Source organism: Rhipicephalus sanguineus, unplaced genomic scaffold (assembly GCF_013339695.2).
Source record: "Rhipicephalus sanguineus isolate Rsan-2018 unplaced genomic scaffold, BIME_Rsan_1.4 Seq324, whole genome shotgun sequence".
NCBI lineage: Eukaryota > Metazoa > Arthropoda > Arachnida > Ixodida > Ixodidae > Rhipicephalus > Rhipicephalus sanguineus.
Genome location: NW_023615017.1, coordinates 1 through 60,001, shown reverse-complemented (window position 1 = coordinate 60,001; position 60,001 = coordinate 1). Strand labels below are relative to the sequence as shown.

The window sequence follows — 60,001 nt, the reverse complement described above, 5'->3', positions numbered from 1 at the left end:
CTCTTTGGCTTCTCCTGAAAGGACACAGCTCGTACTGAGAGTCCGTGCTTGGCCGTGACTGTCGCCATTATGTATTGTCGCTGAGTGCTGGCAAATAAACACCTTAACAAGTAGGATATTCAATGTGGAGAGCTGCACAGTGCCAGAGGTCATCTAGCGGGTGTTTCACATTGTTTATTTGCAAAAGAAGCATTCAGCACAATCTAGACAGGCCGCCAGACCTACGCCTATGTAGCAGACCTACGCCTAGGTAGTGGACTTTATCACGTGGTCTGTTGCACAGATTGACCTCACTATAACCCACATGTTGTGAACTTGGAATAGTGCTTCTGTATACTGAAGAAAAACTGGAAAGTAAAATTTTCTGTGCAGTAAGATTGCCGCAAAACGCAGGTTCACTATTAAGCTGGGAACGTCATTGGTATTCAGTATAACAGAACGTCACTAATTCATTAGCTTCCGAGAAAAAAAAAGGATATGTTTGTATGCAACAAAAATTCTATAGATATAAAATATTTTTCAGACCTTTATATAATAGAACTAAGCTGTATTCAGCGCTGGTATACAAATTTGATGTTTGCTTTAATACGAGGTGGTATCCAAAAGTTTTAATTATCACCATGAAATAAAAAACTTTCAATATTCGCTTGCAGTGGTCAAAGTTAGTTCTCTATGCACAGTCACGCATTTCTGCCAGCGTTTCTTCACCTCTTTCAAGCCGTCTTTGTAGAAGTCCTCAGATTTGATCAAAAACCACTGTTCCACTTCGAAAATGACCACCTCTCTGTCGTCAAATCGCCGTCGACGAAGTGGTTTCTTCATCTCAGGAAAGAAGCCGCTTGGCGCAAGATCAGGCGAATAAGGTGGATGTTGCAAAAGTTCATAGCCTAACTGGAAGGCGGTGACCATGGATGATTCCGCTCCAACGGTACCAAATTCTTCTGGGAAAAGTTGTAGCGAGGTGTCAACCAGCTGGCAGACACCACATTCACATGCAGTTTCTCATGAATATTCATACACGCAGTTCCGGGACTTAGTCCAATCTCCACCATCACTCTCCATGGTCGATCTTCTGTCATCGAAGATAACGGCTTCCACTTTCTTCACCATCGCAAGATCATCCTTGATTGAGGGTCTACCTGCTCGTGGCTCGTCTGTCAGGGACACGTGATCACTTTGAAAGTTCCTCTTCCACCTCACAACCGTGTCATATGATGAGCTTTCACCCCCTTAAACAGCTCTCATTTCGTCGTGGATTTGGTGCACGTTGTTGCCCTTCAAATGGAGGATCCTTATGACACTTGGGCTTCGGTTTTGTTCATCATGCAGGTTGATGTCGTCTACAGCATGCGGAAAAATAAAACTACGTGATACAAAGATTTGATATTTGCACATGTATGCATGGCAATGACAGTGATTAGGCACAAAACGTTTCATGTAACTATCTCTATAACTTCTTTATGATAATTAAAACTTTTGGATATCCACTCGTAAGAATAGACCGTACCGTATACGTATGTGGATGTTTATTTAATTATAGAAAACACTCAAACGTGGGCAACACCATGTTGTCACCACAGCAGTATTGCTTTAGAGCATGCCAGTACTATTTGGAATGATGCTTGTCAATCTAAGTGTTCGAAATCTCTTAGAAGTAGAGCTGTGTGAATAGCAAAATTTTGGGTGCGAAGCAAATTCGAATATTGAAGTGTGAGTGCAAATCGAATCGAATATTTTTCTAATATTTCTAGAATGTTTCTCGAATACTTCGAAGTGAAATTTCAGAAAAAAAGTTGGAGAGGATTCTAAGCATATTCTTATGAGATAGCAACATGAAAGTGTTTTTTTCGCTAGGTTGACGAAGCACTGGCAGGGTGGTGTTTCATAGTTGTCTTATCAAAAATGAGACAATGTAGAGGCCGAATTGTATTTATGTATGTGATTTGGTAATATAAAAGTGTTGCCAACAACACTTTACACGTGATAGGCAAAGATGCCATTTCCTCAGCCTCTCCTCCTCTTCCAACTTTTGTGGAAGCCCAACTAATGTGGTGGACAAGCGTGTGCTCCCTTCAAGTCCGGAGTTCCAAATCGGCCTCGTAGACTTCGATATATAAGAACATCTGAAATTTTGGATGCTAAAAAGCTTTGGCTTCCGATTTTTCGGACTTCTTGCCCAAGTTTCAGGTCCAGAACAGCATTAATTGAGCCCCCACTTCTGCCACATCTTTCATCTCCATGTTGGAACCAGCGTTTTCTTAAGTTAGTACATTTGCGACCGTAGCAGAGCTTGAAAGGCAGCTTTGCCGCAATACCGGGGTGTGTTGAGGTGAAGCATATTGAAACTCTAGGGACCACTTTCAATTGGACGTTGACTGTCTTGGTCAAGTTCGACCGTAACGGAGCTTGAAAGGCAGCTTTGCCGCAATACCGGGGTGTGATGAGGTGAAGCATATTGAAAATCTAGGGACCACTTTCAATTGGACGTTGACTGTGTCTTAGTCAAGTTCAACCGTAACGGAGCTTGAAAGGCAGCTTTGCCGCAATACCGGGGTGTGATGAAGTGAAGCATATTGAAAATCTGAAGGGGTCACTTTCAATTGGGCGTTGACTGTATTTGTTTTTGGGAAGTTCGAATAGTAAAATTCCAGTGCGAATGAAATCGAATAGCAAACACTATTAGAAAAATATTCGAAATTTCGAATATTCGCACACCCCTACTTAGAAGTCTTTAGCATTGTGCATTGTTATATAAGGCTTCGAAATGCCTATTTAGGGGCTCCAGACTGCTCTAAGATTAACATTTTGGTGCTCCAAAAATTGCTTCAAATCTTACTTCGAGTGGCACCACTGGAAATTGGATGCGACCTGGATTACACACAGAACAAGCCTAAAGTAACATGACTCCAAATATAACTATGATAAGTGAAAGCACTGCTCAAAGTCTACTGACCTCACAATTCTCAATTGTAGCGGTGGACAGAGCAATATTTAAAGACTAGATGCTTCGCAGATGCAGTGTGAGAACAGGTCATGATCTGAATTTCTGCATATGTAGGTATGCAGTACGGCCAGTGTTGTGCCACGACCTTGAGATGAAAACGGCCTCGCCAATGCTCAGTCTAGGCAGCACATGTATTATTACAGAGAAACAAAAGGAGGAACCTAACCGAGCGCATAACAGAAGTGATAACTGATGCTGAACTGAGAAAGTGCAGCCACCCAGAGGTCGAAATTTAGTTGTGGTGTTGCAGTTGTGCACGAGTCTGCAACCAACGCGTAGCTGCGAGAATTTTTCGATATGGTGCCGTAATAGTGGAGTTACATGCATTTGGTGATCGCCTCTTGTTCGCTTCACCCTTTCCTTCGTCTCTCCTCCTGGCTCCTCCTTGCCGTGACAGGAGAAGGAGCAGGGAGCGCACGTACCTGTGAGCAGGCAAGCAGGTTCTTTTTTTTTGCTGACATGACTGGACATGCGTGGTGATGTCACAGCCAACGCTGGGGATACTGAAAATCCTGGAGAGGAGCAGCGATTGTTTCTTGGAATTTGTGGCGCGGTAGCACTCGTAGCGCTGCTGCATTTTGGCACTGCTTGTCATGACGGCATTCTCAACTCGCTGCCCCTGTTTGCTCGAAATGTTTAAAAAATATTTCAGGTGGTTTATGGGCCCTTTAATGCGGGCTTGTTGGTGCATACTTAAATTTGAAAACAGCACTAGGACTAGCGACAAGTAATGCTCTCTGTATTTTCACATCATAAGAATTGCTTAGCGCAGTATAGCTTTTAAAATGATATATCAGAAAACAGCTTGATAGTACTGTGATAATATCTTTTTCACTAAAGAGTGTGGCTTACAAATGAATTGTGCAAATACAAAGAAATGTCCACGTATGTATCAGGCGCGAAGTTAATTGGTGAGAATTTCTTGGCATGCTGCGGGTTTGGCTTCTCTACCACTTTTGCTGCAGCATAGTCAGTTTTGTCAGCATATTGCAGCATTTTGCAGCATTGCAGCATTTGTCAGCATAGTGCAGTGATAAGTTTTCTTTTTCTAGAAGTAATTTCTACTCGACTGATAGTAAGCGAGTCACAGAATGCGAAATGCATCAAGAAAGCATGGATTTACATTGTATTACATGAATTAGACATCTTCAAACTTGTATAGTGAGAAAAGCTATTGATTTGTGATTGTGCTGTTTTTATTTTTAAAATATTATTCTGAACAATGAAGGACAGTTTATGCTTAACACCTCTATGGTGGAGCAGTCTTGTGCTGATTAAGCCTTGACAAAAAGTCAATATATCAACCACGTTGTGGCTGGTAATGGTTTGTAGAAATACAGTAACATTTTACTGCATAGGAAGCAAACATGCGCTTGTAGTTGTACATTTTTTGGCTTGAGCTCGGTTTGACACCCTGGGTGTAACAATGTCTTGTGTTGTTACCCATTGTAATGAACTGGACTGCTGTATTCACGTGTTGAATGCTGTGCTCACGTGTGAAATGGAGCAAGCCAGTGTATCGATATGTCATGATGCTTCTACCTCCTTAGCACTGGTTGAGGAGACACGTTTAATTCTTTGTGACACTTTCCAGCTCATCTTGGAATTTTTATGCAGCTTAGAACTTCATTTAATGCGAATAAGGGACTCCTCCAAGCCAGTAGAGCCATGTGTGCCTGTCTGTGTTATCTCCTTTGTTTGCTGACTTGGTGATGTCTTCTCTGTGCAGCACCGTGCACGTGTCGCACTGTCATCATACTCGTGGGACCTTGAGAAAGCCACGGAAGCCATCTTCAGCTAAAGCTGGTCTAACCTGGACTGTTGCTCCTTCCCATATTTTTCTCTTCCTCAGGTGCTTTCAATTAAGCCAGCAGAGCTTTGAGAAAGTACATTTCATTCATGTCGTTTGGGGATACACACAGTGTGAGAGGTGTGCCTTTGGTGTACAGCCGTAGATGCCAGTAGCATTTGCACTATGTCTACTGAGGAGCACTGTAAAAATTTGCTTGATTTGAATAGGATATAATGAGAAATTTGTCCCTCGAGATTTTGCCTGCTTGATCCTTGCTTTTACAGCTTCAGTGCTAATCCGGCTCATGTGCCAATTCGGTTCGTGAATATTGTGATTCACTATACACAATTGTAAATGCCATTGCAAAAAGGCTATATTATAGATTGCATGCAGTTGAAAGTAGTAGTCATTTGTTCTCAGGCTCTCTTGTGTGGACTTGATTCGCATTTTCATTCCCTTTTGTGAAACTGCATGTTTACCTAAGAGTCTGCAGCAGAAATTCTATTTTTCTATTGAGCAACTTTGAAGATGGCCCCTTTTTTGCCCTGTTTCTTTTGTCGTTGTGAATGAGCATTAAAGGTGTGCTTTTAAACCATTACATGCTCTGTTTTCTTTTTTATGTTTAGACAGTAAGCTTGCTGATGCTGGTCAAAACAATGTGAAGTGCAATGCACGATGCCTGTTGCAAGCTTGGCACAACTACTACAGTGCTTCGGAACAGGGGTGCCTGCCATGGCTTGTTGTCCCTGCTCATAGGCCCTGGGTGGATGAGGTTTACAAATTAATATAAATATGCCATTGTGATAAAGTTTGTTTGTACAGGGTTCTGGGAGCATTAGATGTTAAGTTTAAGAATTTCAAGTTTTCAAACTTGCCATTTTCGACACACATCCACATTTGATTTCTTGTCACGCATATCTGACATCAATGGCACCCATAGAAAACGGAAGCACCCTTGCTGGCACTCATGCTACTGATTGGTTCCTCAGGCGTGCATCAAAGGGGTCAATCGGAGCAGTGGGCTATTGAAAGTGGTACGTGGTGAAACAGAACAGTGGGCGTTCTCCACATTTCACCGCCCACCAAACGTGGAGAACCCTGTTCCAGAATTATACTCCATGTCAAGAACAAAATACAGAAGAGCGTAGGATTGGGCGTGTTGGTATAACAAGATTACAATTCTTAGCAGCGCAACAACCAAGAGGGGACAGAAGAGAGGAGACAGAGCGCTAACTTCCAACTGTTTATTTCTTCTAAAACACTTCACCTTCTATACAGTTGTATACTCGCACAACAGCCATGCGTGACACACAACCACAGTTCAACACGTAATCAACCCTAAGTATAACTCCTCTTTATCGGTGAGAGCAACAGAAGGTGTGCTGTCGCATCCATCTTTCAAGGAAAACATTTTTGCTGCTTCAATGATTTCACGTGCAGTCCAATCTCGGCACTTGGCTACAGTCTGTGATGCTACAGTCTGTAAACTGTGGTTTACAACCACACGAGCTACAATGGGCAGAGTGGCCATTATACAAAATACAAGTACCAATTAGGGCTGCTGAGGCATGCAGCCAGGGAAGACCAGCCCTAAATTTTTTTATTGAAATAAAAATAGAGTTGTTGCCATTTCTTGGCAACAGCTACTTTTCACTTGGTTGTTAGGAATAAAATAAAATTTAAGAAAAAAAAAATAGTCTTGCCTTCTGTGAGTTCAGAAGGTCTCGTTTTAAACTGCCTGCTAATGTTTGGCACACACAAGCACAACGCACACTCGCAATGTAGTTAAGTTGGTACTCATCACAAATAGCATTGTCTTCAAAGAAGTGTTGAAAGACTTTTATCTCATTATGGTGAACCTTTGATGACCATGGGCCTAGTATTTTGGTTAGAGAAAAAGTTTGTGCTGAGTCCAGTAAAACTAAGCTCCCGTTCGTGTTGCTGTGTGTTGTGCTCAGGACAGTCGAGCAACAGGTGATGAACATCCTTGCATGAACATGTAGATGGCGCACGCTGAATTCTGGATAAAAAGGGCCTTGTGTAAGTGGTTGTCAGTCGTAGACGATGCATGAGGGTGTCTGTGCATCACGGGAGCTGAGGGTTTAGTTGTTATTGATCACTAAGGTCAACTGCACATAAAATTGATTCTTTTAATTTGTACTGTCTGTGAAGCAGTTTGACAAACACAGTTTGCATTTCATTCCTTGTAAGATGTGGCACATGTCAGATTGTGACATGGGAGTAAGACTGGTGTTTGAATAATTGTGAGCAGCTTTTGCCAACTCTGCCCCTTCATTTTCTTTTATTCCACATATTCCACAGTGGCTTGGAATGCACTGGAATACCACATGATGGTTTGACCCTGCAGCTTGCCAAAGTTATTCTGAAACATATTACACGTATACCTGTTTTTCCTAGATTCGTATTTTCAGTGCACGTAAGAGCTGCTGGGGAATCGGTGATGACAGAACCGCTTTCTTGGCGTCTTCGACAAGTTAATAAAGCTGAATGCTAGTAAAATGGCTACAAGCTCTGATGTTGAAGGCAAAAATGACCAAGCCAACGTGCATATTCTTAATGCAGCTGAGGAATGACAAATGCTGATGTTGAAGTCTCTTTGGTGACGGGGCCGTTAGTGTACACATGAATGTAGCCTCGGTATCTCTCATTTGGATGATGTGATGTCAACTGCAGTACTGCTGTGGATGGTACTTCATGTTCACTGCGAAGGCCTTCCATTGATGTTTCAGTAGTTAGTAGTTGCAGGAGCTAGAGTGTGTTGTCAACATAGGAAGCCATTAAATGTACTGTTGGTACACACAATGTGCTTGTGTCCTAGGACTGCCCTCGATTCACAAAATTAGCGACTGTGGAGGGTGCTGCATGACTAGATGGAAAAGGTGCCGACAGGTCTCCACACCATTAAAGGTGCCTTCTCGTAACTGATGCCTCTGACCCATCTTGTATTGCATTAAACTGTTTTTTATTGAATCTGTACGAACTCACCTGGCCGTCATCTCTTTCGGCCATGAAGTAGGTGGTTTCAAAAACCTTCCCTCGTATATTTAACTATGGAAGGAGATCTTGGACGGGGATCGATGAAGGAAGCCAAATGAGCTTTCGTAATTTTTGTCTAGTGTAAATTCCACTACCGACGTCTTTGTGGCTTTTAATCCACCGGGATGGTAATGGCTGACTGCAGCGTAGCAAGGGAATCTTTGCTAGCTTCACTCTTCCGTATGCCTCAAGACGAGTACTACGTTACAAGGAAAGCGAGGGTCTCGCTTAGGTGAAATACCGGTTCTACTTGCGAAAAAGAAGCGCCCGGGATTCGTTTTAAATGTAGCGCCGAAGTGCGCGCGCTGTTCGCGAGCCCGCCAGGCACGCGTGTGCCCTTGGCAGGCGCCGCCGTAGCGCTGGTTAAAATGCGGGCGGCCCGTGGGCGGCGATAGGATGGATTACGGGCTCGTGCAGCTGTACGGACCAGGCCACGCGTCGCCGCCGCTGCAGAGGGCCCCACTTCGACCACATCACACCGAGTGGTGTCACTTCTGCCCGCCCTCGCTAGATGGCAACGGCGCTGCCATGGCCCACGGCGGCGGCGGTCAGTCTACCCCTCCGTCGACGAGTGAGGAGCTGCCTTCTTTCGCCAGGACAGGCAACGGTTGGGTAGCGCCAGTGTGTTGCGTTGCTTGCCACAGCGGGCCAGTCACTTTCTGCCGCAAAATGCCCAACATCAAGGTATTCAGCGGCTCGTCGCACTGCGATCTCGCCCAGAAAGTGGTCGACAGGCTCGGCATAGAACTCGGAAAGGTAGTTCTCAAGAAATTCAGCAATCAAGAGACGTGGTAAGTACCTCGCATATCACTCCTGCTGTGCCACTTCTAGTATGTGTCATGTCGACAAGCGGTGTGTCAGCTTGCATGCTGGAAAGGTGCGAATTTTTAACTCGTACAAAATAACGCTCGCTGTCTGGGCTGTTTGCAGTCTGAGCGGTTGCAACGTGGTACGAGCGGTTACATTAGTGTCGCTCTCCAATGTCATACCGAGGCGTTAACGTAAGAGAGCAACACGTGTCTCGCTGGTTAAGTGCCAGAACATGCGTTATCAGCTGTTGCATCGGCGCGCTGTTCGTCGCAATCGGGAAACCCCCCAGGCGCTGCTCAGCCGTCGAGCGCTGATAACCGCGCGCCCGCCGGCGCTTTATCGTCCGGCGCCGAACTCGTCCCTTTATCTCATGCAGGCCTGTCGCGTCTCAAAGTCACGACCTTTTGCTCTGCACGAAATCTCAGTTGAACTGCTTGGGGCACTTTCCCATTAGCCGTTTTCACTTAATTAGAGGGGCGTCACAACGATCGCACCACGTGCTGCATTGCGCAATCGCTTGTTGTTGATACACGTTTCTATAAGCGACGCACCACTGGTGCTCCTGGCCTTGAAGGCTAATGAAAATTGGTGAAACTTTGTGCGAGTCGTCCACACCCAAGGTTTTGAGCGTGCTATGCCGTCTACAAATCTGTTATTTGGTTGTTGACCACCTAGAAGGATCCGTTTGAGAGATCTGTGGCTTGATTTTATATTTTGTCAGTCTTATACAGTACAACCTCGTTCATGCGTTTTTGAAAGAAAGAACGGGGAAGAAAAAAAGCCGCACCATTAGGGGAAACCCAGTTTAAATTCACCAGAAACATCACGCAGTTTTTCATGATAACGATATCGCGAACGTTGGCGCTGGGAAATCGCACGAAACGGTAACACATCAGCTAGATTCTACTGTATGTAAGCTTTCTTTTCATTGCTTGACATCGTTACACGTGTGTCGAGTAGCACCAATGCATTATGATAACGTTACATTTATGGTCAGCTTGAATGTTGAAATAATTTATTTTAATGTTCTTCTAACGTTATTAAAAACGTTACGATAATGTTCTCTTCAGCCTGAAATAAATATTCGTGAAATGTTCTTGCAATGTGTGCATAACATTAAGCTAAATGTTAGCTAAACAAGTTGCTCTTGTAACGTTTAAGCAACATTTACGTACAGATGGCTTGCACTGATGTCACTGAAGCTGCCATGTTGGTGCACTGCATGGTAGTACACAAGGTTTGTGATGTAGTGTCAATGTTATCATTAAAACACTTGCAAGTTCTTTTGTTATTGAGGCACAGAGGACAAAAATATTGTGGCCACATCGTTATAGTTCATGGGTAAAATACAGCACAAACCAGACGATTAACACAAGCTAGAAAGACAAACTGTGAGTCATAGCTGCAGCACATGTGTTCAATTTGCAGTGCATTCCTAAGTGCATTATTGATGGACTGCACACCACATGTTAGTGGCTTATATATATATAAATTGAACACATGTGCTGCAGCTATGATTCACAGTTTAAAGGATATCTGAATATATATATATATATATGCATAAACTGAAGCAGACTGATTCATAATGCTCTCCTTTCAACAAAAGTATTCAAGACTTCCTATATTTTACAGTTGTTATTAACTCAGCTTAATTGCATGTCATGAATGCGCATACCTTATTAAAGCACATATAAAACTGCAACAAGTACGTTAAAAGTTCCACGCTCCAAATATTTTCACAATGTCTTTTCTTGAGGTTTGGAGATGGGACTTGTTTCATATTGCGGGCCCCGCTGTCTTTCAGTGCACACTGTAGGCTGCATGTTTGTCTGCAGGAACGAAGGAAAATATTATTCCAAAACAAGCAAAGAAAATAGCTTTCGTAGCCATTTAATTTTCGCTGGTGCTCTCGATAAGACAAAGACGACCAGTAACGGCCACTGTGCATGCTACAAGCCACACAATACGGACCACTTTCAAGTTGCTTTTGCAAAGTACTTGTTTGCAGCAGCTGTTGTTAAAGCTCACTTCATTGTGGACCGACCATCACTAAGTATCACTGCTAACACTGATTTGCAATACTGCCGCCTCCCTTATATACCGTAATTTGATAGTGTCATTCTACTCCCTCGATGGTTCAAGCTGTTACTTCCTGCCAGCTTGCAGATGGCAAAACTCTTTCGAACTTTGCGATGCTCTTGACCACTGTATCTATGACACACCATGCATTCACTGTAACCAAGAACAGTTATTTACCTTATAAAAGGAAGAAAACTATTATTAAATGTGTGCATGTACCCGTCCTAGACATGTTATTCATCATCATTCATCATCAGCATTTATTGTTCCTTTAAGGACCCTTTTCAAGGTATTGCATGAGGGGGGTGGGGGTTCGGTAGAGTTTCAATAATAGCATGGTCATTATTATACAATGGTAAGAAACTTTGAAAAAAATGCACCATCCTAGAAAAATTACGTTGAACAGGGACAGGGGGAAAAAGAAAAGCGCTAGCATAGCAGCTTACAGCACATGTGAAGCGCTAGCATAGAACACACACAACACAGGACAAACACTGTCCCATACCGAATCTGCACTCTGCGGTTTAGCATTAGGAACCAATCAGCCTTTCAACGAATTCTCTTAAAAAAAAAAAGACTGCACATGTAAACAAAGGGCCACTAGAAAAAAAGTATCCATGTTAAACCTACATTTTTTAGCGTGCAGCCTACGCTTACAGTAGGAAATAAATGCAAAAAATATCACTCATGAATACTAGAGACTTCTAGAGCTTTACTTTGTAATAGTTGACACTTACCCAAAGTCTCCTCAGCCGTGGTAGTGGACATTTCTTATTAGATGGCACATTGGAATGCAGCATGAGGAAAATGAAGTACTCATGGTCTGGCATGACAGCTCTGGGCTGACTGCATGCGTGGATGCAGTGAGCAGCAAAACAGTTGTGCTGGCTGGGCATGTTATGCTGGTTTCCGGCTGCTGGTTATGTGATGGTGGAATGCTCGTGTGCCAAGCCGTGGGGGCAAGCTATTTAATAGTCCACTGTAGCGTCCGTCGTAGCACCAGTGTTGTTTTTGAAGCATTGACCACTGTAATTCTAAAGCAAGCTCATTGTCTTTTTTTTTTCCTTTAAATGTGCAGTGTAGAGGTAGGGGAGAGTGTCCGTGGTGAGGATGTGTACATCATCCAGAGTGGATGTGGGGAGGTGAATGACAACCTCATGGAGCTGCTGATTATGATCAATGCTTGCAAGATTGCTTCTGCTTCCCGAGTCACTGCTGTCATACCTTGCTTTCCATATGCAAGGCAGGACAAGAAGGATAAGGTAAGTCGTGGCTGCAACAAAACCTGTCTGGTCGCGCGGCTTCCTCGCCGCATTATTTTCTTTCTTTGGAAAGTGGTTGTGCTTGTCTAGTATCCACCTACCTCGCTTCTGTATTGTTCCTTTCTTCTGTAATTTACAAGGCTTGTACACGTGTGGTGACGTCTCTGGCCTCAAACATTCAAAAATGGCACAGTGAACAAAGAGGGGCTTCATGCAACACCAAGATGGTATGAGGCAATAAATCGATGTGTGCAATAAAGTGAAAACAAATTAATTAAATTGAGTCTAGCGCTGAGCTAGTGTTCTGCACAGCATCGGTATACAAGTCAACATCTGATGGAGCCATGTCAATTACATGCACACGAGTTTGGTCGAGCTGCACTGATGTGACAAGCAGCAGGAGGGGGTGGAAGCTGCCACGCAGGCCCATCACTAGTTGCACAAAAGGACACTGAAACAGGCTTGCTTTGGGATGCCTGCCTGGTGCATGGTTAGACTTCACTGGCATTGTGATCTACACTTAGCACAGGACCAGGCTGGTTGATCAGGCACAGAAACAGACCGGCTGTTCCCCCCAGCTTATCCAGGAATGCAAACCCAGGGGATAGACACAGTCAAACTCGACTATATTGAAATATTGAATTCGGGCTGTTGAGAATTCCGAAGGCCTCCGTGGACCTTCCTGCCACAATGACGCCGTCGAAGCAGATTGACGGGACTGATCTTCGCCGCCCGATTACACGGGTCGCAAAGGGGACGTCGACCAACCGCCAACACAATGCCAACGAGACCAAAGTGGTTGCGCCCGCACCGTTTCCTCCGTGGGATCGTCTCTGACCTCTCTTCCTTCCTGTTCCTTTAACATTCCTTTCAAACCTTCCAGTCCTTGTTTATAATATTATAATATAATATAATTTCTACTCACTTTCCATAGAAACCGCTGCGAGGTTGGGCACTTCAGATGGTATGCTTTCTATTGCGGTACAATACAGAAAAGCGATGAAGGACGGTAGACAGTCCCTTTAATGGCAGTGGCAGTATCTGCGCTATGCAGCTGACACAGCTACATGCAACTGTGACAACGGTAGTCGTTACAGCACGTATTATCTATGTGCACAATGGGCTTGCACTTGTGCGGCTTCAGTCTGACTGGGCTATGTGAGCAGCTGGTGTACATTGGCTCTGTCCTGCACTAGCTTGATTAAAGGATTGCAACCAAATCCAGAGTGCACATTTCCAAGTGCTACGAGTTAGCCAAGTGTGATGCAGTTCCTTTGATCTAGCGCAAGATGTGCGAGAGAGAGCAAATGCATGCTACTTGGTGTTGTTACAAAGCAGATACGAGAATCCTGGGCCATCTGTCCCCAAGCGAGTCTTCCCGCTTCTTGGACCCCCCCCCCCCTCATTTCGGAGAACGGATTTGTCACCTACACCTGCCGTCTTTTCCCCGAACTGGGCGCTTCAGCTGGAAGGTGGCAGCTGCGCGGGTCTCCTCCGTGGAACGCGTATTTGCAACGAGTTTGTTTTTGGTGAAAGCTGGTGCCTTTGTTCGTAAAAGGGTTTTCAGTTCCCCGAAGTGACATTGCCCCCCCCCCCCCTTTCTTCCGAACTGGTTGGACGTGGAGAGTGTGAGTGCAGTGGTCCTTGGCGTTGCTATCCTGGGGGCGGTGACCTATGTGTCAAAGAGCCGGACCCTCCAAGGGCATGCACGTTTGTGATTGGACGTTTGCTAGAAATGGAGCTTCAAAGGGATGCACGTTTGTGATTGGACATTTGCAGTAAAGGAGTTTCCCTATCTTGGAAATGAAGCGTATTCAAGGAGCAGCAGAGCGTCTGCTCGGGACATATCAGTCAGACTAGATGTCGTTCTGACGATCCTGTTCTCTATGATGTTGTAAATAAACGTCTGTTAAGTTTTCCTCAACGCCGGTCTCTCTGCCTCGGCTTCCTGCTGTTCTGGACATCCCTGGGCCTGCGGTATGACTCCCGCCGCTCAGCTCCACGCTACCCCCTGAGTCCGCGTCGGCCAATGACGCCGCTCGTAACAACCGGTGGCAGTGGTGGGATGCCGCTAACCCCCGGTCGTAACAGTGTACTGTGCGGTCTTGGAAGGTGACACTATACACTGAAAGTCATCTTTGGTGGGTTTTTACATTGAAAATGCCCTACTGCATGGATTGCAATAATAATTGGCTCATGTTCATCTGAGCCTTGCCTACACATTAGAAACATTTTACTTGGCTTCCTTGTGTCACCTCTGTGCTCCACCATTTCTCCTAGTAGTTTTGCAAGGCTGCCACCTAAGTCTTTGGGAAATGTGCATTTCCAATGTCACATTTTTTACATTGTTACATTGGACATTGTTTTTTACACTGTTGTGCTTATTTCGTAATTTGTATCTAATAATCACATACAGAGGGTTCTGGTATGGTCTCCTGACCTTGGAAACCTCTTCCTGCACGATGTAACCATGCTATGCAAGATAGAGATTTGATTTGAAGAGATGGAACAAGTAAATGTAATGGTGTTGGTGGAACTAAATTTATTGGTGTTGTCTGCCATGTTTATATTGTCTCATGGAGATGCTGAACTTATTCAGTACTTGGATTTATGTACTATTGTAACTGTAGACCAGACAAGGTGTATTACATGGCATTCTTAATTTTGCACATTGCAGAGCAGAGCACCAATTTCGGCCAAGCTCGTTGCCAACATGCTGTCTGTTGCCGGTGCTGATCACATCATCACAATGGACCTTCATGCCTCGCAAATACAGGTGCGCTTCTCTATATGTTCAAATACTAGTAAACTTTTAAATTGTACTGTGTTACTAAGCACATGGAAGTTCACTAGGGTGAAAAAACATCAGGGAAAAAAGGCAAATTGAAATATAAAGTGCTTTTGGTGTTCGTTGCATTTAGAGATATTAAGTGTAATGCCATAACACCGGGCGTGATATTGTTCATGCAATGTTAATTTCCCCAGAGAGAAAAAAAACTCCATAAATTAAAGTTGCTGGCTTGACTAGAGGGCAAGCTGGTTCATGATATCGGTAGGAACAGCATTACAGTTCGAGTACTGGTACCATCCTGTCAAGTGCTGTTTTTTCTGTACAGTATCACCGACTCTTGCTTGTCAAGTGCAGCTTACCATAACCAGTACCTTCTGTCAGTGCCAATGAGGGGTGCAACTTGGATAGCAAGCATGCAAAACTATGTGCTGATGGAGTGATAAATAACTGGTATAGTTTGGTTTATAGTTTCCTACTGAAGGAACTGGTGCATAGGGCGAGGAGACCTTGTTGAGACATATGTTTGTATGGTTTAAAGTTCAGAAAGGGGTCTGGCAGTGCTGTATTTTCCCACCATATTTATTTAAAGGGGCCATGATGGGGTCATCCAACAATTTGTGGTTTTCAGTGAGAAATAGAAGTAGAGGGTCTATTATATCTCTACATATATGAAAAGTGGACTGTAAAAGAATATTTCAGTGCAAAACAAGCCCTAGAAGATACTGGCAATAAACTCTGCCCACCACTGGCAACCGCCATTTTGCCATGGTGTCCATGACGTCAGGGCAAAATCGCATTTATCAGGGGTGAAAGGGCTGCATCATTTGTGTCACGCTGCACCAATCCGCTTCTGCTGTGTCATCCTGCTCTTATTGCGCCGAAACTGTTCCCAAGCGGTCTTTGGTGCCTTCATGGGCCGCTGTCATCTGCGACGTGGCGTGCCCATGCGAGCTCCAATCATCACCACCTGGCGCGTTCTCTGTAGCGTTGATGGCACGAAAAAAAATCAGTTTTGCTGCAAGGGTGAAGCATTGAATGCGATAACTAGAAATTCTAATGTTATACGGAGTAAGGCTAGCAGCTAACTCTTCTGGATCCAATCTCGCGTAACTCTACAAAACACTGGTGTAAGGGGCCACTGCAGGGAGGAAAACTGCTTTCATGCTGCCTGTTGTCTCAACGCGAAGTAAGCGGGCCATTTGCCGATGTCTGCAGAGATAGTGTGTGCGTCAGCGCTATCGATCGCTCCCTTATGATCAAAGTTCGCAGTTGCTGCTCGAGCGACACAGCCCCCCCCGTCTCTCTTCATGCTCCTTTGCCCAGCGGCAAAAGACAAGTGGGGCATTTCCTTTCCGCTAGAGGAGCCATCGACAGCAGGCCTCGCATGCAGGGCAATATTATCGCACGCGCCCTTCGTGTGACGGAGATGGCCGGCTCATTTCATCTCTGCTTTAGCCACGTTCGTGCCCAACGCTTCTGCACCCTTACTCATGCGTAGAACATGCAATACGAGGGGCAATGTTTTCGGTGTGGACTTTGTACGGAAAATGGCGGCGATGGCAAAAACCCGCTGACAGTGTCGATGTCATTGCTATCACAATAAAAGTGAATATTTTAGTTTTCTAGTCTTCCATTTGCACATGTCAACAATTCTGGTTTGTCAGTGTGAACATCTGAAAACAATATCTCTAAAGTGCAGTCGAGTTTAGCTAGGAGTGCATTGCTTATCTCTATATTCCTCTCGGTTCTCATCGTCTTTGGCACTTTAATGACGGGTGCATAAGTTTTTTCAATCATTTTTATGGAGTCTCATTGGGTTTAGTATGAAGGTAACTTTTATTAGCTTATCTCTGGTCTTCAGTTGTTGTTCATGTCAGTGGTGGTGTTTCATTAACATGTTTTTCATTAGTCTCAGGTATACTCAAGTGTAGCTATCCAAAGCATCACTTACCTCTTGTTTTCTCTGAGTTATTGCTCTGTCAGCTGTGATGGGAACACACACACACGTGTATATATAATTTGTGGTGAGTCTGACTGTCAGTTCATCGGTATTGAATGTTTAGTAAAAACAACTGAAATTTTTGTGTTTACCAGAGATAAAAAATTTCAATTGACAGTGATGTTTGAACCTAGAATTCTGCTCCAAAAACTAACTTGCATTGCTCCAAAACACCATTTGATGCCCCAAAGCTGCTCCAAAACAGCATTATTCCTGCTCCCTGTGCTGCTCCAAAAACACTGAAGCCTGCTTCTGCCCCTGGTTTAGAAAAATATCCAATTATAAATTAAGGGATAGGCCAAATGTGCTAAAATTTTGCCAGATTATGATGGAAAATTCGGTGTCATGCCCCCTTAGTTATACACAGAGTATCTACTTGGAAGTAGTGTCCTCAAAAACTAGGCTGTAGGAGTGAAAATGTGAGGAGCAAAGGTAGCCAGCTAGAGATATGCACGAGACATTAAAAGAAGGAAGCGTAAAAGCTGTTTTTTTTTTAACATATTATTGAATGAAAACAGGTGAAGAACAGGGCATTCCGATAGCAGTGTAGTGGATGCTGTAGAGTACTACAGTTTTGTAGGATCCAGAATATGCGCAGGCAGTAGCTTTGCACAAAAGATAGTCAGGAACAGTGTTTGGGACGATAAATATGCAGAGCTCAAAACTACGGTTTGTCTCGTAAGTGCCCTGGCTCGTATCATGGTCAAAAGATGAAGCAAAACTAAAAGTTGGTCATGTAATGCAGTGGAGTAGAAATGAATGTTAGCCAATGTGGTGAGGCTGCCCATGGCATTTTGAAGTTCAGGTGACCTAGGAGTGCCCCGACAGTGCCTCACAATAATAACAACTTACGTAGCCCAATTCAAGTGATCAAGTGTTGAAACGTGCTTTGCCTTTATAGGGATTTTTTGACATTCCGGTGGACAACTTGTATGCTGAGCCTGCTGTTCTCAAGTGGGTTCGTGAGAACATACCAGAGTGGCGCAACAGCATCATCGTCTCTCCCGACGCTGGAGGAGCCAAGAGGTCCTTCCTCTCACCTTCATTTGGATCGCCCCACAGAATACCATAAGATCATTCTTTATTTTTAGGCAGCCAGCGCTGCACTCTTAAGAAAAAATGGAGTATTTGGGGAGTATTCCTGCCACGCAACAATACTTGTCATCCACCTCGTGCACTTTCCTCGCGTTATCACCGCGGTCCCAGCACTTCCCGGTCACGAATGGCGCACGTGTTATCAGCGGGACATAGCATTCTTGACTGGAAAGTGACGAGAGCTGGGTTTTCAAGAAAGGAAACGCGAGCACGCAGATGATGATTATTGTTGTGTGGCAGAAATACTCCCCAAATACTCGATTTTTGTCTTAGAGTGTATGTGAATTGCTAAAACCCACAGTTTGTCAAGTTTGACAGTTTGCCACCACAGCAGTAGTGACATTTCTGGCATTCCAGGAGTGGAACTTATAAATAAGAGTTGCGCACCCTAATAGAACTTTTGCTCTTTGAACATGGACTTGTGATATTAATTAGTTACTTCTGAGACTGGAAATGCTGCCCTCATGTTGTTGTGACATGTAGAGCATTGAGAGAAATGACCAAGTTGGCTTCCATTGTGAAATGGGAATGAGGGTGTCAGGGGTAATTACGTATTGCAATTAACTGCTCATTTGCAGCACATTCTGATTACTTGCTGCTGCAAGATATATTTGTTAAATGGTGCTTTTAAATTTTTAAATGCTGAATGCCTCTTTAAAGCACTATGAAACCCAACTTTTGAACTAGAGCTATATTTTGTGCACATGCTACAGCACTCTAGTGAAACTTGAAGCGCATCCTCTGTGGTGCATAACTTATATTGAACTTCTTATAAATCACACTTAGATCATCCAGCAGTCTGGCTACACATGGGTGCACCCATGCGTGCTGTTGTGTTAGCGATTGGCTGTAGATTTTTCCCGCACAAGTTTGTGCTGTGTGAAAGGAGTACTAGCGCAATGCACGGAGCGAGGAGAATATGACTTGCTCCTTCAGGTTTCCAAAAGACCCTGCACAGGCTTGACACCTGAGTGACAGGCATTGTGCATTAGTGATTACGGAGCTTGTTTGTAACTGTTACCTAACTGTTACCATTTTCAGAATAGCAGGTTACCAGAGGCTGCGAGTGTGGGTGCTCAGGTTTTTAATGAATCTTGTGACTATTGGCAGCATATACACAAAATGGTGTTTTAAAATATTACCTGTAGCAATCCTCCCGCTTTACAGGAACATGTGTTGTCACTGACTTTGTGGAAAACGTCACTGAAATGCACTGAGATGGTACATGGCCCTATTTGTGGGCAGAAGTCGGTGGCTTCCATTGCATTCTTTGAACAGTTGCAAAGTACAGTAGAACCTCGTTGATACGCTTCCGAAAAAATCGCGGAAAATAAATGTACTATCCGGGCAAACGTATGATCCGAATTGAGTAAAAATTGAGGCTGACAAGCCCATATTGAGGTGCAAGGGCAAAAAACATTAATTTCTCGAAAAACAAGGAGGGACTCTTCGATTTTTGAACACCTAGCATCTCACTGGCAGCCAGAGGTCAGCCAGCTAGTTCCGGTCCTGACCGGAAATAACGTCGTGGTCACGTGTGTTGAAATCCCGAGACAACCCAAATATTGCAAAACCAAACACTCGGACAACCAGCGTAAACGTAAAGAAACGCTACTGCCGTGTCAGCAGATGAAACATTGCGCTGCATGAGCATCGATTCTTTGTGCATTGCCGCTTGGAAATATGGGCCTAGGTTTGCCGAAGAGTGGAAGTGATATCCTCGAGCATACGCATTTGGGATACGATCACGTGCGTTCGCAAGATCACGCACGACTCGCCCCGTCCGTGAAGAAAACTGCCGGCCCGCTAAAGGCTTAACAAGCTCAACTCTTCGCAGTGCACGTAACAATCGCGGTACAACACGATATGCGAAATCTCGCGAAAGTGATAAGCATCCCCGAAAGTGATAAGCATACCCGTAAGCGACAGCTGTTTGCGGCTATCACATACTACGTCGTACACTCGCGCTGATAAGTTTGCGTTCTGTTTTAACTTGAGACATGCGCTGGTATGTTCGCCGCCACTAGTGATCGCACCATCTCGCACGGTGGAACGGACTTTAATAGATAACGCCCGGCGTAATGGCAACCAAAGATGAAGTCCCATAGTGCCTGCATTGCGATTTGTTGAGTCCTCAAAAAGATGGCGGCGAGCGCACATCGTCTCGTTTTGGCGTCTGATAACCAGAACCCTCCCAGGTATCTTCCAGGGCAAATTTTTTCTGGCAGCTTCTGACGACCCGCTGGTAGGCAGAATTGCCCTGCCAGAGAAAAAAAAAAAACGAATGTCGACTGTAATTGTGCTGGGCGGAGCAACACGAAAACGAACGCGCTCCGGGAGAAAAGTGTGGAGGAAATTATCGGCCATATTCACTGGGCACAACAGCGGCGTTGCTATGGTTACGTGTCGCGGCATCTTGTGCAGCGGCGGCGATGTGGTGGCGGCATGTGCGTTTCCACAGGTCTTGTAATGAACCGTGGTGGACTGGAGGAGCGACAGCCTCCATTCTTTGGGCCGCATTGTTAGTTCCCCTGGCTGTTGTTGTAGCCATGGGGTCTGAACAAAAGTGTGTGGGACGAGTGTGCATCCATGTACCATGCTACGGATGGATTTGCAATGCTCAGCAAAATCGGGGCAAGTGCTACAGAAAATACTTTTTTTTTTTAAAGCCGTTTGAAGATTTTGACGACCAGTGTTGTTGCCTGCCTTCGGGTCGGTGTGTGATTGACAGAGAGCAGCGATTGAGCAATTTGGAGAAGACAGGGAGGGGACGATCGAGCAATTCGGAAGAGACGCAGGGGGGAAATTGAGCAAAGCAGAGAAAGCGTGGAGGGGAAAGGCACTGCGGAGAAGCTGCCGTCGCTGCGCGGCGGCTGTCTGCCACTTCACGCTTCTTAAGTACACGAGAGGGCCCTTTTTGCACACCTGAATGAGAGTTTCTGAGTGCAAGACGTATCGTACAACTCAGTTTTCTGCGTTGCTGAACGTTGCTGCCGAATAATCATATTTTCCGAGAACGCAATAACCAGAAGTATTACTCACAGCTGTATTCGGTTATTTTTAATTTTCGCAATTTCGAGCGTAGGAGCCGGGAAATCGTACTAAGCGGGAATGTATCAACGAGGTTCTACTGTACTTGTCCAGCACAAGAAAGCCACCTTCAGCAAAACACTGATTTTTTCTCACAATTGGGAAAATTTAAGATATGCAGAGCATCGATGCTGATTCCCGGCTGTTTCTTCCATATTAGCTTGACTGCGATTGTGAAAATTGCCAATACTCAACAAATTTAGTGCACGGACATTTCTTTCCTTGTGGCGTGGTTTAGGTGTCTATTGAGAAGCCAAGTGAGACGATTGAATGAGAAGACGATGCGAAAGGGGCCCAGTTGCTCTGTTGTGTTCCACTCTTAATGACGAAGCTCATGAGTCCTTCACGCTTTTTGGTTCCCCAGATGCAAACATGTGCTCCGGGGTTGCTCTTTTGGGGACGTGACAGTTGAAGAGCAAAATGACTCCACTGCTCCTGTTGAAGAAAAGGTAGCACTAGTGAATTACAGTAATTCCTTGTTATAACGAAGTCAGCAGGACGGCGAAAAAATTCGTTGTAAGCGGTATTTCGATAATAAGCGACCGCTCTAGAAAAGCCAAAGCAGTCGAGTTTTAATTGCACTACAACTGTGAGGAAGTCAAAGCACAATGTATTCAGTGAAGCAAAGCTTTATTCTGGTGCAAACGAAAGCACTCTGAATGACACAATCGCATGGCCAATCACACAGCGCACCCCATGGAATGCTATGGTGCAAGTCAGTCCGAGGTCTTTTGACCGCTTTTCTGTATCCAAGAGACCGCAGTTTTCTGGCATTGCAAAGCACCAGGAAAAATTTATTTTCGTGTAGTTTCTGTCACAGGATGACGCCAGTGATGCGATTACAACAGAGATTAACATTTCGGGCGCACTGCAGCATGGAATTCGACAGCTCCCTTTTTCTCCGCAGTACAGTCGTCGACCAATTTTGATGACCTGGCGGGGACCGCAAGATAGTCCGAAAAAGTTGTTAAGGCATGAAAATGAAGTTTATTTTAATGAGAGCCGCCTAAAAAAATCTCCAATAATGCCCTGCTTTATGTTACTTTTGGGGACGAGGTGATTTGGTTGTGTTTGGGCTACAGTAACATAAGTCAGTGCGTTGGCAAACACTGCCGCGGACCGTTGAGGGTGACACAGATGGTGGCTCCATGACACCAAGCAAACAAAATTTGATGTGGTCACAAAAATATGCATGCAACGTCTAGCCTGGTTTGTGGGATTTAATGACATGGTCTGGCATCCTTTAACCTGCACTGACATCGCACAATATGCGAGCTTCCAGCATTTTGCCTCCATCGAAATGCGGGTGCGATAGAACTTGCGTGTTTCAGGTTACTAGCCGAGCACCGTAACCACTGTGCAACCGCAACGGCAGAGAACACGTGACATGCACGACGACTCAAAAACACTTGACACACCACAAACATGACTACGTGCGGAATGAAAAAAACTACCGGTGTATTAACGAAAGTTGCGTCCCCTAGAGTGTTTTGCCAGCCAAGGAAAAGCGGGCATGGCCTCCGAAACTGGAAGATTGTGCATGCTCTCAATCTTGGAGGCAACCCAACTGGCCAACGGAAGCCAAACTTGACCAAGCCAGTGAAAAATCCAACATGGCGGCTTTCAAAATCAAGTGGTGTGGCTGAAAACGAGCGTTTTAGTCTGGAAAATTTAACTTTAGGGTATAAATTCATTGGGGAAATCGGTTGCGAAAATGTATTAGTGACATGGGAACCTTGAAGGTGCATTTATGAAGTCCTAAATATGCATAAAGTTCAAATTCTTGGAGTCCGAAAAATTCGTCGGTGACTGTAAACAGGTAGGAGCACCGGGCACTCGCTTAGTACAGTAGAACCCCGCTGTTACGTTCCTCACTGCTGCGTTTTCCCGGCTGTTACGTCGTTTTCCGCCGGTCCCGGCATAGCTCCCATAGGATACAATGTATTGGGAACCCCGCTGTTACGTCGTAACTGTCGGGCCGTTCCCGTATGATACGTCGCGAAGTGCGCCCGGAGCCGACCGAGTGACTACCAAAGAGAGCGGCCATGGTGCATTTTCACGCAGCTTGGCCTCGTTTGACCGTAATATTAGCCGCATAAGAGGCGCAAGCAACAGAATCTTTCAATTGATGCAAACAAAAGCATGGCCTTCGAGATTCAAATTGCAAAAATGGTGTCTATGACGTAACTGCTCGCGAAAGCAAGGCCTTCGAGATTGGCATTTACTATTGACAAAAGCATAGCCTCTGAGATGTGCATTGCACAAACATGGCGTGTATGACGTAATTGCTTGCGAAAGCAAGGCCTTCGAGATTGGCATTCACTTCTGCCATCGCGTTGGCGTAGACTCATCATCATCGTTATTTGTCGGAAAACGGGAGGAGTTCGAGCTGGTTGGAGCTCGCATGGTCGTGCGTGCGGTTCGCGGTCGGACTCGCCGCGCCGGTCGTGATTGCGTGTGCTTAGTTCTTTCATGCCTACAGCTGTTGGTGTTAAAAAAATCACATACGTTGATTACATTTCTGTGGATAAGGCCGTCCTAAGCTCCGCGTTTCTATCCATCGACTAGATCGCGGCTGAGCGCGCCAATTTTCGTGCTGCTCGTAAGAATTGAAATAAAATTCTGTACCACTAAATATTTTGCCGTTTTTCCTGTTTTTCGGCTCTTACGTTTCCCGTCTCTTACGTTTATTTCCTACGATCCCTTTAAAAATGTATCAGCGGGGTTCTACTGTACCTGTTACTAGGCAGTTGTTGGTCGTGGGTTTGGTACTTGTGTGGCCTGTTCTGTGCCTGCATGAGACGTCGGCGGAATTAATTTGACACTACATGGTCAAAAGGGTCACCGTCGCATGGCGATGGCTCTGCTTGCCACTTCGTTCTAAGCAGGTCAAGCTCCATGTGTGCGTCTAGTAATGTGGCTTAAAGGGACCGACAGCTGCCCAGAATATGAAATGAGTTGACTCCACTGATGTAAAGATTGTCCGTCGCATTGACTCAAATCCACTTTGCTTTTTCGTGATAGATGGATTTATATTTTTATTTCTTAATTGAAAGTCGCAAAAAATTACCTGTGGCGCCTCTGGCGGCAAAAACATGAATGATCCGATGAAGACGGCCACGTGACCGTTGATTGCTGTACGCGGTCGACGATTTTTTTGTTAGTATTGAAATATTGTTCATTTCTTTATATTAAAAGGTATTACTCCATAATAATGTACATATAAGCCTGCGTTAGTAGTATGCATTAAAGTGGTGCTGCCTGCGCGTGACGTAATGATCCCATGCTCGTTAGCGCGTCTTGAGAAACTTTTCAGCGTGCTCGTGCAACCGTGCACGCAGTTTCCAGGTCGCTAAGATTTTGGAGCGACATAGTTTTGCTACCTACATACACCTCGTCTCAGAAATGACGCGCGCTGCTACTCAGCGCGGCCGCACATATGCGCAGTGATGTTTTCGATGACTTGGCTTGGCTCGTGCATCGAGAGAGTAACGACGCTGGGACAAGGCACCCTTGATACAGGCGCGGGCAACCTTGGACGCATGCGCACACAACGTGGTACAAATACAGGGAAGGTGTATAATGCCACATTGTCTCATTGTAACAGCTTATTTTCAAAAATAGTTGAAAAGCTATAAATAAAAGTGGTTAAGTATAGTTACAGGAACTTCTGCGAAAGCAGAACGACAGCATTCACAAATTGCCGAAAAGGGCTGGCTGCATCGCTATCAATTCTCAGCGTTGCTGGAGGAAAGCTGCATCCGTGTTTAGAGCCTTTCAGATCGAAAAATACTGCTTGTAAAATAACTACATGCTTTTGGGATTAACTACTGCAGCTACAAACACTGCGAAGGGTGAGCTTTCTGTCGCATCGTAAAAAAATGTGTCGAGAAAAATCAGTTGTCGGTCCCTTTAATGTGCATGCGTTTGTGTCGGATCCAGAAGAAATGTCCAGTAAAGCGATATTTCGAGTAAAGCAATTTCATTATATCGAGGGAATACTGTATGTGTAATGCACCATATTTTGGAGGTGAGCGCATTAATGTATCTGAAAGGCCGTGGAAATGAATGGTTACATACTGGACTTGGGAGGTAAAGGCCATGTTGGTAAGGAAGGGCTGAGCACAACCATGTCCGTTTCCACAATCCCCGTTAACGGTACGCTTCTTTTCCACCAGGGTCACAGCCATAGCGGATCGTCTCAATGTCGAGTTTGCTCTGATCCACAAAGAGCGCAAAAAGGCCAATGAGGTGGCCAGCATGGTGCTGGTGGGAGATGTCAAGGACCGAGTTGCCATACTAGTCGATGACATGGCCGACACCTGCGGCACCATTGTGCATGCAGCTGACAAGTAGGTGCCTCTTCCTTCTCGCAAATTTTGTCAACAAATGGCTGGAAGTGAGAAGCTTAAGATACATGGACAAGCGTAGAAGCACATAAAAAGCAATGCACGTTGTTTTCTGTATCGTTTTCTATGTGCCTTCAACTTTGTTCTTGCTCTTAGTGCTGTTGGCCTTCATGTTGGTTCAATACTAATCAGAGGCTTGCAAGGACTGTGAAACACATTGATACCTTTGCCAGGGCACCCAGAGCCCAGCATATCAAAAGAGCAAGGAAGTGGGGAAAAAATTCACTCCTCCCTTTAACACTAAATGTTGCGGCACCCTTCAACACACTTCAGCAATTCTTTGATGGTATATTTGTGAATGATGCGAGCCTCCTTGAGGAGTGCCTCATAGACTGGAGTTTCTTCGATTTTATGCACTCGGGAGTTTTTGCTGTTGTACATAACTTCCTTTCTCTCGCTGTTAATGCTCTTGTGTTCCTTTCTGCGAAAAAACGCAAAAGTGAAATTAATTCTACTGTGAGCACTGTTATCTTTATACAGTCGAACCCACGTATAACGATCTATCGGTTATAACGGCCATATTTGGGTGCACTTATGATTTTCCAATGCTAACCATTGAAGCTGCGTCCACATATAGCGAACATTTTTCAAAGCCTCCTACTTTTACAACGAACACGTCGTGGTAAAAATATGGCGCATACGAAGCGAAAAAAAGTTAAAACAGGCCTTGTAAAGCGTGAGAGGGGGGCGCGCTCGCGCGTGCCCCACTCCAGCTTCCTCGCGACTAAGATATTCCTGATCGGCGAGCACCGCACGCAGATTTCGGACGCTGCGAGCGAGGTCGCTCACTTTCCAACCTTTCCTTCAGTGGCAGAATGGAAAAAAAAAAAAGAGGCAGCATGAAGCCTTGTGGTCAGCTATCGCACGGTAACCTTTCCTGACGCCATTCTCTGCAGCTACGACCGCCTACGATGAACCAAACAATGCCTTGGAACGCAAGAAGGCATAAATGCAAGAAGTGATAGCCGCGATAACTTTCCATCACATAAAGGTTCACTGCGTCCGTAAACTCGTCGACGCCACATGTGCCGCAAAAGGTCGTCGCGTCTTTTCGGTAATGGCAGAGACCGGTCGATCGGTGATAATGACTTGCGCGCGATTGCGGCGATGCCTTCGCGGATAAGCATCAGAAAAGAGCGAAGGCGAGGTGGCGGCCGTCGATGAACGGGCAGTTATGACATAGCCGACAACCTTATATCACAGTCATCTGTAGATATCTGCTCGGCTGCACGTGTGGCGTACGCCGTATACTGTGCGTATTGACGGCGGTACGAGCACGCCATGCTGCCGTTCGCAAGTTCGCCGCCGCCGCGTCATGCGAGGCCACTTTAAAGTGCGCATCACTTTGTAGAAACATAAGTAGCTCGCTGTTGTTGAGCGGCGCGGGCGCCGAGAAACGACGCACTGACAGCGAGCGTATACTGTGTGTTTGACTAGGTGACAACTCAAGTGCGCCACGCATCGTCGTGCAGGGCCGCGAGAGCATCGCGGAGACGTAGAGTGTGCATTGCTTGCAAAATGCTTGTTTTCGCCGTGTTGAACGAACAGGCTACTCGCCGCACCCGTGCACGGTCCGGAGTGAAGCAGGCACGAAGAACGTACAAACGCGCGCATACGGCATACAACAAGCGGCCCGGCATGTGACTCCGCAAGCCGAGTAGGCGACGCGCAGCACGCAACTAACCAGGGATGATCGGCTTCACGTGGCAGTACCGCGCTTCGGTGAAACGGTGTCCATTCATTGCAAAGACGGGTGATTCACTTGTGAGCACGTAGCAGGCGTCGCTTCACGACGCGAAAAGGCTTAGCTTGTCACTGAAGGGGTTGGGTGCACTTTTATTAAAGTGCACAGAAAAAAAAAAAAGTCAGCAGTTTCACCGCAAATGCGAAGCAATGAATGCGATAGCAAGAAATTAATGCTATTCGAAGTGAGGCTCGCCAATGGATATTCTCAGTTTGAACAGCGCTCCTGTTGCAAAGGCGGCCGAAGCAGCGAAGGAAACTAGGGTGCTTCAAGTGTCGAGCTGTGACACTTGATAGTTTGCGCTCATCTTCTGTTTGTTCGTTTAGCGGCGTCCCTTCAGCTCGAGTGACTTTCTTACGCTCCGTAACATGAGCGCGGACATCACGGTGAAAGATTGAAACATTCCTTTTCCCCTCACCACGAGAAAACCGTGCGAGCAGACAGCGGAAGGGCAAGGTTCTCTCTGCGCAAATATAAGAAGCGAGCGAGCTCGCCGACGACTTTTAAATGCACCCGTCGCGCTCCTAGCGCCATCTCGCTGGTAATGAAGAAGCGCTTATTATCGCCTGCCGTCTCTGAGTCCGTCCAGCGGTAAAGGGTGTGTATATAACGCTCGCCGTTAGCTACGTGGAGGATCCGCTTTTCGTGGCGTAGTGGATAGCACCACTCGCTGCGGAGCAAGAGGTCCCTGGTTCGATTCCGCGCTTCGGAAGCATTTTTCTGAATTATTTTTCTTTGGGGCTTTTATATATATATACATACTTATACATATACGGTGCATGACGGCGGCGATGGCGATGGCAAAATCCAACCGAGACTGTCCGTATAATTGCTATCGCAATAAAAAGAAAGAAAACGGCTTGGCCGCTAAGCGCACATTTTTAAAGGAGAGTCCATATACAACGAACTACTGATATAGTGACATGATATAGCGAAAATAAACATCTTTTCATTTTAACTGCCGAACTCGCTGTTCCTCACTGTTGTCTGGTGGGAAGGCGAGTCGTGAAAGCGCAAGTGCACCTACGATGCTGTGGTTTTCAAGGCTTGACCACCTGGCAAACGTGTTTTCATGCGTCTGCTCTTGAGAAGGGTCGCTGCTTGCATGAAGCAGACCACATGCACGACATCACAAAATACGAAAGAGACAACGAGTGCAAATTGCATTGCAAGTGCACCTCGCAGACGAAGCTCAACACAAGCTATGATGTGGAGTTAGATATAAGTAGCACCTTTTCATTTCTATTTTTCGTGTACTTCGTTATTCTGTCTACACATTAACATTGTCTCCTAACATTTAAAAAGAATAGCGTACGTCTCTCATTCCTTTTTTGTCTTACTTTACGCAATGCTTCGCCGATAGCACATGTTGTTCCTCAGTTGTACTTTTTGCACGCTCCTGTTCTGTTTTCCTTTTCTTTTAGATGCCTCTCCGATCCTAATATTTTAACAGCTATTGTAATCTTCAGTCTTTGTGTATTTCACGTAGCTTGATGCAAGGAGGACAGTCTTTGGTGGCCTGTGCACGTGCCAGGCTAACGTCGACGGCGATTGCAAACATGCCCCAGCATTGGCGCATGTCATCGATGCTGAGCACACGGAGTTGTGTGCACAATGTTCGGAGCCGTTGCACCTGTAGAAGTGAAGACGAAAGAAGGGCAGCATCAAGCTCTCACAGATGAACGGCTCCTTCATTGATGTTAGAGAAGATACGCAAAATGAGAGTAGCAAAGAGAATGTATGTACAGTGTACGTGCAGTTGTTGGCGGACCGCACATATCCAGGCTTTTTGCCGTTCGAGCTGGTGAGGCCGCGATGGGAACCGATGGAACTCAATATTGTCACGTGGTCATGACGTCATCGAAGGCGGCAGTCAGCACGTCAGAGATGAAACTCTTTATTTGGCCGAACTTGTGGCCAGGAAACTGAAAGACAAACTACAGCAATGCACTGATAGCGGCGGACAGAGCGTCGACCGTCTATCAACTGACAAGCGGTGAAGCGCGTCGGCATTTAAACATGTGCCGTCGAATATTCCAGCGTTATCGCTGGCTGTCGTGCAAATTCCAGAATAAGCTCGAGTGTGCGCGTCTTGCGCGCAATCTTAACAAAATGATCTACAATGATCGCGAAGCTTCTTGAACAATGAGGCGTGGTTCGCGCTGAGCGTTGCTGACAGTCTTTGTGGCCGAAAACCGAATACAGCAAAAGTGATAAAGAAACGCATGTGGCAATGCCCCCCTCTAAAAAGCATCGTCCCGATGCTTAAAACAGAACACGGGGGGGGGGGGTCATGCAACAATAAATAACAAGAATAAAACAACAAAGTACAATAAGCACAAGCAAGAAAGTACAATAATAAAGCAAAATGACAGTCCTCAGATTCGCTAACGCGCGTAATATGGTTTGAGGCGCACGACATGGACGACTTCAGGTTGTGCGCGGCTCCGCTGAGAGTTTGTAATGCTGTCAGGGACAACCTCGTAGTCGAGTGCGTCGAGGCATCGAAGTACCCTGTACAGTCCGAAGTATCGTCGAAGAAGCTTCTCACTAAGTCCCCGTCGGCGTATTGGCGTCCATACCCATACACTGTCACCGGGTTGGTATTCCATGTGGCGTCGTCGAAGGTTGTAGCGGCGGCTGTCATTGGCGCGCCAAACGTCGGTCTTTTGGCGCGTAGCGCGGGCCAAAGCGCTGGGCGACAGGAGGACGGTAGGGCATCGGTGGTGGTGGCGGCGGCGGCGTCTGGCGGCCGAACTGCTGCGGCGGCGCGGCGTCTTGACGTGGGCGAGAAGGGGGGGGCATTGCGGCGGGCTGCAGCAGCGTAGCTTATGGCTTGCGGCTGAGGCAGTGGCGGTTCAAGGTTGCCCAGCGACTGCTGGATTTCTGATTGAACGACATCTGCGATCGAGTCCACTTGAGGCTGCGCCGAAGGTAAGAGCTTGCGAAGCTCCTCCCGCACGATCGCTCTGATCGTTTCACGCAGGTCGTCAAAGCCGAGGGCATGAACATATGAACATCTGGGCTGCCTTGAATCAATCAGCGATTATATTGGTGGTTGCGCATTTCCAGCGTCTTCTCAATTGTGGTCGCCTCTGAGACGAATTCTTGGACCGTCGAGGGTGGGTTCCGCATCAGCCCAGCGAAGAGTTCTTGCTTTACCCGTCGCACGAAAAATCAGACTTTCTTGTCCTCGGGCATGGCAGCGTCAGCGTGGCGAAACAGCCGGGTCATTTCCTCTGTAAAGATGGCCACGCTTTCATTTGGAAGTTGGAGCCGTGTCTCCAGCAAGGCTGCGGCCCTTTCCTTTCGGATGACGCTTGCGAACGTCTCCAGGAAAGCGGTGCGAAAGACGTCCCAGGTTCGAAGAGTGGACTCCCGATTCTCGAACCAGGTCCTTGCTGCGCCTTCAAGGTAAAAGTAGACGTGGTGCAGCTTGTCCTCGGAGTCCCAGTTGTTGAAGGTTGAGACCCTTTCGAACGTCTCGAGCCATGTTTCGGGGTCGTCGCTTGGTGATCCATGGAAGGTCGGCGGCTCTCTGGGCGGCTGCATCATGACAGCTGCAGGGGACGCTACGGCTGTCATCGTGCCCGTTGTATTCGTCACCGTGGCTCTTGGCTTCTCCTGTAGGAGACCGTATTCGGGTTGCAAGCCTTGTAGCCTGTGGCTAGCTCGCTGTTGCACGAGGTCTTCGACGTTTTCTTCACGCTGTGGGCTTGGTTCCCGGCTCTTCGTAGGTGTCCGGAACATCACGGAAGCAGCACCTCCACCAGATGTCACGTGGTCGTGACGTCGAAGCCGGCAGTCAGCACGTCAGAGATGAAACCCTTTATTTGGCCGAACTTGTGGCCGGGAAACTGAAAGACAAACTACAGCAATGCACTGATAACGGCGAACAGAGCGTCGACCGTCGATCAACTGACAAGCGGTGAAGCGCGTCGGCATTTAAACATGGTGCCGTCGAATATTCCAGCGTTATCGCTGGCTGTCGTGCAAATTCCAGAATAAGCTCGTGCGTGTGCGTCTTGCGCGCAATCTTAACAAAACGATCTACAATGATAGCGAAGCTTCTCGAACAATGAAGCGCGGTTCGCGCTGAGCGTTGCTGACAGTCTTTGTGGCCGAAAACCGAATACAGCAAAAGTGATAAAGAAACGCACGTGGCAATATACTTCCCAGCTTTATCTATATTTGCATAGCTGTCCCTGCAGCCTACAATGCAACATCTCTGCTCGGACTTGGTTCCCCGAGGCATTTCAGCAGTGCAGGACACAACCAACAATGAAGCGCAACCAACATCCAGCCCTATGCTCCCGCAGCAAGTGCTTGCGCCCTTTCTGGCACCTACATGCCATTAGTTTTGTGTAGCCACCGGCAGAGGCGCCACCAGTCCGAACTCTCCTCGCGCCCAGTGCCAATTGCAAGTATAGTTTGCCGTTTGGAATAGAAAAACTATAGTCTCCATGAACCGCCATGCGCTCTCTTCGTTATCTTCAGCTTCGTCCTCTTCTGCTTCGCTCCCAGAACATGTGTGCCAATTTGTCCACCGTGGGATGCAATAACAACGATGGGCGAAAGATGCTACGTTTAACACGTCAGCGATCTCATAATTCGCGGTGTGCCAGTGTATACTGTAAACTAGGCTTGTGCGAATATTCGAGCACTTCGAATATTCGAACGAATAATACAGTATTCGAATTCGCTTCGAGTCGAATTTAAATTATTGAAAATTTTGAAGTATTCGAAATGAACGAATAGGTGTATATTAGTCCGCTAATCCCCCTGTAAAGGTGGTTTCACTGCAGTGGAGGTGTGCTATACTGTGAATACACCTTTCCAGGCAAAATCCGCACTGTCCGCTTGTAACTTCCTGTAAAGGTAGTTTCACTGCGGTGGAGGGGTGCTATACAGTGAATACACCTTTCCAGGAAAAACCCGCATTGCCGCGAAGCCCCACTTTAAGGTTAAATGAACATATTTCCTCACATCTATTCATCATTTATTAAGTTTAAAAACTTGTTATACTGGCTTATATGCTCCAAGTATAGTAAAATTTAAAATGTAACATATTATCATTTGCATTCTACCGAAAGCCAAATCCTGCTACTATTAAAAGTTGCTTCCACTTCCTTTGACCAAAAAAGAATGACATTTGCACATGCCTTGTTACAATTTTAAAAAAATGTTGTGCAGGTTGGTTGGATCATGACAAATATGCTCATTTTTCTTCACAATATGTGATATACACTATTCGAATTCGATTCGAAATTATTCGACCAAAATCACTATTCGCTTCGAATTCGCTTCGAACCTAAAATTTACTATTCGCACAAGCCTACTGTAAACCATTTTGCACCCTTAAAGCGATTTCAAGCAAGCAAAACAACCGTTTGCTTAACCGGAATTTGCAAAAATGGGGGTGTAAGGGTGTTTTCCTTCCCCAAATAACCTTTTGGTTTGCATAAGGGGTAATGTTTTACCTAAAATACCCTTTAGGAGCTAAAGGTGTATGTGTTATCGAAACACCTGTGGCCCATACGGCAGCATGCCAGATGATAATTGGGACTAGCCGATTAAAAAGTTGGGAGATATTAGGAGAGTTTTTTTAGGCAAGATCTGTCTCTTTTAGGGCTATCTACAAGTACACTATAAATTTACGGCTATTTTGTGAATGTGTAACATTCAGTTATATGGAACAGCACTATCCCCACCAGCACTGAATGGCGGCTGAAGATACCATGGCTGTATATACAAGATGGTCGGTGTAAGGCTGTGTAGCGCGAGCGCTCCATCCATGTGGTATTTTGCAATATGCTATGCTGTGTGCATGGTTGGGTGCACACGTGCACCATCTAAGCTGATGTCATCTGTAATAGGATGTTCCCTGACTGGTAGCCTTTACTTTTCAGTTTTCCAGTGATAAGGGTGTTTAGACGATTGGCAACCCCCTCGTGATATGCGTGTTTTGATTCATGAAAATGCCTTTTTCCTAAGGTGTAAGGGTGTTAGTTCAGACACAGTAAAACCTTCTTAAGGGCGTAAACTGATTTACTGTGTAGTGGACCAGTGTGGTGAGTAGTGGGATTGGCACAACTTCTGCGCACATACGTACTATAGGAGTTTTATGGCAGAGTTGTTATGGTCGAGGTTTTCCCTGTGTCGTAGATAGAATGAACTGGTACGCGCTCTATCACCACCCAAGCAATCTATACAGATGGTTAACAAGAGAAGCTGGAATGTGCCCAGCACCCAGTCTTAGTGCAAGCTGCGCTAATTTTTTGTCATGAGGCACCCTATGTGGTCACTGTGTGTTGAAACATTACCGTAGAACAAGAACTCTATTTCAGAATTTTAATCATTCTGAAGATCAGTGTTCTCGACATCAGATCCCCTTCAGATATGAGCTATGTATGAGATATGGGAAAGGTGTTCTTTGAAATGGCAAAGTTAGGTGACATCTTGTTCAGACTCAGGCACTGTGCTTGATTGGGCTGGTTGGTGCGTAGTAGATGAGGAATAAAAGAGAGCTTCTTGTTCAGACTTTTACACCATGGGGTGCTCCAATTGAAAATCAGCTGTATGCCTGAATTGAAAGCAAGTAATAGTTCTCGTTATATGGCAATTTTTATGGGTACATTTTTGCTTTAAGCAAGAAAATCATTTTTGAAGTTTCGCATTGATGACAGTGGGGGACTTCAATGAGCAAGCTGCTATATGAAAATGAAATTGCGAAATTCAGAGGACTCCCATATGACCAAAAAATTTTGCCTCTCTGAAATATTATATCAGTTCACTGTTTCCAATACAACAAATCAGCATGATTTTTTTCTCGAGTACATTTGAGATGGTCGCCCAAATGGCTGGGACATTTGGTGTGGAATGACCCAATTGTGTTCGCAGCGGTTGTGGCAGAATGTAGTTTTACTTGGACTAGGTGCACTGGCCGAGCGTGTGCCTTTAGAATGCCGAGATTGTCAACCGCGATTGCTGGACTAGTGACGACGAGTGGTTTTGTTTTGAGCACAATGCCAGAAACATGGCAAGAGTTTTTGAAGAACGATTCTACCGCAGCCCACATGTGCATTAACTGGCAGCATCGTGGTATATAGAAGATCTGTTGCCGAACATCTCAATGGCAAAAAATTTATCGGGATCTGTATGTGGTAGTAGAAAGCGCGTCTCCGATGAAGACGTGGATCTTGCGATGCGGTCGCACTGCTCTGGAAGTTGCAAGCCAATTAGAAATTGTCGAGTTGCTACCGGAATTTTGTGGCAGTCCTAGGCAAGCGCCTTCTCCTTATGTGCTAGCACTCGCGAAAACTGCATTGAAAGGGAAGAGCAGAGGAAAAAATGCGGGAAGTTTGCACTAAGTCGCACAAAGCTTGGCACAGCGAAGCACGGGCCTGTCGCCGCTCGTACTTCCCATCTACTGACATGTCTAGCTTTGAGATGCGTGGCTTCCTCCTGTCACTGAGTCACTTTGCAAAACGAGCGGCGAAAGGCGTGCTAGTTGGTACATGTTCAAAAAAGAGATTAACAGCGCAAACACAGAATGAAGAAAACATGAGGACAGTGCCTGTCCGTGTGTTTTCTTTTCTTTGTCCTGTGTTTGCCCCGTTGATCCCTAACTTTGCAGGTTGGATCAGGTAGTTTTTGGCATGTGATAGTACCCTTAACAAAGGAATTTGATGGCTTGTGTTTCATAGCAAGGCGACATGCACAGCTTGCAATGCTTCATGTTGTTTTGCAGGTTGATGGAAGCAGGTGCCAGCAAGGTGTATGCCATTCTTACTCATGGCATTTTTTCGGGGCCTGCTATATCTAGGATCAATGATGCTTGCTTTGAAGCTGTGGTTGTTACGAACACCATACCACAGGATCAACACATGAAAGAGTGCCCCAAGATTCAGGTTGGTATTAATCCTGGTACTGAAGGAGACCTAAGCCACTGAGACAACACACTGTGCCTGAACACGAAGTCACACATTTTCTTAGTTTTTAGTGCCAAGGCGGATAAATTGCACGTACCGTAAAAACCCGCGTATAGCCCGGGGTTTTTTTCTAGATTTTAGGGTGCGAAATTTCGGCCCCGTACTATATGCGGGTCCCAAGAATTTTCGGCCCAAATTCAGTTTCGGTTTCGGCATAGCGCGGTGCTATCATCATCATCAGCTGTCTGCGCGCTTCTGCGCTAGGTAGTGTTAGCGGCGTTAGTCTTAACTGGTCAGTTGGTCAGTGGCCTTTGCTTCAACTTGGTGCCCATAACGACGGCCTCGATTTTGCTCCTGCGATTTTACGCCATGTCAGGACCGCGCAGGCAGTACTCTGCTGCTTTTAAAAGAAAAGTTATCGCTGCTGCCGAAACCATCGGCAACTGTGCCGCGGAGCGGCAGTTCGGAGTCAACGAGCGGAGCATTCGCGGTTGGCGGAAGCAGAAGGAAGCCCTCTTTGCATGCAGCGGCCAGCGAAAAAGTTTCCGCGGACCAAAAAATGGAGCATTTCCTGACGTGGAACGAGAACTCACAGACTTTGTGCGGGAGCAGCGAGCTGCACATCTCGCTGTCAACATCGAGCTGCTACAAGCGAAGGCAAGGGAGATCGCTCGAGACAAAGGCATTCAGCCGGAGGATTTCAAAGCGAGCAAGCATTGGGTGTCTCGCTTCATGCGCCGCGCTGGGTTCTCCCTACGTCGGCGTACGTCGATCTCCCAGAAGCTACCAGAGAGCTACGAAGAGCACCTCGTGGCTTTTCAAAGGTACATAATTGCGTTGCGAAAGGCAGTCCCCTTTCAGCTGGGCCAGATCGGCAACGCGGATCAGACGCCGGTCTACCTGGATATGCCCTCGGCGCTGACGGTGCATCAAAAAGGCTCCAGGCAAGTTATCGTGCGGTCGACTGGAAACGAAAAAACGCGGGTGACTGTAATGTTGTCCTGCACGGCTGACGGTCGCAAGCTGCCACCCTACGTGGTGTTCAAACGAAAGACGCTGCCGAAGGGGGAGAAGTTCCCGAAAAATGTCGTCGTCCGCTGCCAGGACAAGGGGTGGATGGACGAATCGTTAGTCCTTGACTGGATAAAGTCCGTGTGGTGTCGACGGCCCGGAGCACTGCTGGGGCTCCCTTCGATGCTTGTGCTCGACGCGTTTCGGTGTCACCTGGCCGACTCCGTAAAGCGACTGCTGCGCGACTCCCGCACCGAGCTCGTCGTCATCCCGGGAGGGATGACATCACAGCTGCAGCCGCTTGATGTGTGCCTTAATAGCCATTTAAGGACCATGTCAAGCGCCTGTACGTGGAGTGGATGAGGTCCGGAGAACCAGAAGTGACCCCTGCCGGACGGCTGAAACGGGCCTCGCCAGCGATGCTCTGCTCGTGGATAGTCGAGGCTTGGGCCTGCATTCCAGAGGCGCTCGTTTGCCGCGCCTTCAAAAAGTGCTCCATCTCCAACGCGCTTGATGGCACTGAGGATGATGTGCTGTGGGAGAACATTTCCGACAAGGGAGCTTCGGAAGAGAGTGCGTCCGACGACGACGATGAATGAAATGTCAATAAATGCATTTTTTCCATTTTCCTCGGACTATATTCGGGTGAAAACTTTTTTTTCTCACGTTTGCTATCCCCGAATTACACCCCGGACTATATGCGGGTCCGAGCTATATGCGGGTTTTTACGGTAATTGAGGAATGCCTCCGACCAGCTGAGATGCTCAACACCTAAAAATACTTTTGCAATGAGATGGAGCCATACACAACTTACAGGGCAAGTTAATAACTGAATGGCGAGGGGCAGTGAAAGAAATGCAAATGTGTAGTGGACTTAAGGAGCTTGCCTCAAAGACAAACGTTCAGCTGTGCCTTGCGAGTCAGCAGCTTAAGGTAAGGCACAGGCAGTCTGCGAGCACCTCTCTTATGAATGAAAAGTCCCACTTTACATAGGTATTGTAATGAAAGATTCATCTCCTGTGACCACCGTGGTGGTCCAGTGGTTACGGTGCTCGGCTGCTGACCCAAAAGACGAGAGTTCGATCTCGGCCACGGTGGTCGCATTCCTATGGAAGTGAAACGCTAAAGGCTCGGGTATTGTGTGATTTCAGTGTATGTTAAAGAACTTCACGTGGTTGAAATTATCCGGAGCCCTCCACTACTGCGTCCCACATAGCCAGAGTTGCTTGAGGAGGTTAAACCCGCAAACCAAACTGTATCTGCTGTTGAGGTTGGCGTTTTGCCTCTTGCTCCTCTACTTTTGGAAGCTTGCTTTTTTGAGCAAGCATGGCGCGGGTGCCTTTCTGCTTCTATCTCTGGTTTCAGTTGTGAGGTTGATCGAGTTTACAGCACAGCTAGTAGATTCCAACCGTGTGCACCGGTTCCTGTTCTCAGAGGTTATCGTTTATATATAAAGGCCACTTCAGTGCAGTTGATGGTGCTCAGAAGTGCTTGTGTGCCTTCTTTTCCTCTGTTTCCTGTGTTTGTCTCCTTGACTCCCAGCAATATCGGCTCTTGTCTTTGCAGTGTATCGACGTCTCCATGATCCTTGCTGAGGCGATTCGTCGAACACACAACGGAGAGTCCGTGTCGTACCTGTTCAGTCATGTGCCAATGTAGCTGGAAGGGCACCCACCACCGCTGGTTTTTTGCTCCTTCCCCTCCCTTTTAGTGATGGCTTTTTAAATGCCACATGATGACTGCAACCAGTGTGGTGAATTTCCTTCTGCATTGCTATCCTCGTTTTTTTTTGCGTGTTGCTGCAGATGGTGAAATTTTCTGTTCCAGTGGGAATTGGCTTGTTCAAGGCTACTTTGGAAGGGCTAATCCAAGCCAATGCCAAGTGTGATTTTTTTGTGCCTTTCTGGTTAGCCCACCTGTCATGTGCCCTTCTCTCTTGCTTTGTTTTGTCTGTAGAGGCAGCAGTGTGTTTATTTTAACAGGGTATGTCCTAACAAAAAGTGAGTGCCATGCACAGGAGTAAACCACGTGGAATTAATCTGACATTATTTTATCCACACTGAGGTACGTAGTAGCCCAAGCCATTCTTGCTGTCAAGCAACGGCTGCCGGAAAGGGTGAGGTATGCAAGCTAAATTGTGCGTTCTTGCTTCTACAGGAAGAGTTTTTATACTGCTCAGTGATCCCAGGCGTTTTGTTCTGTGAACTTTTAGTAGTACTTGTGCACAGCTTGCCTTAATAATTGACAAAGTACAGAGGTGGACTCGCTTGCAGAAATGTCACTTTGTTTTGTGTCCTTCACACTTGAGCGTAAATCAAATAGTATGTTCTTGTTGGCTGTGCACTGAGCAGCATGTGTTCCATAATGTACAATATCAGTGCAAGAGGCTGCTGCTGTAGAGCTGTTGCTTTCACTGTGTGCCATGCCTTTGCTTACTTTCCAGTTGACAGATATTTCAGCACTTTTCAGTGAAGCAATACTGAAGAACTACCGTGGCATTTCTTTATGCTCTGTTAACACCGAAGGACCTGCCAAGTGATGCAGAGACTGTTTGCTGCAGATTGCATTGTACATTCGTGATGCATTCCATTATAGTCTAGAAAAGAAGTGCATGCGCTAAGCATCCTACTTGGGCATTCTTTCATGTTGTCTTCTCTTTGGCATTAAACGAGAGTTTTAGCTACTCTGTGGAGTTCTGTATCACTCTGGGAGAGTCAGTTTCAGAGCACTTTTTATTCAACAATCAGCGTATCACACAAAACACTTTGAACAAATGGCAAATTTTGCACCTGGCCAATAATTCCCTGCACAGCAACTGTAGATTACCTGCACATGTGTAAGGGCAAGGTGCTGGCACTGATGCATTGCTGGGCCCACATTCTGCAGCTTCTCACATGTGGCCGTTTACACTGAACATGGCCTGTGTGGCATAGATTAAGGGTGCATCCAGATAAGAAAACGAAAGGTCCCAATCACCATTCCAGATTTTGATTAAATTTACTCTAGACACAGGTTTTAGACCCAGAACAATGATTTCAAAGTATGTCTTAAAAAGTTTGCCTAAAAAATAGATATCTTGGCCACAAAAAAACTTTTCTGCTAATTTTGCAATTTATGAACTTTGGACTCTCCTATAGAAAGGACTGCATTTCTTGGTCATAATATTTATTCCCAACAAATAACAGACCAAGTGAAATGCAATTTTAGGGGTATTTATTTTCCTTTACTGTGTAATAATTTCTGAGAAAACAAATCCTGAACATGTGAAATGGCCCTAAATACCTGCATTTCAGGATTTTATTACTGTAGGCAAGTTAAACTGAGGATAATTGAACTCTATGTTTTGGACTTCAATATTTGAGCTTTCTTTTAAAAGTTTAGTTTTTCAGCCTTGCCATTATACTTCAGAATTGTATGTGGTTTACCAAAAACGTAAAAAGCCATATAAATTGTTTTGTTTTTTTAATATCTCCGATTGAAGTCAAGGATGTTGTCTACCATTATGTGTAAAAACATTGCATTATTTGAGTTGCTAACAAGTTATAATGCATCAAATGCGACCAACTCGGCCTAGCAGCCGCACCATTAGGTGCTGCAAATTGTATACAAGTAGTTTAAAAGTAATTGTACCTGACATAGTTGCGAGGAAGCGGTTAAAAACTCGTGGTGCAGCAAGCTTTTTCTTGCGGTAAACTGAGTGGACAATCCGTGGTGATGGGCGTTTGCGTGCCCTTTTTCATCATTTTGATGGGTGCACTCAAAGTTCAGAAATTGGCGGAAAAGCCTTGCAGCCAAGGTTTGTATATATCTTTTTCAGGTAAACAAACTGTTTTTCAAAAAGTAACATCGAAATTATTGTTCTGTGTCCAAAACCTGCGCCTCAAGTGAACTTTACTAAAATCAAGAACGGTGACCGGGAACCCGTTTTCATTCTGATCTGGACACACCCATAAATGCTTTTTACAATTTCCTGCAAAGGCACAAGCATTCATGAGAACTCTCATAGTTCTTGTTAAGCTACTGCTTTGCTTGTGAATCCATCTAGTGCTTTGCTGTGAAACCTTCCCCTATAGTAGAGATCTTTTTGTCTCTAAAAGAAATGGCAGCATCCGATATGCCTTGCATGTTCAGCTGTACTTCAGTTGCATATGAAAAACTTGGCAAGCTGTCATAATAAATTGGGCATTCATTGTCGTAACCTCTAAAGCATTACATATAAAACTACTCGCAGCACATTTGAATGCACTTCATATGCACTGTACAACCATGGCAGCATAGCTAGACTAAGGTTGGAACACAGCTTGACTAGCCTAGGAAATATTCTTTATTGACAGAATTTGTTTCTAATAAATTGGGGTACTTAAGCCTCTGGAGGAGATCTAAACAAGCTGTCAACCCCTAGGCATCAGCCACGCAAGCCAGAGGATTCCACAAAATTATAGGCACAAGTTGTCTCCACTATGCTGAACTAAAATGTTGAGGAAATGTAAATTCTCGCAAGCTAGTTGGACTGCCAATTGAATATTTTTATGAAGGGCTCCAGATTGCTGCCGCGTGCTATTACAAGCCTCCTTTGCAAGGTCTTTCTCAACCATTGCCATTTGTGCTATAAACAAGGATAACAAACATGAAACTTCTGTCACCATCTCTGCAGTGTGTGATGGTTTCCTCCACTGGTGATTATCATTCAGCAATGCATCAAAATTACTGCTATTTAGGTAGCAGTGATTCTGTCTGCCGCTTTAAATGCTCAACAGTTGTGCCAAACATGGTGCAAATGCCTCTCATCGGTTTGACATTGTACTTTCACACACACTCAGTTAATAAATTAATGAAACTGGTTATTTACAAATAAACTTTGCGGTCATTCTGAATGTCTCACATGCTTATCAAGTTGTTTGGGGCTACTGCACCAACACTGCCTGCTTTATGCTCTAGGAATGAGTAAAAAAAAGCTGCATCTATATGGGAATTTGAGAGCAAGAAGATAAAAATGCTACTTCTGGGAGCACAAGTATGGAAGAAATCATTGCAAGTATAGATTCGTTAGCATGCACTTTTTGCCAACACAGCTTTCTATACTATAACCTCTTCCCAGCCATCGAAAGCGAGAATGTGATTGAAGAAGTTCGATCAAAGCTTAGAAGTAAAAACCAGAGTAACGAGTCCTTAGTACACTGGTAATGATTATAATGTGTTCCTGTACACTGCTGGCTTCCTAATGCAAAAGGAAGCCACCATTCGAATAAGTTTCATAGAAGTATCGCTTGCAGTTGTGCACTCATACTAATTGTGCATGTCCTTGTGGAATGGAGGTCAGCTGTTTTGCTAATAACTGAAAATAGCCTGAGTCTTGTGTCCTACGACTCTGGATATACGTAGCACTTGACAGGCAAGAAAAAGGACAGTTTAGAGGGACTCCCTGTTCTGCATGTAAAATTTACCAGGGCTGTTGAAGTACACAATGTTTCAATACCCCCAAGAAATTTTTTAAGTCCCAATTTGCGTTCCTTTTTTTGTTTATACTTGCACTTCCTAGGGAATGCAGTATATGGAACATTTTCTCATTTCTAAAGTCCAGCACATTTGTAGGCTTGCATAATTTGATGCAGGCAACTGAGTGCTTTAAATTACACGGTGCACCATGATAGCGACAGCGGTGAAGTTGGAGAGGATGCTACATAGTTTTACAGGGATGCAAACATGGTTGAAACTGCCAGTCGAGTTGCTTTGAGAGCAGCCTGAAAGAGTAGTTTTTAGTGAATGACAAGGAAACATAATGAGCAGAACCTCTTGAACAACCACTGCCGTGTTTTTGGAGCAGTCGTCACTTCTACCCATCCCTCTCAAATCAGTAACCCCTTGCACATGTCCTGCAATTTTCCATTAATGAACCCTCATAGTGAATGCAATTCGAACAGCATAGAGCACTAGATTTGTGTAAAAAGAGTATGCACACACCCCTGTTTGCTTATTTAATGTTTATTTAATGTTTGCTTATTTAATGTTTAGAAATGCTTATTTAATGTTTGCTCAATGCATTTTGGTGAACCAAATGTAGTTGGCACAGAAGGCCTTTCCAATCCCATGTCAGTGAAGCTAGGACAATGATTCACTTGCATCAAAAGAGCTGTGCCAGCCCTGCAGTGTTAACAAGCATATGAGCCCAAGGTACACTAGCTGTGCCATTGGTTCCCATTCGGTGACATGACTGAGAATGATTTTTCTTGCATTAATAAATTAAATTTCTCAATGCCGAAAGCATGAGAAGAGGCTTGGTAAGTGGTACTACCAGTGGTGGTAACTCCAGCACCAGCTCACCTACATGACTTAGATGAACAAAATGACAGCGTCTGCTTGGGTATACAGTATCGTTTGTCAACACAATGTCTTAACATATAAGATTTCAATTACCAATGTACGTAAAGAGAGAAAAGGTGTGCAAGTCAAACATGAAACTTTGACCATTTCCTCTTCTAATAACTCATGATGCCAATAACAGTAACAGAGCTCTGAAAGAATAATTTATCTGTCTAAACTGACGCAATGTTTCCCTTTAAAGGGCTCGCTACCTTTCTGAGGCTCATAGGCCTAACGAAAGTGCGTTCTACGTTTCTGTCTGCATCTTGGTCAAATGGTGTCACTGTATAGTTAAGAGGATGTGTGCATTTGTCCTCTGAAAGCACATTCCTAGCCTGCTCTTGTCGGCCAGCAAGGGAACAACAGTGCATCTAGCACAGCATATCAACAAGAAGCGCAGAATCCTTATCACAATCGAAGACTGTTTTAAGATTTTTTGCTGACTTGGATCGATAACGTGACTTGTATAAAGCAACCCGATGCACCTTCAAGAAAGAGCTGAGTGACACAAAAATGTGATTTGTTGGAGCTGTACACGTGGACTGATGTAGCTGAGAGTTGGCTTTCCAAAATACTCTGTTCACTTTTGGCCTTGACATCGTGTTTCATGCTTGTGATAGTTGAATTACCTTATTTGATGTCAAAATAATTTATGAGCCAATTTTTACATAGCTGTTACACGAGCAATGCAAAAGTACAACACTTGGGTGCTACTTTACGCAAGCATTACGTAAGTCTATGTACAAAAATAAAATTGGCTGCAGAACTCCACACACCAAGCTCTAGTACGTATGCTGCTAAAAAAGAGAGAAAATGCCTATGTACACTTCACAAGGTTACAAGCAGTTGCCAAGAATCTGCCTCAAGCACAAGCACAGCCAAGTGTTCTAACAACATTATTTACAAGTGCTGGCTACAGCCGGATTAAAATTCTATGCGCATTACAAGTTGGTACAGCCTGTGAAATTGCCTGTGTAACAGCATTTCAAACACACTGCACATGCCTCTCATCGTGAGATTCAGCCGCACTATGTCAAAGTATCCAGTCCCATATCTACAGTCACACTGCACGCGGCCACCACTGTGAGGTCCAATTAAGACGCCTCTGATGTAAGCATAGAACAAATAGGCAGCACGATCTTATAGCCAACACTGCCCCAAAGCACATCTTTTGCCCTTTAGCATAAGAGCTCATCAATCCTAGACAGCCGCACCACTGGAGCTAATATTTGAGCTTTGCAAAAGCCACACATTGGTGCACCATGTAAGCATACCGAATCAATGTACATAAGCAAATTCAGTGATGTACAGATTTAGCTGTGTGCTAGCCGTGTTGCACAGCAGACGCACACTTTTGGCTGCTCAGGCTAATTTCGCTTGCGCAAATGAAAGGAATGAATTATGCATGCGATCGTACTCCATTACAACACTGAAATGCACATTTCAGGCAAAATTCTCGGGCAAGCACAAATAGCAAGCTTGATCACAGTGCAGCATTGACAAGCTCCATTACCTGCTGCATTGCTCTGCTAAGATATAAATACATGAAATATAAAGCACTTCAAAGACTGCTCTAGTGTTACTATCTCCACTGACCACAGCAGCCAAAGCACTTGAACTGTTTCAGGGAGTGCTGCTCACCTACAATTTAGTATCCGAGTGAAGGAGAGGTACAAAAACCAATAGCAATCCACAGTACACAATCAGCTGTCAACCATGGTGAAACAACACATTTGTTGTAGATGAGGTGGTATCTCATTTACTGTGGTTAGATGACTTGGGGAAATCTGTGCCAATATGTTAATTGCAATCGAAACAATACAAAACGTCTGACATGGTGAATAAATAGCCAGGCCATTAAGTGTTGCTTTGAGATACAGGAACAACAAAATAACCAGAGAGTGTCATCTTAACATTAGAAGGTTGCGTGTTCGCCAGGCTATAGGAAACATAAGCTCAGCCATGTTGCACCACTGAACCCGAGCAATTGTCGCCCTCTTGGAGGAGTAGGCCCTTCTTCACAGCACTAGACGACAGTGCAGAACAACACAAAAAAAAAATGCATGTTTGGGGAATAGCTGTACATAGGTCCGCAGCAATGCCATAACAGGAACTTTGGTGGGATGCATTTTTCACTACACAAAGGCCATCTCAGTGTGAGTGATGTTTCTGGCGCGGTGGGAAATGCTTGACCCCTGACAGAGGTGGTGCTACTGCTGCCGCCATCACGGGGGGAGTCTGCAGAGTATGGCGTGTCAGAGAGAGCGAATGTGATCGTGCTCTCTGCACATGGTCCTGTGAGGGCGCGACTTCACGAGATGGCTTAGCAGACTCGATTCTCTTGAGAAGTGCCTGAGAGTTGTGAAGAGAACCACAGCGTGAGAGTCAACACACGGAATAAGCTTGCTTAACTTAAAGGCGTGCTAAAGAGAAAAACGGTTCTTCTACTAGTAAATTACTCTTTCATGATGCCAAAAGCACAACTTCTGCTGCCAGAAGGTGTGCAAAAAAGAAAATGCGACACCACCCTGAAGTTCCTGCACCAACTCGCTGTGATGTCATAGATTTTGATGGCGTCTATTGCATGGTTCTTGGTCAGTGAAAATGAAATTCTCCGAGGGACACAGAGATATAGCCCACCATCTTTAGGAAAATTTAGTTGAGCCAATGTTTTCAAATTACATAAGAAAGAACACTGAAACCCATGACATCACAGTGACGTTCGTGCACAGAGATTTTGGTGTGAGATTTAGAAATCAAACTTTGACTTCCATTTTCTCTTCTATTAATAAACCTGTGGTGGTAAAATCAACAATACAGTGCTACAAGAATAATTTGTCAGTATAAACTGATTCATTGTTTCACTTTAGCGTCCCTATAAATGCAAACACAAAGTCATTGTGCCTACAAAGTGTGGTTACTTAGCTAACATTAAACTGCAAGGATTAAGGCTTCATTAAACTTGCCACTGTACTAGGAGGCACAAGCGTGGGTTCTTTCCGAGTTCTTCCCTGCAAGTTGTGGCTTCTGTGTCTCTTGAATACATTTTTGATGTTTCATGCATTGGTACCAGCAGTAAAGCAGCAAGTAGTAGAAAAGCCAGTACTAAAGAAAAGTGTGCTAGGCAAACGTGCGGCTGTGCTACCGTCACATTCTACACAGGAACGAAAGATTAGTTTTAAGTGCGGAGCACTTAAGGGCCCTGGGCTGTCGTATGCTGTCATCTCGTGTCGTCACATAGGCAAAACAATGTATAGCATAGCCATGTATAGCAAGGGGGCAGGAAAAAGAGGTGAGGACGAGGGGAAAGGGTAAAGCATAGCCATGTCATGCAGGCAAAACCACATATAGTGTAGCCATGTATAGTATGGTATAGTAAGTGTGCGAGAAAATGAAGTGAAGGTGAAGAGGAGGGAAAGCAGGAGGGGAGATGGTAAAGCATAGCACAGCCATATATGGCGTCATGCAGGCAGAAACCATGTACAGCGTAGCCATGTAAAGCATAGCCATGGATAGTATGGAAGTGAGAATGAGGAGTAGGGAAATGACATGGGTTCAGCAGTTGGGGTAGGGAAGTGAGGGTGAGGAGGAAAGATTAGAGGGTAGGATCAGAGAAAGGGTAAAACATATCATGGCCATGTAGAGCATAGTATAACAAGGGGGATAGAAAAGGAAAGTGAGGAGGAAGGTAAAGCATAGCCATGTGCAGTACAGTAAAGCAAGGGGGGAAAGGGAAGTGCGGGCGAGGAGGAGGATAAGGCACAGCATAGCCGTGTGTAGTATAGCACAGCAACGGGGTGGAAAAGGGAAGTAATGGTGAGGAGGAGGGGAGATGACGCCAGAGCATCACATATGAAGGTTTCCTTTCTTGCCATGGACGCCGAGCAGGCCGCATGTTCACGGGCAAGTGTGAACGCTTGCCCATAAACGCAAGTGTCGCTGAAGGGCAAGTGACTCACTGCTCCGCACTTCCTAGAGCTTTCACATTGAGCGCAACTGCCCACATTTTTTGACAAGCTTTAATAGCATGAACTTTTGGGAAAGCACGAAGTGACAAACAGCTGCAATTTTCTACTCTGTCTGCCTGCAACTTTGTCCACAAGCACAGCATTGCTTACTAATCTGAAGCTGGGTAAGTTGTTGCACTTTGCAATTTGGGGAGTGCTCAGGAAATGCTCAAATAAGAAGTGCAAAAGGACACATACTTTCATTGAAGCAGCCACTGCAATGAGCAGCACGGTAACTATTTTGGACAGGTGTTCTTTGGGTCATCTCCCACAAATGTTTTGCTGCATGGTGGCACTATTTGGTAAACAATGCCTTTCTTATTATGCAGAAATTTCAACCTGTCTCCCGCTATGCACAGCAGGCCAGTATGCGCAATTTGCAGTTCCATGGCTGCTGTTTTGTAAGCCCTGAAGAAATCACATTCTCCAGATCTTTGGATATGTAGGAAAGATTTGCATCATGGCAACAATGTCTAGCTATTCTTTCTGGCAGCAGTTCTTGTATGTATATCTGAGGGTGTTGTCATGCTGAGCTACTTTTCTCATCAGGGGTTGGCTTCCCTTGGGGATTTGAGCATTCTTGACATCACTGGCAGAATATGTTTGGACGAGCCAGCAGCATGCGCCATGCAGTGGGTGAGGTACTCATCACACAAAAGTAATGAGAAACAAGGAAAGCCACAAGTGTCAAAACAGTGATCACCAAGCATTTACGTTTTGTCTTTGGTCTTGTTTGAACACTACACAAATGTGTCTGAAGAAAGTTATAAAGCCCTGGATTTTTCCCCTTAGGGACATCACTTTTAACGGATGTTAGAGAATTTTAGCTTGTTTAAAGATTTCTCTCTGTATATGTTTGTTATGGGTTACCATAGCCATTTACGACAGTGGCAGAGCTGGTAGCGACATCTCGTGGAATTTTATTCAACTACAATACTTTCGCAAAAATTTTCAGTCGCATCAGTGTTCTCGTCAAAACGATATGAAGAAAAGCAAAGCGAGTTAATGATTATATAACTGGTCATGCTTTTTTACATCAGCAGTGAAGTAAAGCATGCAAGTCACTGCAGTGTTATCTTTGTGCGTCTGTGGTTAGGTTTTGCATCATAAGGTGTCACTACTGGCTTTGTCCATCACATGTACTTCTACGGCAATTAACAAAAGTGTAGTACACCAACAAACTTCTCTGTTGATCGCCTACTCTTGAAGGCAAAATTCACGTTGCTCCAGTGAGGCATGCTGGATATTATGTATTTTTCATCCTTAATGTAATAGGCGATTCACTGCACACAGTGCGACTGAATTCTCAGTTCGTCACTCGTGCGAAGGATGAGACAAACAAGAATGACAGGTTCCTTCTTCCTCGGCCATTGCTTGCACAAAATTTTACAAGCTGATTCTAAGTGCAACAGTGCATCTAGTTGCAACCTTCTCTGTAATCATTTCTTAACACAGACTCGATGATACGGATAATTCTTTATTCCTTGAATTTGGTAACAGACATGGTGGTCCACATTATCGCACTTACCTGGAGTTCATTATTCACGTTTCAGATGCAAAGCCTGTTGCCACATAAATTCAACATGAAGGGCAACTATTCATACCTGGCTAGCACTGCAGTTAAACTGCAAGAAATGAAGCAAAACAGATCCCGGGGCTACTAGGAATTTTGTCTTTTTGTATGCAGCGCCTCAAGCAATGCTAGTGTTCTTCTGTAAACCAGGTTAGGCTCTCTTGCACGCTCGCAGTTTGCTTGAGTGAAAGACGGAAAACCTCGTACCGGTGTCACACGGTCGCTTTTGATCGCGATCGGGCATGATCTGGATCGAGTTCCTTTATCGTGGTTGGCTCCTTTACACAGGCTGCGGAAGGGAGCCAGTCACTGTTAAGAAATTCGATCCCAATGGGGCTTAACAGTGATCGGCAGTGCACCGGCTGACACCTCCCTAATGCCAGTGTTGCGCAAAACCTTTCCTCTCGCCAATCAGCACACAAGTCTCAAATTGAATTGCTTAAGTGACCACATAATACTTGGACGCTTTTCTCCGTCGACGCAGCGGTGCAAGTCTTCGGGAAGAGACACGAATTGAGCGGATGGTGCAAGCACTGAAACTTACGAGGTTTTCCACTTCAATCTGCCGCTGCTGCCGCTGCCTGTTGATTGCCGATGGCGCCAGGCGGGACGGCGTCCTTGAGTCAAATTTTGGCCTCGGTCGGTTCTGTTGTGCCAGGATGCGCTTCAAGAGTCGCTGGTTTTCGCGGTCGATGCGCTGGACTTCTTCGTTCGAGAACGACATATTCTTGCGCCCCTTGGCCGGGGCTTCTTTGCGTGCCGTCCGGCTCTGCTCGCACTGATGCGCCTCGAGGCGCCTGATGGCGTCCACGAGAAGCTGCAGATCTACAGGTTCCCGCTGATGGCTTCCCAAGCGAACCTTGCCTGCTGCCACGGCGCTTTTGCGCCGGGCGCCACTGAAGGAACTTCTGTCCGACTCGCTCCCGCTGCTGCTGTCGCCGGCAGCAGCTGTGCAGCCTGCCTGCATCGTTAGTTTGCTGACGGGCAACTTCACTGCGGGCACGGGGCTGTCACACATGTAAGGCGAATGAAGCGGTGTCACATCGGTGATGGACTCCGACTCGGACAAATCCTCCATCGAGCCCTCGCTGAGTGACGACAGGCCTTCCGAATCTGTGACGCTCGAACGAGGGCTGCTCGCGGTGTCCTCACCGTCCTGTTCCATGCAACTGTTTCGAGGCTCTTGCATGTCGGTCAGTGCAACGTTCGGAGACGTCACTCTTCGAGCATAGAAACTTGAGCTCGGTAGTCGATACGACGACTCCAGCGGCAACAGGCCCGAGTTGGCGCCCTTGAAAGCATCGTCTAGGCTCCCCACCGCTGCCGCATTGCACGGGGTGTTGTTCTCGACGTCGTCACCTTGGATGTAATGAGACGAGCCGGCAGCTTCAGAGTCGGAAAAAAGCGACGTCACTCTGCGAGTCCTCGTCGTTGTTATCGACGACAGCTTTCCAAGACATGTTGGTCGGTCCTGAACACAGCGGACCGATGACTGCATACGGTCGTCGCGCACATCCATCAACAGCACGGGCAATCGCGACGTATCTCAGTAATATTCACTCCGCATGGCCTTTTCGCATGCTTTCTCTGCGTCGCGGGAACACAAAGGGTTCGACGCGGCTACGACAAACACAAGATTATGCTAGAACCCTGTCGACGCGAGACCAGACTGCCACACACACTCCATGGATGCTGATCGGGCGACGGGCAGCGACATTATATGATTTATATCATATATATGTTCCGTTCTTTTTTCGCCAAAGGCCCGGTGGCGCCATCCTACGCGACGGCCACTTACTTACTGCGGGGGTTTCTGTTTTTGACGTCAGCCTGACGTTGTGTTTCGTCACGTAGAAACGAATGACGACAGCCGACGACGCTGCCTGTTGTTGTTCAGGGAGTGCAAAAGCAAGTTAAACTGATGACTCCGACGGGTAATTTTAGCCACGTCTTTTCGGCAGCTATTTGTGATGTCTAAGGAAGGGAGTCAGACTCCAGCCGCCACGATGAATGGAACAAGAACTGCCTTTATTGACTACGATACATGGTTTATATGGATGGATGGATGCTATGAGCGTCCCCTTTAAAACGGGGCGGTGACATGTCTGCCACCAGGCTCGAAGAAAAAAAAAAAAAAAAGCTTCCATGGCAATGAGTAAATGCGCCCCCTGGGGGATGAAGGACGAAGAACGAAACCAAAACTGAATACAACATACTCCCCCCCTTATTTTTAGTGGTTAGTTGTTAGTACGTATTAGTAACAAAAACCCAAGTATTTACACTACTTATTTACATAGTACAGAATAAACACAATTTCAGACCGTAAATTAAAAGTTGGTCTGATAGTCTTGAAGCCAGGCTGGTGGCCGGCGCCTTCGGGTCGGCCGCTCTGAATGGTGTACTGCTGAGGTTGGCTGCTGCAGTACCCCCGAAGATGGCGACTGCGTCCCAGAAGGCGGCTGCAGCACAGGAGACTGCACTACGCCAGGAGACAGCGGCTGCGGCACGGCAGGTTGCATTACGCCAGGAGACTGCGGCTGCGGCACGGCAGGTTGCAGTACGCCAGGAGACTGCGGCTGCGACTGGTGGGAATCACCCCCCTCTGGGACCCTGGAAAGCTTGGAGGCATTCCACGTACGGCCGTCTTCAAGCCTGTAAGAAGCAGGTCCCTTCCTTTCCAACACTTTAGTTGGTGAAGAGAAAGAGCAGTCGCCCTTAAAGCGAACGGATGGTTTCCTGACACGAACAATGTCGCCTGCAGCTATCCCAGGTTCCTTGGCAGCTCTCCTCTTGTCTGTGTACAGCTTGCTGCTCCGCTGTTGACGCCGGACCCTACGACGTAGTCGCGCCAATTCCTTAGCCGGGTCTTTAGCGAATGCTGGTGCTGAGAAGCCAACGACATTCAGACTCCAGCCGCCACGATGAATGGAACAAGAACTGCCTTTATTGACTGCGATACATGGTTTATATGGATGGATGGATGGATGCTATGAGCGTCCCCTTTAAAACGGGGCGGTGACATGTCTGCCACCAGGCTCGAAGGCGAAAAAAAAGAAAGAAGAAAAAAAACTTCCTTGTTTCATGTTGTCCTAATGCCTTATCTACATTGATTAAATCTATGTTATTATACCAAAAATTATAAATTCACGGTCCATCTCTCTGCCTCTTAAGGCAGAATGACCTTTTCTTTTCCCCAATTATTTATTTTTGTACTTTATCTCTACTTTTCTGCCACCAATACTCTAACCGTCTCTTACTGACCCAGGTGAAAATGATTCCCATTCCCAGCTGGGTTATGAAACCTGGAAATCTTTCCAGGCTGGAAAATTTCCCAGCTGGAAATGGGAAAATTTCCAGCCTGGAAAAATTTCCAGGTTCCATAACCCAGCTGGGAATGGAAATATTTCCAGTTGGGAATGGAAATATTTCCAGCAAATATTTCCAGCAGGAAATGGCAAAATTTCTAGTTGGAATCCTTCATTCCCAGCTGGAAATGGAAGAGTTTCCAGATTTGACCTCGCGGCTATTGCATGCGTCTTAGCATGGTTCCTACAGGACCTGTTCGTCCAGTGAACTGCACACAGTCAAAGAACATGGTGGTGAAATTTAACAGCATTTATTTGAACGCTTGTAGCAAGTGTTAGAACATATCTCGAGATGTAGAATGAGTTTGCTCATATCCTCGTACACCACCTGAAAAAAAATATATATTTATACATAATGAGCAAACATCAAAACCACAATGACCCATAAAACGCAATTCTAGCAAAAGTATAGTTTTACCAAATCACATGAACAGCATCAATACAGCTTTCAAAAGCAGTACCACAATACAAAAAAGTCAATGCAGTGCAAAGCAAAGGTGAGCAAGATCTGATGAGCACTGCGGTTCATACTGTAGGTGCTATGTAACGATTATTTATATCGACCTTAAACTACTCCGAATAGGCGTCCAATGAGTTCACTCGAACATATGTAATTACTCGCGTTTGTTGCATAGACGCATGCGCACCAGTAGGCACAAGCATTGCACGGCACAGGGCTACTGGAGACAAAGGCTGCTTACACAAACCGGCCTGTAGTGTACTTCGCGCATATGTAAACATTACACGCAGCCAGGTAACATGACATCGTGATAACAAAGCCCACAAACATTCGAGACAAACGTTCACTTATACTTGAAATATATAAGTGCAACTTACCTCCAAATGGAACAATTAGAGCTGAGAAAATCGCTGTCCCTTGATCGGCGCTGGTGTATCCAAGACATCGCACACAGTACAGCAATAAAAACCGCTCGAACATGCTGGTCATCACTCGTAACACTTTCCAGAGATAAACCTGACCACAAAGAACTATTCCATGTAACTGTCGCACAGATATTCATCAAGCAAACTCCCTAGAGTAGCGAACACCGAGCACACACACGCACAGATATCACCAATATCACCACGACTAGCCGCCATGTGCTGTACGAAACTGTGGCTGACTGCGGCGACATAATAATTTATGCGGTCTATCGGACCGCTGTCTTTAATGGTGTTAACCTTAAAAAAAGAAACATAACTTTTGTACGCTGTATTTATATTACAGAGTAGGTTATTATTTAGCATTAACGTCATAAGTCACCGAGAAATGATACGAGAATAGAGCTACTGAGACGCCAACAAACATCGCGGAATCGCGGCAGTGCGGCGTTTTTCATGGCCGCGGCGTCGGAGGGAGCAAGTTAGCAAAGTTCACTGCTATTCGATCGTGGTAGGCAATGGCGAATGCTGAAAATAATGCCCCTTTTCACAAGGAAGTAACTACTATTGTTTAAACACTAGCTATTGGCGCAACGGCTCAATGATGACCTGAGCAAGCGCCTGGTTGGACGTATATAGTTGTAACATATTTGTAATGCCGTGTCGACCGGGCGCACGACTACTGAAAAGGTCAAATAAAAGTGCGTGTTACCCCAGCCATATATATTTTTCAATTTTTTTGCAACCCAGCCTTACGGGGTGCGGAAGATCCCGGTTGTAAAATGTATCCTATGTGCCATGTGATATTCAATGTGGTTCTCAGACATGGATGTTTCAGGGGGACCCCTTGCAGTCAGAGGAAGAGAGGGTGGGTGGGTTATACGCAATATATAGCGTGTGAAATAGGTTCCTTTTATTTCTACGTGGCCAAGATGGTCAGGCAAAAGTGCCACGTCAATTCGATCTGAACAACTTGTCCATAAGTTCTCTAGCCTGCAGCCACATTCAACCTCTTTATCACGATATTTGTTTTTCACATATGCAAGCCTGGAAAAAGCATGCTCGCAAATGTCGTAGAAAACTGCAACAGAAACTTTACAGCCACCTCATGAAGGAGAAACATAAGTCAGCTCCGTCGCACTGCACAATTGTAATGCAGTGAAGCATACCAAAAACTAGAAGGGGCCGCTGTCACGGGACATAGTGGGCCTTCAAAAAGCTCTCTCTTTTTTTGCAAGCTTAATTGGGTGTTGCAGACCCCGAAGAATGACCTCGCGGACCCCCATTTGAGAACCACTGTTCTAAGTCATGTCCAAATGCACGGTCTGCATTATACACTTAATCTGCTATCACTTAATTAATTGTATGCAGATCAATCTTTCGGCAGCTGGAATTCCTTTTGTCAACTAAACCACTTCCTCGCTCAAACAAGAAAATTTCATGCTGAGCAAATTATTTCCCAACTGAAGCTGGAAAAATTTCCAGCTGGAAATATAACTTCCCAACTGGAACTGGAAACGTCAAGCTGGAAATGGCTTTCCAGTCGGGAATTATTTCCATATCCATGCTGGAAATACCATTTCCAGCCTGGAATGGGTTTCATTCCCAGCTGGAAATTGTATTTCCAGCTGGGAATGGAAAATGTCCAGCCTGAAGAGCCATTTCCAGCTGAAAACCAGGCTGGAAACCCGATTTCCAGCTGGGAATTCACATCCCATTTTCACGTGGGTAGGTAGGCATCACACTCTAGAATACACGCAGTTAGTGTATTTACTCGCGCATTTTCACTCGGCTCCTAGTTTTTTTTTTTTTTTTTTTTGCTTGAATCACAGTAATCCACTCGTGGCGAAGCTGAAAACACCGCACCGGCACTATTTCCGTGGCACGTCGTAATCGTCGCAGACAACGCTAATATCCTCTTGTTGCGTTGCTTGTTTTGGCATCCAAAGACGACGCAGTAGTGCCCAGGCGAGCTCTTATACGCTGAAGCGGCGTGAACGGGTACTTTTTCGCACTTTAAAGCCTCAGCACTGCAGCTTGCCCTGTTTACTTGGTGCAGCCCGCGCACACCTTGGCAGCCCCGTCAGCCCGGCGTCTGGGTGCGAGAGTATCCGCTCGGCTCGCCAGCAGCCTGGGTGCGAGACAGGCGTGCTCTGGTGTATATGCAATAGGGAGCGAGGCTTGCTTGGCTTGCTTGCTGGGGATGCCGCGAACGCGTAGATATTGGCTGTATCTGTCCACCGGCGAGCGGCCCCTGTCCGGCGTTAAGAATTAATCTTAGAGCGCCGTACATCTGCCCTTTTACCCAAACTCAATATGACCTGCCGTCCAACACTGTGGTTAAACTCCCTGCATACCTCATTCTTAAAGGGCCCTGCAACACTTTTCCAAGCAATCATCGAATGACCCCACTGTCTGAGTTTACTGCCTCACGTATCGACTGTCGCCAAAAAAAAAGTCACAGTTTCGCCGCAAGGCCGAAGCAATGAATGCGATAGCAAGAAACTAATGCTATATGAAGCGAGGCTCGCCAATGGATACTCTCAGTTTGAACAGCGCTCCTGTTGCAAAGGCGGCCGAAGCAGCGAATGAAACTAGCGTGCTTCAAGTGTCGAGCTGTGACACTTGATAGTTCGCGCTCATCTTCTGTTTGTTCGTTTAGCGGCGTCCCTTGAGCTCGAGTGGCTTTCGTACGCTCCGTAACATGAGCGCGGACATCACGGTGAAAGCGTGAAACATCCCTCTTCCCCTCAGCACAAGAAAACCGCGCGAGCAGACAGCGGAAGGGCAAGGTTCTACCTGCGCAAGTATAACAGGAAGAGAGCGAGCTCGCCGACTACTTTTAAATGCGCCTGTCGCACTCCTACCGCCATCTCGCTGGTAATGAAGAAACGCTTATAAGCGCAACCGTCTCTGAGTCCGTCCAGCGGTAAAGGATGTGTATATAACGCTCGTTGTTACCTACGTGGAGGATCTGCGTATCGTGGCGTAGTAGCTAGCGCCTCTCGCTGCGGAGGAGGAGGTCCCTGGTTCGATTCCGCGCTTCGGAAGCATTTTTCTGAATTATTTTTCTTTGGGGCTTTTATATATATATATATATATATATATATATATATATATATATATACTTATACATATACGGTGCATGACGGCGGCGACGGCGACGGCAAAATCCAGCCGAGACTGTCCATATAATTGCTATCGCAATAAAACATTTTAGAATCCGTCAAGTACGAGCTGAACTGTAGGTATTTGTCCCACGCTCGCTTCTTATGTGCTTTCGTCCCAGCGAGCGCACTGAAAGCTACACAGGAGGGGAGGATGGCAAGGACGCAAGAAGCTACGTCCGCTGCGCGCGTCACGACTTTGAGCACTTTCTTTCCTTGTTTTCTTTGAACGCGCGGTGCACTTTCAGTGTGATCACGAGCGTGCTTGGTAGAGCGCGGCGCTGGCAAGTCGCAGCAGTGACAGTGACAATACGTTTTATTGAAAAAATCCTGAGGAAAATTATAAATGTGAGCCGGAGACTCCCCAAATCAATCAAGTTGGTGGCTCCACCCATGACGGAACCGGACCATGGTGACTATCAGCGACGGCAGGGGCCCTCTGGACCGCGTGTAATTGATGTGTAAAAAAAGGCCGTGCTTTGCAATAGGTTATCCAATTCGGCCTTGTCTTTTTAGGTTGGAGCCCGCGTTGGACGGGCATAGCCACAGCATATGATCGAAAGAACAGCACTCGTGCCCACACTTAGAGCACGACGGCAGGAAACTGGAATCGATCCGATTGAGCGTTCTGGGGGTGATGTATGTTCCGTGTCTGTAAGAGCCTAAACGTGACAGACTGGGCCTTGTTCAACTTGGAGTTGGTGGCGGGAATTTTCTCTTGCTTAGTCTGTAGTGTGATGTGATTTCAGGAAAGGTGGATGAAGTGTCTTTAGTGGGGCAATCCTATGGCGGAGCTGGACCGTTTGTGCTGGCACGGTGCGTCAAATTTCGCGCTCAACAATAACTGTGCAGCGGTAGCTAAGCAGCTGACGATGCTCAAATCAGACAATGGCCATATCCATGTGCATTTGGGCATGTGACGTAGTTGATTTTGGGTATGTGGCATCATTTGTCGAGAGAAGAGCGGGTGATTTCCAGTTGACTTTGAAATTTAATTTTAAATTCTATGCCGTGTGCTGTACTGTATTTGGCTCACATGTTCGCAAGAGCCTCGATTACCAGTCGGCAGCACTTTCTGACCATGTTCAAAAGGTGCTGCAGCGCTCCTTTAATATGTCCCTCTTCTATCCGCTGACATCTTATAAAGCGTGAGAGCTAATACATGGCGGTTTTCTCAAGGCGTCTTCATTATATACGTTTCGCCGAGCTAAGGCGATTAATTTCGTGGCGCACGAGCTACATAAGTTTCCTTAGCCACTCACCTGATATCAGCTTGGATAGCTTCTCCAGTGATTCTTTTCTCCTGGCAGGCGTTTCTCCGAGGTCGTCTTCAGCGATTAGCTGTAGTTGGAAGGGAAGTGCTCCATCTGATGTGTCGTACACATCTTCGGTCGATCTTTTCGTGTACGTACCCAGCATAGCGGCTCTGTAGCAGTCTGGTTCTGAGAGAGTGGACGTGTAACATTCACCAACTGTTGCTCGATCGCGTCTTTGGAAATGCAACGGACGTAGCTTTCTGGGAAATTTATATAAATTGTACAGCAGCAGCTGCAGGGCGATTCTGTCGCCCGCTCTGGATAAACGATATATATCTGCTATGACCACATCTAGACAAACGTATATTTGGCGAACACCCGCTGTCATTTTACTCGCATAACCTGTCTGTCTAGGTAATGGAAAAAAAGTTAAGGGAGTGATGGTTTGTACTTGTAGCGGAGAGGTAGAAGAAGAACGATGCTGCTACACTGACGTACGAAAACCAACAGCTTTATTTTGATGCCCAAGCGCTCGCCCTGCACGCGCCTCCGCTGACCTCGTCGTCGTCGGTGCCTCGGTACGCCAGCACGCGACAGGACCCCCCACCCCGCCATATAGACGGAGTCTTGGTCAGACCAATGTACATGCTTTTTCTTTGATGTGGATGGCTTCATGAAAGTGGAAGAGTCAAGAGTAGAAACAGGAAAGATGGTATCGTTCGCGGAGGTCTGTACATAAGCGGGCTTGAGCCTGTCGATGGACACTCTTCTCTGACGCCCACACGAATTGTGAAATGCTTGTCTTGTCGCTCGATCACCAAGTGCAGTCCAGTGTACGGTGGTTGTAGCGATTTGCGAACTGCATCTGTTCGAAGAAAAACGTGAGTGGCGGTTTGTAAATCCTTGAAGAGGAACGGCTTGTGTGTCGACTTATGCCGCGGCGCCACTGGACGAATTGCCTTGAAAACATCTTGCAAGCGTTTCAGATAAGACGGGGTATCCAGCTTGTTTTCCTGAGAAGGCTGTTGGCAGATGAACTCAGCAGGCAACCGCAGTGAAGTGCCGTAGACTAACTGCGCTGCAGCACATTGAAGGTCTTCTTTAAATGTACTTCGTATACCAAGAAGTACCAGAGGCAAAGCGTCAATCCAGTGTTCAGTGTCACCATGAGCCATTAGCGCTGCTTTCAATTGCCTGTGAAATCGCTCAACCAGGCCATTTGCTTGAGGATGATACGCGGTGATACGCTGATGGTGCATTCCTAAAAGCCGTGAGAGGTGGTGGAAGAATGCAGATTCAAATTGTCTGCCTCGGTCGGTAACCACTTCTTCTGGAACTCGAAATCGCGATACCCACGTGTTAACGAAAGCGTTGGCGATGGTTTCGGCTGTAATATCGCTGATTGGTGCTGCTTCTGGCCACCTGGTGAACCTGTCGACGATTGTAAGAAGGTAACGATATCCTTTAGAAGGAGGAAAATGTCCGACGATGTCTATGTGTACCTTGAGGAAACGGTCGCCGGGAAGTAGAAATTTTTGAAAAGGACTTCTGGTATGTCGTTGTATTTTGCATCACTGATAAGGCAGACATGCTCGAGCCCACTTTCTCAGATCAGCGTTCATTCCAGGCCACACGTAACGTTCATTGACGAGTTTCTGCGTTGCTTTAATACCAGGATGGGAAAAAGAATGAAAATGTTCGAATATTCTTCGCCTTAAGGTGAGCGGTACAAAAGGCCTTGGCGAGCCAGTCGACATGTCGCACGTCAGGGTTAGGGTAGTGCCAGGTAGAGGTAAATTTTCGAACTGCAAACTCGTCGATGTACGTATGTTCTGAAGTTCTTCATCCTCCAACTGCGCTGATGCCAGCTGTTCGTCTGTCACCTGTGCATGTTTTATTCCTTCGACTCGACTTAGTGCATCGGCCGGAATATTCATCGCGCCCTTGACGTGCTCAACCTGCATTGAAAACTCAGCAAGGTAAGCCAACCGCCTGGTCGCTCTAGGCGAGTAGTTCGTTCCTCCCGAGTTCAGCGCACAAGTCAGTGGCTTATGGTCGGTGAACAAGGTGAAACGACGCCCTTCGAGAAAATAGCGAAGGTGCTTCACGGCGAGGTAACATGCAAGAAGTTCGCGGCCAAAAACACTGTAGCGCGTCTCGGGTCCGGACAGCTTCTTCGAGAAAAATCCGAGAGGTTTCCAATAGCCGTTAATGAACTGCTAAAGAACTCCTCCAACTGCGACACCAGAACCATTCACCATAAGACTGGTGGGGGCATCGTGCTTCGGATGTGTTAAGAGTGTTACTTCAGCCAGTTTGTCCTTTATGCCAGAAAAAGGTTGTTCTGTGGCGTCAGTCCAGGCTGGTGTTGATGCGGCTGATTTCGCGTGAGCCAGCAGGTCTTCGAGTGCTTTAAGCGTTGTGGCACAAGCAGGGATGAAACGCCTGTAGAAATTTACCATACCGAGAAAACGTCGGAGCTGTCTGAGTTTGGACGAGGGTAATTTTATAATAGCTTGAACCTTGGCAGGAACGGGCTCGATGCCATCACTGTTTACAATGTGTCCAAGAAACTCCAGGGATGTCACACCGAATTGGCACTTCTCCGAATTAATCACAAGACCATGCTCCTGAAGTCGATTAAAAAGCAAACGGAGGTGTTCGTGATGAATTTCTTTTGACGAGCTAGCTACCAGGATGTCATCAATGTAAGCGAACACAAATGGTAACCCACGGACGACTACGTCAATAAATCGTTGGAATGTCTGCGCAGCATTCTTGAGGCCAAATGGCATTCAGAGAAATTCAAACAATCCAAAGGGAGTTGTGATGGCGGTTTTGGGAATATCTTCCGGAGCCATGGGAATCTGATGATATGCTTTTGCCAGATCAATCTTGGAAAATATTTTCGCTCCGTGAAGGCTGGCCGTAAAATCCTGAATGTTTGGCACGGGGTATCTATCAGGAATTGTGGCTGCGTTCAGTGCACGATAGTCTTCACATGGACGCCAATCACCGCTTTTCTTGGGTACCATATGTAGAGGTGACGACCATACACTGCATGAAGGACGAGCAATACCAATCTCCAGCATATGTTCGAATTCGTTTTTGGCTATGGTTAATTTCTCTGGTGCTAGGCGACGAGGCGATGCATGGCATGGTGGGCCTCGAGTGATGATGTGATGTTCCACGTTATGGCATACAGGTTTAGTCCAGTCAGGTGCAATGGTAAGGGATGGAAACTCGTCAAGGAATGCGGCGTAGGGCTCTGGAACAACGTGCCGTATCGTGAAAACGAATGACTCGATGGAGGAAAC

At 46.0% G+C, this 60,001-nt stretch overlaps 2 protein-coding genes and 1 long non-coding RNA gene across 3 annotated transcripts; 1 reads left to right on the top strand and 2 right to left on the bottom strand.

Annotated features, from left to right (window-relative positions):
• Window positions 1-8,234: 8,234 nt before the first annotated feature.
• On the top strand, window positions 8,235-38,758 carry LOC119377029 (ribose-phosphate pyrophosphokinase 2). The gene is made up of 7 exons (XM_037646661.1): window positions 8,235-8,644; window positions 11,821-12,004; window positions 14,682-14,780; window positions 17,696-17,820; window positions 25,158-25,331; window positions 34,883-35,042; window positions 37,641-38,758. The coding sequence occupies exons 1-7, from the start codon at window positions 8,250-8,252 to the stop codon at window positions 37,731-37,733; spliced, it is 1,230 nt and encodes a 409-aa protein (XP_037502589.1). The 5' UTR covers window positions 8,235-8,249; the 3' UTR covers window positions 37,734-38,758.
• A 2,781-nt stretch (window positions 38,759-41,539) lies between these two features.
• Window positions 41,540-49,697, bottom strand: LOC119377030 (cilia- and flagella-associated protein 97). The gene is made up of 2 exons (XM_037646662.2): window positions 48,559-49,697; window positions 41,540-44,786 (listed from the first exon to the last, which is right to left on the bottom strand). The coding sequence occupies exons 1-2, from the start codon at window positions 49,531-49,533 to the stop codon at window positions 44,586-44,588; spliced, it is 1,176 nt and encodes a 391-aa protein (XP_037502590.1). The 5' UTR covers window positions 49,534-49,697; the 3' UTR covers window positions 41,540-44,585.
• Window positions 49,698-51,614: 1,917 nt separating this feature from the next.
• On the bottom strand, window positions 51,615-52,664 carry LOC125756623 (uncharacterized). The gene is made up of 2 exons (XR_007414642.1): window positions 52,217-52,664; window positions 51,615-51,707 (listed from the first exon to the last, which is right to left on the bottom strand). It is a non-coding gene; the product is annotated as an uncharacterized LOC125756623 (long non-coding RNA).
• Window positions 52,665-60,001: the final 7,337 nt, after the last annotated feature.

Coding starts and splice junctions, on each gene's coding strand:
- LOC119377029 (XM_037646661.1), top strand. CDS start 8,250: ATGGATTACGGGCTCGTGCAGCTGTACGGACCAGGCCACGCGTCGCCG. Junction 17,821..25,157: donor GACGCTGGAGGAGCCAAGAG/GTCCTTCCTCTC, acceptor CTTTTCCACCAG/GGTCACAGCCATAGCGGATC. Junction 25,332..34,882: donor ATTGTGCATGCAGCTGACAA/GTAGGTGCCTCT, acceptor GTTGTTTTGCAG/GTTGATGGAAGCAGGTGCCA.
- LOC119377030 (XM_037646662.2), bottom strand. CDS start 49,533: ATGGATGTGCGCGACGACCGTATGCAGTCATCGGTCCGCTGTGTTCAG. Junction 44,787..48,558: donor AGATTGAAGTGGAAAACCTC/GTAAGTTTCAGT, acceptor CACAACTCTCAG/GCACTTCTCAAGAGAATCGA.